Genomic DNA, 60948 nt, shown 5'->3' on the forward strand with positions numbered 1-60948 from the left:
TGGTTGTCTTTTTTTGCTGTTTCTAGTATGTGTATTTTTATGTTTAATAGTTTTACCCTTGTCCGAAATTCTGTAATTCCGAAATTCCGTCATTCTGTCATTCCGCAACAAACCATTATACGGAGTTTTTTTCTAAACGCCTTCAGATATTAGGCTGATTTTTGGTATGTGAGTTAACCATGATGAGTTACAGATCAAGTTTAAGTTTCGCTACGCTCGGCTAATTTTTGCCGAAATGACGGGCTATGGACTTTGATAAATTGTTTAAAATCACAGTTATACAGACTTTTTTCTAAACGCTTTCAGATATTGGGCTGATTTTTTGTATGTGAGTTACTCATGATGAGTTACAGATCAAGTTTAAGTTTTGTTCTGCTCCGTTATTTTTTGCCAAAAATAAGGGTTTACAACTTTGAAAATTGTTGTGATTTCCTAAGTCTGTAGTTCAGTGGTTTTCGTTGGTTCATTCCTGTCATTTTTGTTTAGTGTGAATTGTTTTTGTATAAATATACCGTTAATTTAGTTATTTCACATTGTGTGTGTCGGGCCTTTTTTCTTACCCGACATTATTAAATCGGTTTTCCTATTGTTGAAGGATATAAGAATGCCTTAATTTGCTAACATCCACTTCATTTGACTAATTGGAAATCATATAACATGCATCGCCTAATTTTGATATCCTTCATACTATTAGACTTATTACGGCGCAACTCGACTAGAGTGTGGATCAAGTATCATGAAAACACTAAAATGTTTTTGTAAATTTTATTTAACTAACTCTTATTCTGGACAGTTAATTTTGTCACTCAAATTACCATCATTCCTTTATCATACCACCATCTATATGTGTTTCCCTCAGTAAATTTTTACACGGTTTAGAAATAAACTAGACATGAACCGACCTTCATTGTCAATTATTAGATTGGGTCAAAATATAAGGCAGACTTAACCATGTTCACTGTATCTTTTATATTCTTTATCTCTAGCCCGATGGAATAGATCCACCAACATAGTCTCAAATTCTATAATTATCTAGTCAGAGAGCATCATCTTTATAGCGGAAAGTAAAATTAAAGGATAATGCTATCATATGTTCTTTCATCCGAAGATGGTGACTCGTGTTGACTAAAGTAACAAGTCAACAATAGGAGGAGCACAGACGGTTTCCAATGGAATGTCGATTGTTGAACTTGTATAAAGTGTAGAGAAATCAAATGTATACTACTTTTGCAAGATGAAAGAATCGTAGATTTACCCTTTATTTCTTAAATCTTTTAGAATCCACATCTGTTTCGTTCCTCCTCTCAAGGAGATTTTTTCACAATAACTTTAAAACCTGACTTTGATTGCTGGTAAATAGATATTACTTATATATAAAATAGAGGCAAAAGATACTAAAGGGACACTCAAACTCAAAGATTAAAAATAAACACCATGGCTGAAAAAGAAAAAGACAAACATACAAATAATAGTACACATGACACAAAATGGAAAACTACAGACTTATCAACAAGAACCCCATTAAAAGTCGGGGGTTGTTTCAGGTGCTCCGGAAGGGTGAGAAGATCCTGCTCCACATGTGGCACCCGTCGTGTTACTTATGTTATTACAAATCCGGTAGATGGTCCGGCAAGAAGAGGTTTAACTAGATATAGGAAGATGTGGTATGAATGCCAATGAAACAACTCTCCTTCCAAGTCACAATTTATAAATGTAAACTATTAAAGGTCAAGGTACGGTATTCTACACGGAGCTTAGGCACGGTATTCTAAACGGAGCATAGGCACGGTATTCTTCACGGAGCTTAGGCGAGAGACCCATTCAGTTTATTTTGAATTCTAATGTGTACGACCTGACAGCCTGAATCCGTATCCAAAAAGGTAATATATTCTCTTTTTTTCATAGAAGAGGCGTATGATACCAAGGGGACATACACAACTCTTAAAACGAGAGGAATTGACAACTGCATAAATCAACGAACTACCAGAGGATGAACAAGTTCATAAAATTCTTCATAAGAATTAAAAACTAAACAAAACATACCCCACTAGACAATAGACTAGGAAAAGTAAAATAAGAGACTTTTTTCAATTTATTTATATTATTTTCTTTCTTTTTTATTTATGTAGTGTTTAATTTTCTGAGTTGTCATAACAACCTTTAATGTATTGACAACTAAAATAGGAACACATTCCCTCTTCTATCAACACAACTTATGATCTAGCAATACCTGCCACAACTGCTCCTGTTGAAAGACTATTTGAAATTGCTGACAAAGAGTTCAGACCAGAGAGATTCAGATTAAATTACAAAACATAAAAACTACTGATGATGATATAATTCTTTTATTTTTATTCAACAACAAATTGCACTTTCTGCTGTTAACAATATACAACACTAGTCCAGTATTCAAGTGAAGTGTCCCTGTAAATCCAGGGTTGTTTTCTGGTAAGCATATTTATATATCAACATTACTTTTATAATCTAACAGCTAAATTATAAAATTATCAGCAGTGAAATAATAAACAAGTAAATATCAGTGAGACTTATTTGTTTAACTATGTATAAAAAAAAATACTTTATATATCATCTAGCAATAAATGACTTTTGAGCATTGTTTCCGGAAATTTTTCACATTTTCTTCGTTAACGTATGCATTGTTTTTCTATCAAATAACTCCCTGGTTGAAGCAAAATTGTCACACCATTTATGACTTTAAAAATAAAACATCCAGAAGTGATGTTGCATTTTCACAGGTATGTCTAAATCAGAATGTATCAGTAGTATAAAGAAGATCAAGAGTAAATACTTGTTTCTTTTTTTAATTTTTTTTTTGTGACGGTAAATTGATCTAAAGTTAATAGCCCCGTTATTCGTCACATGTAGCAGTGAACGGTAAAATTTATATTACTTATTCAGTTCCTGATATGTAATTTGTAAAATTTATTTCTTTAATTTACTTTTTCATTTATTAATTTTTGCTAGATCATATATTTCTCAAACAAAGAAATTATTTCAACAATTTGACAGTTTTATCTAGAATATAATTGTATTGTGTAGTCTTACATGTTGCCTGCAGTTTGTAACTGTACATACATTCTGCTTTCAATACGGCATACACATTTATAGATTCTGTTTTCTGTTCAGACATATAGTTAGCTGTATATATACAAAACATCATTAATGTAATCAAATAATTTATTTCATAATATTGTTCATCATTAATTTTATAACCAAATACTAGATTCTTCAATGTTAGAATATTATTATCAATATTCAGTTTTCCAAAAAGATTGTTAATTTTACTAAAGAAGTCATCAAGAATATGACATTTCAGAAACATATGATCATAATCTTCAGTGGTATTGCAATAATTACAATTTGAAGTATTGCAAATATTCCAAAGTTTTACAAGGTAGAATAAAGTGTTACAATTTCCAACGAAACACTTTATACTTGTTTTCCTTCAAATAATGATAAACAAATTTTAATATATTACATGTTGAACTCTTAATATACTCAATGTTTAACACTGTTTTCCATCGATTAAAACCAACAGGCATTTCATCCTCTTTCTGAATGAATATATTATAATTGTTTTTAGTTTCTAAATTTTCTAATGTGTCCTGTATAATTACAATTTCTCTTAATATATAAAACATAATATGTTTTCACTTTAGTTTTCTTTGAATTGTCTTGTCTTAAAATATGTAGCCATTTTTTTGGCAAAGCTTTCTTCAATTGAGAAAATTCTGACAACCAAATACATTTAATATTGAGTTTTTGTAAAATATATTTCTCTATTATGTTACCATTTTCATCCATAATTTCATTTACATAGATGATATTGCTATTTATCCAGTTTTGAAATAAAAGGCTTTTTTTAATCTTGATAAATTGATTTCCCCAAACTATTTGTTGACGAATAGTTCTAAAGTTTTCTTGTTGCTCTATGATGGTGATATAATTCAACGTTTAAATTATGCTGTAAGCTTACATGAATATTTTACACATGCTTTATACTAGTATACATTTTAAAAACTGGGTTATGGTAATTAGTGTAAATGATCATTTTTGCAATGTCATGTGTAAATTAATTAATTAAATTTCAATGTAATTGACCCCAAGTCTGATTCATATTATTAGAGAGGAATACACCTTCTTTCAATATGTCTGCATTGATAATCCTGTACACAATAACAGCAGCAACATTAATTCGTCAATGACATCAGGAACAAAAACATGAAAAACATTGTCCTACTGGCTGGAAAAAAGAAAAAAAAACTGTAAATAACTGGATTTCACGACATATGCATCTTATATCATTCTTTGAATAAAAAGATATTTAAATGACTTTATTACCAATAATTAGGTTACGTTACTGTTGAAAATTGCATTTTATAGTCATGTATATAATCAGGAAAGTTTTGTATTACAAGTAAAAGTATTTTGCACAAACAGGGGGTCACGATCATTTCTAAGTTGTTATATTCATTTATATATCAAATCAGATGAAAGACGTTATTTGTCAGTTAAGAGAGATAGAATTACTATTAAACACAGTATAATGTATCCCGAAACTAAAAATTGTATTGTGTATCCCATTAAACGTATAAAATATCCAATAGCACGTTTAATGTGTCCATAAACATTTCTTACGTATCCAAATGCAATTTTAGGACATCCATATAGTAGGTGATTGAGATAATTGGGTTTTCCAGCAGTATGAAGACTTACATTTTGCTCTTCAAGAGGTATTACGGAAGCTGCATACTTAATCATCTGATCTATAGCACTATTATTTTCTCTGGAGGAGTTGTCAATTGCAAAGTATCGAAGTTTATATTTATCAATCCACGTTTGAATGGTTGGTGTAGTCTCAAGCCATGCATTCAGTTTATCTTTTTCGTCACATTCAAATTCATTGAGCTCATCTTTTCGGGTAAAAATTAATAGCGTTCTATGTGCCACGTTATTTTTTGATAAAAAACTTTCAATAATTTGTTTTTCCTTTTCAGTAAATCTTCCAATTGCAATAACGACAGCATAAACTACCGTATGTTGTTGCTGTTCTGAAAATTCCTTTCTCAGAGCAAAAATACTTTCATTTGACGCTAGTGCTGGTGTATCAATAATAGAAATATCTGTTTGACCCCGACATACTGTTTGAAATTGAACCTGTCGTGTTGTATTCTTTGTTCCCATGCTGGTCGGAAAACATTTTCGACCGACAATTGTATTGCCAGTTGCACTTTTCCCACCGCCTTGACAACCAACTAAAGCCAAAGTTAAGTCTGATTTTCTGTAATAAAACGATGTCCATCAAACTAAATCTTTAATGACAATTATTATTCAATCGATTAAGTGTAAAAAAACTCACTCAATCTAAATCTACATAATTCTATAGCATCAGACTCTTGTCAATTGAATGCGATAGTTAGATGATTAACAACGTTTGATAAGAGACAAAAGATCTAAACCCCTACTTTTACTTTCATGATTTTATTACATATTGTCGAAAAACACTTATTTTCTTAAATATTTTTTTTATGTGTGAAATGTATGAAAAATCTAACTTCCCCAAATTTGCGCTAAAACCATACTTTTCATTCTGCTTTTTAAGTTGCTTATTTCATTTATTTTCAATTTATTACAGTTTTTAAAAAAAATTGTTATTTTTTAAAGATAAGAACGCAGGTACAAAATTTATAATGCATGGAATTTTTAAAGGCACAGTTTTGCAGTCATATCACACTCCCTTTTTTATATTAAGCAGTGAGGAAATATACTTCTACTAAAGAAAATGCTTGTACAAAGTCATGTATATGACAGCTGTTATCCATTCATTTTATGTTTTTGAGCTTTTGATTTTCCATCAGCTTATAGCCTTTCCGTTAAGAATTTTCATCGGAGTTCTTTTATTTTGTTATATTACTTTTATTTGTTATTTATTGTTACTATAAAAAAAAATACAAGTAATAAATTCATTTTAGAAAGATGATTTAACAGGCCGAGCCGCACTTCGTTTAAGGTAAAATATTTGGACTACGCAGTTATCCTTTAATTTTTTCGAGGAGTTAGCCTAACACTATACAAGAGTATGTAATTATACGCGTTATGATTATTATGTGAATTTTAGCACCTGCTAAAACAACAGTTCAGAAGTTCAGAAGTTGTAAAGTAACTTATCAGGAAAAGATAAGGGGCCTGTTTATAGAAACTGTCCTAACATCGGTCCTAAAAAGAAATTAGGACAGAAGGTAGGACCGACTTACAACACGTCTCAACATGCACATCGAAGCTATCTTAGGATTATCTTAGCTAGTATGTCCTAACAGCTGTCCTAAGTATTGGCGTAAAAAAAAATAGCAAATTAAAAATGAAAAAAAAAATTTCAACCAATTACTAGAATTTATTACGTTTTATATAAGAATTGAACAAACTCATTGTAAATAGTTAAAATTGAATATATAATCGGTAAAATCTCTGTAAACATTAAGTGAGCTGAATTCGAAGTGTCACGGTTTAAAAGTCCTGAGGCAAATCTCGTGCATCTTTCATATAATTACTGAATACTTCAACTATTTTATTACTTGTGTATATGAGCAGGAGACTAGATAAGAATTTTGCCGATTACAGATTCTCCTGGACGACGTGGAAAAGGAGTAAAGCTTTGCTCTCTTGTTAAATTGTTACATGTTGCAACCAATGGTGCTGAAGAGGGATTGTGATCTATTATCCATTGGGGGAAAAGGGGGGGTTCTAAGTTGAAATTTGAGAAAAGGCAGGACAGGAGTTTGGAATAAAAAAAACAGGATGAGCAATTTTGCAAAAAATATGTATGTAAAATTGTCAGGATAAACTTATAAAAAAAGACAGGACGGAAAAGGGTGAACATAAAAAGGAATGACAGATATTACGACCCAAAAACAAGCATGGCAATTTTTGTCATACTAGTCCCCCCGCCCCCAAACCCCGTCATGTAAATGAAATGGAACCAATACAGGTCATATTTGTTTATAAAATAACCATCCTAAATATATCCTAGAACCTTAGGACCTTAGGACTTTCCTTAGACCATCTTAAGACACCTAAATTGGTATCCTAAAGTAAGGACAATTCCTAGGATTTTCCTTAGTTGCGACATGTTTGAAAAACCCACTTAGGACTAACATATGTCCCAAGTTGGTCTTAGGACACGTCCTAATCCTAAAAGAGCTTCGATCAACAGACCCAAGGTTTTCAACAATTGAAAAAATGTCAAAACGATAAAAGTACCCCCAAAATAATTTGTTTGTATTAATCTAGATAAACTTAAAGAAATAAGAAAATAAAGGAAGTAAGGAAATACACATAAAAACAACAACCAAAACAATTAAGAATATATATAATATTACAAAAACAGTTATGATTATTAAATTATCTAAATAAAATAGATATTTGATAAATTCTATAAATTAGATATTAAATAAATTAGACAAACAGGGCTCTCAAAAACGGGTTTAATGAACCTGTTAAATCGAATAAAATGTCGGATATGCGTGTTTAAAATACTGTACTGTACAATTCTTTATGAATGAGAAACCCAAATACATTAAAGTCAGACACTACCATAAAACGTTTTGAGTACCAGCAGGCAATATACAGAAAATTGATATGAGCATATGATGTTAATCATTTTTTAAATTAAGTTTTGCAATATTTAAAAAATTATTTAATTTTCATATATTCAGCACAAACGGATTTTTTCAATATCAATCCATTGAAAACATGGTAGAATCTCAATATACGTGTATTAAATATGGAAAACAAACTGTTGAAATATTGTTCTGACATTTTCAACTTTATTTTCGAGCTCAATTGTGTTCACGTCACGGTAAACATCCCCTTATTTGTAATCGGGTGCTCTCTAGCTTATATCTTTTGCTCCAAAAGTTCTTTGGAACCCAATTATTCATTAGCAAAATTTGACATCATGTCGAAATTGGTAGCAAAATGTTGCACTAATATATGCATATCAAAATGAAATATCATTTGTAAACAACTTTTTTCCAACTTAACATGAATACTTAGAACCTACCTTCCATTAACGCTAGACATGGTTTTATAATTCACTTCAATTATATGGGCCTGACATATTTCATATGCAAGGATTTAATCATTTATGGAAAAGATCACACTGTCAATGATGTTTAGACCAATTAAAACGCAGCTTACAATTCATTATTTATACAAGGTTATTATCTCATACAAATATGGATAAAAATGTATGGAAAGAATCTGATAGTTGTACATTGTTTGTCTTTTCAAATTGATAAAAATATACAGGTATAACTCGAAACAATATGATGATTATATTCCCGCATAGTTATAGCAAGCATAGTGTAGATGTAGAGTATTTGTTGCTTGTTTATAGTAAAATGTTAATAAAAAAATCACGATACTTTATAAAAAAAAAATCACGATAACTTATAAAAAAATCACATAAAATCTCTGGCGTTCTTACAAAATACAATTGTCACGCTTAATCCTTTTAACCTCTATGATAACCATGCTTTTATTTAAAATTTGATCAACAGAAATATATCAAAATTGACAGGAGTTGCTGGGTATACGTCAATAAGAAGACAGCAACCATGTCGACAACATAATCAACATAAATGTAAATGACATAATTTATAATAACTTTAGAATGTAATACAGATGACAAGAGTAGATATTAAGAAATTAAATACTAGTAATGAGGATTTCTGATAGAAATTCCATTTTTGTAAATTTCCCGTTGTAATGTTTAAATAATCAGAAGTATTGTTTATTTGTCTATCCCCGGAGTTACAAAAGACTAACTGTACTTTTCACAACTTTTCTTATTTTTTATTTCACAATACACATCACCTTAAAGTTTGTATTTACTTGGCCTTTTAATTGTTTTAATTCGTTCGCTACAGGTTTGTCTTATGTATATAGAGCGCTCGTTTAGTGTACGAAGTTATCATCCCGTTATAAAACTAAATTGAACTAAATAATAACCCCTTCATTTACAATCGTCCATGGCCCATTGTTTTTTTTAATCGTTATTACGTGTGGGGAAGGGTCGATTCGATAAAATTACTTCGTACTTGTTACTATGATATCCAAAAACAAAATACAAATGCTTGTAAACAAGCTAGGTTTAAATTATCTCAGCAAATAGTTATCAAAGGTACCAGGCTGATAATTTAATACGCCAGACACGCGTTTCGTCTTTATGAGACTCATCAGTGACGCTCAAATCAAGTTAGTTAAATAGCAAATTAACTACAAAGTTGACGAGGATTCAGGACTCAAAATTCCAAAAAGCTTTGCCAAATACGGCTAAGGAAGAGAAATAAGATGGACGAAATATAACAGAGGGACAGTCAAACTCATAAATCGAAAATAAACTGACAATGCCTTATAAAAATGAAAGAAGACAAACAAACAAAACAAACAAACAATAGAACACATGACACAATAGGTCACATTTATGCATGCAATAAGAAAAACCTTAGTATTTCGATTAATTCATACTTTTGCAAACAGTAAATAAATAAAAATGATCATATAATTGATATTTATGTCAACACTGGTGATGCTATAATATTTACTATATAAATCCTTGATCTCAGCAACCCTAGATCAACTTTTAACTTCTGCAGCAATACTTGCACTGGCAAAAACTGTTAAAATCAAACGGTGTCAATGCAACAATTCCAATCAGCAACACTATGCTTTTAAAATATTGTCAAAAATAAGAAATAATCGCTGACTTAAATAACAATAACAACATATATTCATTTTATATATTTAACAACAAAGGTGTGGAATAATAACACAATTGTTTACATACTTTTTGAAAGTCGTTTCTGATAGTTTAAAGAATGAATATACACATGAGATAGATATAATTGTTTTTTAAAACGCAGTATGCGTCATCAGTATCTTTCTTGTAGTAGTACCAACTATAGAATGTATAAGAAAGTCGTTATTGAATATATATGTAGGACTCTGAACCGCGATGGTACCCCGAAGTGCAATGGTCACGCTGAAGTGCGATGGTCCACCATGAAGTGCGGTGGTGACATTTATTGTGACGCTAACTTGTTGTTAGATACGCTGAAGTGCGATGGTATAACTGTGACGTGTACATGTTACAGTAAATAGGTGAAATTAGGAATTACATGTAATCACTAAAATCTAGGGATCACATGTAATTCCTGATGCACTTAGTAAATACATGTAATTCCTGAAACTGCCCAGTTATTACCAGTAATTACTAATTTTAAAACGAAATTTTACAGCTGTTAACTAACATTTATTTGATTTTTTTGGAAATGTTTTATTTCTGTGATACGTAATTAAACATATACATAAACTGTACATTTGCTATGCAAAGGTCTTTTTTTAAAACACATATGAAACTGTACATCCATTAACTGAACTATCGATGCGGGATATAGTTCTTTTCAGAGCAAATTTTTTTTTAAACTCACAACCTAACACAAACGATAATAAATCTAAAAAAAAAAACAAGAATAACCTAAAAAATTGCCAGAATTTGTTTAGGGATCGAAGCTATGAAAGAGGTGAACTGGTTCTGTATCTAAAAGATCTGCAAATGATTAAAACATTGTGAGCAAATGCTCTGTGTTGAAGGCCGTACTTTGACCAATAATGGGTTATTTTTACAAATTGTGACTTGAGGAGAGAGCTCTGTCATTGGCGAAGGTTTGTTACCATTCAAACATTTAATCCCATTACAATTGTTTGCACCTGTCCTAATAGTTATCAAAGGTACCTAAGTCAGGAATCTGAGGTTAAGTAGTTGTCGTTTGTTGATGTGGTTCATAAGTGTTTCTCGTTTTTTTTTACATAAATTAGACCGTTGGTTTTCCCGTTTGAATGGTTTTACACTGTTGATTTTTGGGGGCCCTTTATCGCTTGATTTTTCGTTGTGAGCAATCATGATGATGGCTCCGTGTTGAAGACTGCACGTTGACCTATAATGGTTTACTTTTATAAATTGTGACTTGGATGGATAGTTGTCTCATTGGCACTTATACCACATCTTTCTATATCTATTAAAAGAAGTTCAAGTACGTGAACATATTCAAATATAAAGATGATGCTTATGATTTCAAGACAATTACCGCTTTTCTACCTTGCTCAACTCAGTGTTTCTGAGTTTCAAAAAAGTACCCATCATAATCAACAGTACTCGTACATGTCTAATGTAACAAAACCCATCAACAATATCAATTACATTACCATCAAAATACCATCCTTCTTCTACCCTTACATAACCACCTAGATTCTAAATAACATCATTTGTGCGATGGAATTGTTAAACTCCCTTTACGAGTGTACAACAAAATTGTGTTGAATAAAATTGAAAATGGAAATGTGACAAAGAGACAACCGTACCAAAGAGTTCAAAAAAACCAGCCACAGGCCACCAATGGCTTGGTGTTTTAAATTTTATAATAGTACCTTTTACAGAATCAGAAAACAATTATATCATCGGCATACCTAAATAAATACAATTCCTGTACATCATAAGGCGATTTACCATTGCTTAAACTCTCTTGAAGAAATATTTGAAGTGATCAAGAATTCCGAATTAATGTTAATCCAGAAAAGCGCTTCGGACTCCTGAAATTTATAAAGTGAAAAAAATGCGGTTTTTTTTCATTTTTTTTTATAAGGGTTCTTGAATTATGTCAATGATATTAAAACAAAAATATCAAGTTAGTAAATAGCTGTAAAAATGACAAAATAAATCAGTGATTTCCTGTAATCACTGAAGCAATCAGTAAATACATGTAATTACTAAATTGACTAGTAATTACAGGTACTTACTGAATTGTTTAGTAATTACATGTAATTCCTAATTTCATCTATTTACTATAACATATACATATTTACTATAGCCCACAACGATAGTCTGCAGTTAGAACCCAATGTTGCAGTGTAGTAATTTGGGTGCTTTGCCTCGCATTTGAATGATCGGATTTTATTTCTGGTCAGATCAAACTAAATACTTTATATTTTTCAAAAGCTTGAAAATAAGTTGCTTCTCCTCTAATCATCAGAAATTTAGAAGATCACCAAGTATGACCATTCGGGTTATTTTGGCCTAACCCGTTTCAGAAAATTTAATACTGTAAACCCACTAAAGTTGCTTAAGTGCGTGTTTTCTTACAAAGCAGGACTCGTCTCAAGAATATAAGAAAGTTGATTCTACGTGATAAAACGAAAACTCTATTAATAATTAATATAATTTTATTATCAAACTGTCCAGACAAAATCATGTGAAGTATACTTGAAGAGAGAAGAAGTCAATATTGTTATTGAGATCAAGGCATTTAGCTTGTCGTACACAAAGTTTGCGGCATACATTTTGCATGTTGTGAAATTTCGAACTGGTTTTCAGATCCTCTTTTAGCCGCCTTGTTACCCATGGTTTGCTGCCTGAATTAGATTTACACATTTTGGAAACCTCCATAGAATAATCAAATGCTTTAAACTGTCCCCGTAGTAAATTGTTCGTTTCATTCTGCTACCTTTCCTGTGTACGCATAAAACTTTATCTACAAATCTTATTCTTCTGCAGGACAATCCATTTTGTTTTCAATAATGTTGTCTTTGAAAACGTCACAATATCTAACGTAACGTTAAACCATCGCACTTCAGCGAAAGGACCATCGCACTTCAGCGTCCCCATCGCACCTCCGAGTCCTACATATATACTATTTGATTTAATAATGTATTGATGTTCATCTATTCATTGTCAAGCTGGAAACGGTGTGGACTAGTCCCTTTACACTGCACAACCATGTTTTATCACGGACATATTTCTTTATAATTAAGTGTCTTCAAATTAGGATTATTCACCAACAAGTACATTCAAACATTTTCAATATTTATGTCAATTTGCTTATGTGTAAAATGTATTGTCTCTTTCTTACTATTCTGAATGAAAACGTTTTGAGATCATCTTGTTAAGTATATTTTCAAGATTTAAAACAAACTCATACCCTGGTCGGGATAACCAACAGGCATAATAACATGAACGGCACCAGATGCGCATTTCGACAATTAATGTCTCTACATTGATGCTCGAAACCAAAATATTAGAAAATCCAAAGCTTATTAAAAGGCTGAAGAGCTATAAACCAAAAAGGACGTAAAAAGTATAGCCAAAGCCGGACTTTGCACGAGGGAGATACATTCCTTAAACTTAAATAATTTCAAATATTTTGTAACCATATGCGCGTTTTCTCTACACAAGACAATATATACATATTTAATATCAATCAAAGCAGACAGCAAGTTACCCCTGAATTAAATTTACAGTTAAGAATGATTGATCATATTAATTCATAATTTTATAAACAAATAATACCTTCAAATATCATTTACAGATAATATCGGATGTTTCTTTGCTCATTTTATATGTTGCTCTTACATTTTTAAAGATATGTCCATTTAAATGTAGAGCAGAAATTGTATGGATCTTTGTCAAGCCCTTTTCAATGGATTTGTACAGTTTGTTCGTATGCTGTGCTCTTACACCATTGCCAAAGGTCCAGGGGGTAAAGTTAGTTTTCTCGTTCGATTGATTTATGAAATTTGTACCCATTGCTGAAGGTCGTACGATGACCTTTATTTCTTAACTCATTTATCATTTGTCTTTTGTGGAAAATGGTCTCATTGGCAATCATACCACATGCATTTCAGTTTGTAGTTATAGCAAAAGAAATTGCTCGAACATTATTTACCTATATTATGTTTAATATATTAGAGAAAATTGAAAATACATCAACGATACAGACAAGGTGTGCGAAATTGATTTGTGACAGACTCTGCTCTCCTATGTTAATTTAATTGATTATGCAATTTCTACACTTCATGATGATCCAAATATTACGTCTATAATATTTTATTCAAACATTTTATTTATCGATTGATGTATAGACATATTATGCTTACGTCTGTGGATTGACACATGGTTCTGTCAAAGAAGACATACAATATAAATGTATATATAAGATATTTCCTTGTTACAGGAATGTATATTTGAAAAGTTATTAACTAAAAACTAAAAGAATTGCATGAAAATAAAAAAAAAGTGTTCTTTATCAAGCGTTTCCATCCTTCTATATGGGACATGTCAAGATTCTGTTAACGTTGTCAATAGGAATACAAGAGAGGAGAGGGGCGAAAGATACAAGAGGGACATTCAATAGTTTAATTCGGTACGTTATCAAGGAGAAAGGAGACGAGACTATGCAATTGTTTTTTTTTACGTTCTTAACCCTTGCACTACGCGTTTAGCTTTCGTTTAAATATTATTTTGAAAAACTGTACCATTTCATGTATTTATATTTTGCACCATCTGTTGCAATTGAAAAATAGTAATATTTTAAACGGTCTGTTACCGCAGACCCTATCAATTAATTTTCCAGTTTAGCCTATGTAAAGTGTCTTGCAGTTTACACATTCAATACAATGTATTAAGTTTATTTATTTACATGTCATGCTCACAAACATGATGAATTGATGTCTAATGAATTACTTTATAATACCGGTTTCAAATTTATAATATCTTTTGGAGCACACACAACAGGTCTGACTTATTGGAGAAGCGACAAGAAGATTATTTAGCGACAAAAAAACATATAATAGATTAATTCTTATTAAACTAACTTATTCCAAATACATATATTAAACATCAAACTTCGAATAACAGTACGTACAATGTGAAACATCAAATGATAGGATGTTACTTAGTTGAAAAAAATGCGGCTAATCCATTTGCCGTTTTTGAAAAAAAATACATGGTTAAAAAAAAAACAAATGAGAAAAGCGATACGCGTGTCCTTTGTTTTAATTGCTACAATCACATATTATTATCACCTTTAACTTTGTACTAACGTCAAACTATATAATTCCAATCGTTACAATATACCAGCATTGTAAATAGTGAACACCTTTTGAAAACTCAACATTGTCTTTAATTACCTCTAATCTGCAGTCATGCATAAACATGATAAACATCGATTAATTAGGCAATACACAAAATAAATTGATGTAAAATATGTTTTATATGATTACAGATAATTCAATCATCTGTGTAGTAAATCTTACTATAAATAAGGGTAAATTCGAGTAAGCAACGTTTTTTATTACCATCAAGAAAGGTTTTTTTATTATGTTTATAGAAACTTGGAAATTATGGATATTTTTATAGGGTGTATGAATACTCAGAAGTTATGTAGCCAAGTCATTGATGTATTTACTATTTAAAAATGAAGGCCAACGACAGACATTATAGTCTGAAATCGTTTTTGGATTACATAATGTATATTTAAACTTGATTTTCACAACATCAGTTTCAAAGATTTAGATTTGACCAACTTCTTTGTTTTCTTCGCCTACATATAGTTTAATACAGTAAGTGTATGGTAACAACGAAAACTACTTAATCTTCAATGAATATGAAATACGGGAAAAAATGGCAAAAAGATCATCTTGAATCACAATACGGTCATATATTCACTAAGGTCACGTGTTTATTTGTTCCGAGTCTTAAGTTTGAAGTACTTCTTACAGTAACAGACCAATATTCATAATCAAATAGTAAACGTCAATAGGAATTTTTTGACTGCACATCCAAATACTGACCTTGAGACGTTCGAATGAGTGGCTAGTTGCACAAGGTGATATATATAATAGCATAGCAAACGTTAGCAAGGCCAACTTCATCTTTTTTTATCATAGACACTTACCCCGTAGTATCTTAATCTTCCAAGAAATAAAGATGTCCACAAGTATATAATTCGTATATGATTTGCATATCTATAAATACTTGCATTGGATAGGATTAGTCAATTTGAATTCTTCTCTTGGTTAAAATTCCGATAAACTATGTTTCCGAAACTACTTTCGTTATCTATTCATGCGCGATACACATGCTTATATACAGGGATCCTGGGATTTTCAGCTTATTGAGATTGAAAATCAAATACATAACAGTTGTTTCTATTTTAATCCATGCATAACCAAAAAAATGCATTAAAGCTTCGAAACGTATACATCTAAAAGGAGTAGGTGCGGTAAGGGTCGATTTTGGCCTCAAATTTCAGGTTTTTTTCTGACGAAAGACACTTTTTAAAGACTTAAGTGTCTATTTCAGTTGATTCGATTAGTTTTTGTGAAACATTTTAACTGATTAATTCATTAAAAAAAAACGCTCCGATTCAAGTTTAAATATGAAAAATCTATCAAATATGCCCACAAAAATTCATTTTTCAGATGTTTTTTGTCAAAAATGAAAGTGGCCGCATCCGTCTTCATCCTCAACCCTTATATATGTTATGTATAATCATCAAAAACAACTTACATTTCAATATTAGGAATGAATACAAATGCGGCCACTTACATTTAAGACGGAAACCGTCAAAATTTTTACTAAAATGCTAAAATTATGAAGATTTCAGTAATTTAGCATGACTCAATGATGTTAGTACTCGATATATGTGCATTGTGTTGTCAAAAACAGCCCATATATATGTAGCAGAAGCATTCTACTTTCCAATAAATAACTAAAAGTTTACATTTTAACAATTGTGTATATTGCTATATTTTGGGGCCAAAAAGGGGTCTTACTGGACCTACTCCTTTAAATACAATTCCGATATAAAAGAGGGACGAAAGTTACCAGAGGGACAGTCAAACTCATAAATCGAAAATAAACTAACAACGCCTGGCTAAAAATGAAAGAAAACAAATAGAAAAACAGACAAACAATAGAACACATGACACAACATAGAAAACTGAAAAATAAGCAACACGAACCCCAAAAAAAACTGGAGGTGATCTCAGGTGCTCCGGAAGGGTAATCATATCCTTCTCCACATGTGGCACCCGTCGTGTTGCTTGTGTTATAACAAATCCGGTAAATAGTCTAATTTAAAAGGTCACATTCATGAAAGATGAGGGGATTGTAGTTACGACTTACGACGTAAGGAACATATCCGATATCATTTGTTAAACAGTTATTCCATAACTGTCAACCAACTCGTGATGGCGTCCATAACATTTACGAAGGGATAGTTTCAATTTCACCATTTGGAACTCTTGGTTTAATAGCTTCCTTGTTAGCAGCAACCCTCTGTCAAGACAATCACGATAAAAAAAAAAGCAAGCACTGGAATATCGTATCAATTTGGAGATATATACCCCATGTGCAGGTGCTGACGGCTGACTTCATGCATGAACTTCTTAGGAAGAAAGATAAGAAGTAAGCAATATCCTTTAACTCTACTTTCCGCTATATAGATGACGTTCTTTCACTAAATAATTCAAAATTTGGTGACTAAGTCCAACGCATCTCTCCGATCAAACCAGAGATAAAGGATACAACAGATACAGTTAAGTCGGCATCATATCTCATTTACATCTAGAAATTGACAATGAGGGTCGGTTGAAAACAAAACTTTACAACAAAAGATATGGTTTCAGCTTTCCAATTGTGAACTTTCCATTTCTAAGTAGCAACATTACAGCAGCACCTGCATACGGGGTATATATCTCCCAATTGGAATAATATCCCTAATGCGCCTCTGATTGAGTTACACAAAAGTTGTTTGTCAGCTAAAAATCTCCGTGTAGTGATATTGGACATGTTTAAATTTTTAACAAGTGACTAAGCTTACTTTTTTGTGTTGATCTAAAAAGTATAGAACCTTAGAATAAATGTGTAAAAACTATGGAGTTATTATACGTATTCAAAGTATTAGATTTTCAAAGAAATTATTGTGTGAAAAAAGGGAATTTTTACCATGAAGAGCCGCATCACGAAAGGATTTTCGGGGTAAGCTTATTAACGGGAAAATGAATCACAATTCGTACCCCGAAAATTTAACCACATATGTGAAAATGTCTCAGCTTCGAGCTTCAAGCCATCATACATATGCAAGTTTACGATATGGGCTGAGCTACAGAAGAAAACGTCACCATTAACGCCTATGAAGAAACAATTGCACATATTGCCCCAATTAATACGATATTCCCGTGCTTGCATTTCCTATCATGATTTTCTCAATACAGGGTTGCTGCTCACAAGTAAGCTATTAAACCAAGAGTTCCAAATGGTGAAGTTGAAATCATCCCTTCGTAAATTTTAAGGACGCCATCACGAGTTGGTTGACCGTTATGGAATAACCGTTTCACAAATCATATCGGATATGTTCCTTACGTCGTAACTACAATCCCCTTCCTTTACATGAATGTGACCTACCGAATTAGACTATTTATCAAATTTGTTATCACATAAGCAACACGATGAGTGTCAAATGTGGAGCAAGATCTGCTTACCCTTCCGGAACACCTGAAATCACCCCTAGTCTTTGGTAAGCTATTAAACCAAGAGTTCCAAATGGTTGAGTTTAAATCATTCCTTCGACAATTTTACGGACGCCATCACGAGTTGGTTGACCGTTATGGAATAACCGTTCACAAATGATATCGGATATTTTCCTTACGTCGTAACTACAATCCCCTTCCCTTTCATGAATGTGACCTACCGAATTAGAATATTTACCGAATTTGTTATCACATAAGCAACACAACGGGTGTCATATGTGGAACAGGATCTGCTTACCCTTCCGGAACACCTGAGATCACCCCTAGTTTTTGGTGGGGTTCGTTTTGCTTATTCTTCAGTTTTCTATGTTGTGTCATGTGTTCTATTGTTTGTCTGTTTGTCTTCTATGCTGTGTCATGTGTTCTATTGTTAATGTGTTTGTCTTCTCTAATTTTTAGCCAGGCTTTGTCAGATTATTTTCGATTTAGGAGTTTGACTGTCCCTCTGGTATCTTTCGTCCCTTTTTTACCATGTTCACCTCTTTCCCTTCCTTTCAAACAAATAATGCTTACTATTTGTGGTATGCGTATATTTAAAGACGAACATCTTTCATAGATTCGAATTCTGCTAGTTATAATGGTGAAATAGAATCTCTTTTTGTTAAAACCATGGCAACAATATGCAATTATGTGATACAAAAATATTGCAAAAAATGGCGTGAAAATGTCATAAAAGTCTTAAAATTTTGGTTCAAAGGATAAATTCAATCCATTAGAATGATACTTTTCCAGAACCCATTGACATTTTCTATTACGAGGTACAAAAAAATCAATTTCTGGTTTTTTTTTCCATAAATTGAATTAAAAAAATTTAAGGTCGAAATCTTTGTTGAAAAAAACTACGATCATTTCTGGACAAATCGCCGTTTCGGATGTGAAAATACGGACTGTCAAACAGAAAAAATGGCCTATAAAATATGCTAAAACAAACTAGATGTTCATGTAAACCCACTAAGAAGGCTTTATTATTCTTCATTTATAAACAAACAAGAATGTATCCCAAGTACACGGATGCCCCATCCGCACTATCATTTTCGTTGTTCAGTGGACCGTGAAAGATCTCTAATTTGGCATTTAAATTAGAAAGATCATACCATAGGGAGCATGTGTACTAAGTTTCAAGTTGATTGGACTTCAACTTCATCAAAAACTACCTCGACCAAAGACTTTAACCTGAAGCGTGACAGATGAACGAATGAACAGACGGACGGACGAAAGAACGAATGGACGGACGGACGAATGGATGCACAGACCAGAAAACATAATGCCCATAAAAAGTGTACAAAAACTTTCATATTTAGAAAAATCACCATGTCCAAAATGCGGAACTAAACTTGTAACTGTGTATTGGCACCTACTAGGATATTATTTTACAGTGCTATTTTAAAGATACAACATGATTATAATCGACCGCAATTTAACATAGCATAGTTTTGATATCTTCATCATACATGTAGGGTCTTTCCATAAGGTCTTTCCATAGGGTCTTTCCATACGGTTAATCACAAGACAAATGATAAGAGTCATTGTAAATATGGTGCTAATGATAACTGAATTGAAAATTATTGTGTTTTTGAGAACCTTTATTTTAACTTTTAATCATTATTTAACATCTCCAACTTTCAAGTTATTTTTAAAAATTATAAAACATGTAGAATATTAATTGATCTATCGCTGCTTTTTTCTTTGTCAAAGTAACACATCTTATAAACCGTGATAGATCTATTTAAGAGATAACTGTATTGCATTTTATGCTTGGCCGTGGTAAAACGTAGATGCTACTGTCGCAAACTGATTTTACCTAGGATATTTACGACTGTAAAATCAGGTTTTACGAAGGTCAATCTTAAAATACAATACAGTTATCTCGATTCTAATGCAGCATATTGTAATAAATTCCATTAAATATTTTGACTTAAAATTATATAAATGAAAAAGTCCTCGAAATTGTTGCATTGTCTTTAGCACGAAAACAATTTGACGTCACATGTATACTCTCGATGTCAAACATAAACACTAGACGTTTTTATACCTTTTGTACGCTTCAGAAAGGTTTCAATATTGACAAAAACAACATTTTGTGAGAATTTACATACAAAAAAATCGGAATTCAAAATGGTGGCTTTCTTAATTATAGACTGGTAGACCGTAGAATCTGACCCTTCAAAATATTTGCCAACGTCCAATGAAAATTATCGTTACATACAAATTGCATTAGAACTAATCTTTACATTGATAATCTTGCAAAAAGATCATTCTAAGAATAAATTCAAGTTTCAATTTACAACTAACGTAAGTTGGGGCAAAATTATAGTTTTAATTGAAGTCAGTTCTGTACATAAAGACAATGTTTGAAAAGGTAAGTTGATAAAATGAAAATGCAAACAGCATTACGCATGTTTGACATCATACAGGAACGCATTGTTTTCGTTGTTTGCAACTAATAATTTATTGGACGATTGGTCATAGTGTAGAACCGCTGGGTTATGTAATCCATCTCTACGAGACAAAAGTATTCTATAGCCTTTTCCATCAGGAGAAAAAAACGACTACATTGTCAGATGTAAGGCCCGATACATAAACGTGTCCATTAGAATCGACAGAGATACCCAATGGACTTGCCAGAATGCTTCTGTCACAGACGTTCCACAGTATGTTACCATGGTAATCGCAACAGGTAACACTGTCTTCGTCCAGGTTTGTATAGAACAGCTTGTCTTTGAATGTTGTAATGTACAAATAAATATAGAATGTATTATTACATGTATTAGTAATATTGGTAATAGATTCGTCAATAAGATTAATCATCTGTATTCCTATATTCTTGCGATAGTGAATCAAATTTCCATCTTTGTATGTTATTCCAGCGTTCATGAACAACATAGGTGAGTTTATTTTTATTGCTTTCTTCAGTTTTTTGTTCTTAATATCGATTATTTCAATCGTATCGGAAAAGCCAGATGTAACAACAATAGAATCATCACCAACGAATACCACATCAAAACAGAGAACCGTTAGTATGCAAAATCTTTATATCCGTTAGATTTGAATATATTTATTGTGAATGCTCCAAGACAGGCGAATACCATTCTACCAACTGGTAGAATAGAACAGCCTCGAATAGATGCCAACCTGGTAGAGATACAGTTCTTCAACGTAAGTGTTATTTTACCAATATTTCTAGTCGGAGGTACTACAATAATCTGGGCTTGCCTGTTCTTTCGTTTTTGAAAATACAAATCGCATGAAGCTGTATCAACATTTATTTCGCCAAACATTTGAATGGTGGCTATGATTTGTTGTAAAGGCTTATTAATTTGGCATGAAATGTGGACTTGATTTTTGTATCACTTTTTGTAATCGATTGAATTAATGCTTCTTCTTTTGCAGTTGCGTTTGTGATGTGTTTAATGACCAAAAAGGTTTGGAGTTCAGATGCACGCTGTTTGATATTAGACATAATTGCCGTGTATTCCTGAATTTCTGTTTCCTTGTTTTTTAGAGAAGTCAACAACTTTTGTATTTTACAGCTTTCTTCTTGTTCTGTCACCATTAACTCTTTCAGCAATTCATCCTGAAGTTTATCAAGGTGATGATTAATCTTTATCCTGCTTTGTTTTAATTCTGATTCGATTTCCTTTTTCTTGTTTTTCAGTGAGGTTAAATTATCTTTTCGATTACTGCTGATTCGTTTAATATTCTCTACAATTTCAAGAAGGGTTTGTTCGATTTCATAACATGCATTTGAACCTTTGACGTTTTTGATTGCCTCATTCAGATCTTTTAAATCTTTACAATCGTTGTGTGTTTTCACGCAATTCCTACAACACGGACAATCATGTAAAAAAACTCGAAACTCTCATTATGTATTTCGCAGGCCAGGGCGATTTGCAAAATTTATTTTTTTGTATTCGAAATGGAGATTGTTTCATGATTTTCTGCTCCCTTGGAAATACTATGCTTTACCTCACAATCCCCGCAAAGTCCTCTGTTACATTCGGAACACCAGACTACTGATGATTTGGCAATCTGACGATAATCACAATCACTGCAGATACTCCAATTATTGGCCATAGTCCTGCAATGGTTAAAGCTATTTATGAAAGACGTTGCATATCGATTGATATATTATATTCAAACTTTAAGCATAAGTCCACAAAATGTGATAGCCAGGGTTGTATATGTTGTGTACAAGTTATCATTTTGTACAAATTATGATTCGTAAACAATTTACTAAAATTCACTTATAATTTGTACATAAAACTTATAGTGTGGATTTTGTTATAAAAAAAGCATTGATACACATTTTTTTTATCAATGACCACACAATGAATCTAATTACAGATCACGAAAATACCCAGATGAAGACAGGAAATGTAATTGATACACACATGCCATTTTATTCTGATAAAACAATAGAAATATCAATTGGCTCCAGGTACCATTCTGATAGTATGATAAAAATTGGCTCCAGTGACGATTCTAATAGCATAATAAAAATTGGCTCCAGTGACAATTCTGATAGTATAATAGACATTGGCTCCAGTGAAAGTTCTAATAGTATAATACAAATTAGCTCCAGTGACAATTATGGTAGTATAATAAAAATTGGCTCCAGTGACAATTCTAATAGTATAATACAAATTGGCTCCAGTGAAAATTCTGATAGTATAATAAAAATTGGCTCCAGTGACAATTCTGATAGTATAATAAAAATTGGCTCCAGTGACAATTCTAATAGAATAATAAATATTGGCTCCAGCGACAATTCTGATAGTATAATAAAAATTGGCTCCAATGACAATTCTGATTGTATAATAAAAATTGGCTCCAATGACAATTCTAATAGTATAATAAAAATTGGCTCCAGTAACAATTCTAATAGTATAATAAAAATTGGCTCCAGTGACAATTCTGATAGTATAATAAAAATTGGCTCCGATGACTATTCTAATCGAATAATAAAAATTGGCTCCGGTGAAAATTCTGATAGTATAATAAAAATTGGCTCCAGTGACAATTCTAATAGTATAATAAAAAATTCCTCGCAATATCAGGGATTTAACAGAAGTACTTAATCTGCTTTTGATTTTATAAAATCGCTGTATAATAAAACACAAATTTCCGGGTTGGACAAAACTTTTGTCGTTGTTGCATACAGCAAGTCAAACATTCATCTGGTTGGTATTCACATCAAGTATTCAGTGAACATATGCAATGTGTGATTTTTAGTAAAAATATTTATCTTCCAGATACATTTCATTATTCAAAATTCTAAACAAGTAAGTGGCAACAGAAGTATACCTATAATCTCATTTATCCATTTATCTTTTACCTATCAGGATGAAAAACTGAGGAAATCAAATGAACTACAAAAAAAAACGAAAATGGAGTGCGACGAAAGAGTAAACATAGCAATCATCATTCTTCATTTGGATACACAAATGTCGCAATATGGATTGGGCACAATCAACAATTCTAATATGACAACCTATTATCGTCAACCAGTATAATCACAATATATCTACCTTTAGCGTAAACGCAGTAATACACAAAAAACGGCTGTTCTGCGTTACGACCAACTTATTTATATTACCAGATATTCTCAATTTTCGACATCAAAACTCACACTTTTAGTAGGCCAAGATTCAGATATAATATATGTATCTTTATTCTACAGCAAAATAAACAAATCAATCCATTTTAAATTATTTTTCATGGTAAAATTTCATAAAACGAAAATTCCACGAAATGATGCTGTTGTCTTGGCATGGCAACGAAACAAGGTGACATCACAAGTATGTTTCCGTAAACAAAAATATCAAGCGTAAATACCGGGCGTTTTAAAGCTTCTTGTACGCCTTCGAACGGATAAAATAACATTGGAAGAAAATATATAAGTGAAAAATGCGATTAAAAAAAAATAATCATTGAATTATATAATATTACTTATATAATCAATATTGGGTAAAACGGAACAGCCAAAATAGTATCGTTTGTATAGGGCTTTCACGGTTAACATGGTTAACAAAATTACCGAATTTGTCCTATTAGAATCGAAATAATTCATGGCAGTCGTAGATTTGTTTTCATTTAACCATGGGCTGGGCATTTATATTCGTATTTTACCCCTCGATAACGCTCAGGGTAAAATAATCGAATATTAATGCCAAACCCATGGTTAAATGAAAACTAATCTACGGCTGCAATGAATTATTTCTTAAATTTACAGATCAGATGACAATTTTTAACCTAAAAGTCGATTTCATACCACTGAATCATGTTGATTGTGAGTTGACACAACATATTAGTCAACCTATACATACATACTATCCTCCAGAAACCAAAAACACGTATAAGTTAGCAACTATATGTCAACATTTTGTAGTGTCGCAAGATGAACTACCATTATTGGGCCAATTACAGATAAAAATCTGTCACATTACTTGCATAAATAGATTATAATATAAGGTTATGAATAAATATATTTGTAAAATGTGCGTACGATTACTTATGAAGATTATTTGTTCCAATTTGTATGGAGAAATCAACGACGAATGCTTTTGTTTCAATAGTAAAATATACAGTTAAAAAGTCCTGTTTTTATCTAAAATCATGAAAATTTAATAAAAAATAATTATTCCAAAGAATTGTTACATAAAGTTAGAGCATACTTTTGTAAAGAAAATAATGTTGATCGTTTTACAAAAATCTGAATGAGTTTATATATTGAAGCTAATAATAGAAGTATGTCACACTAAAGGATAGAAATGTTTGAGTAACCGTAATTTTGTGTAAATGTCTAAAATGTTGACATCATTCATCTCTAAATGTAGCACACGTCGGTATCTTTTTCGGCGTAGTCGATAATAAGCTAGATTTTTCAGCTATTGAACTTATAATGCTAAAACACTATAGTAACGAATTGGCATTGTCACTAATCTGTTCTATAATTGGACGAAACCTAGATAGGTTTGTTTTCAATATTTTGTCGTGTATTTCAGATGATAATTTAGAATATAGATGTCTGAGATAAAATTTATCTTATAAATATAGTAAATCAAAGCATTCTTGATAATCAGCTTTTTACCTAAGTACAAATGTAGCAAACATTTATTGATGCAAATTATTGAAACTCTACTGGAATGCATCCCTCCATGCTATACTTTTCAGTGGCATAAGAACCCGCATTCACATCTACTTTTATATGGGGATGTTAACATACGCTTCCACGTTTTTTAATTGGATATCATTGTTCATTGACAAATAAACAAAACAAAAAACGCTTAATGTTAGCAATACGCTTGGTCAAAAAGTTAATACAAAGAAGGAACACACATTATGGGATAATCGGTAATGAATATGTTATAACCACTCTATGCATATTTTGTACTCTGTCATATTTGCTATATATGTATATAATTTGTTATTTTGCTACAGCAATGTTGATGCTTATGCAATATTGATTCTTCATTCATTCAAATAGATTATCTTTCTTTTAATGATACGAACGAATTGAAATTTTAACATTTATTTTTGATTTTTTTCTTCATTTGTTATCTTAATGTCAGAATAAAACCAACAGTGAACTTTGCTTACCAGATTTGTATTCAATACTTTAAAATGGAATTTGACTAAACGATATTGCCAATAGATTAATACTCAAATCCAATCATTGAGGGTGCATTTATAGCTATCCATTAGGCATTGTATGATTTGTATTTACCATACACATACATTCAGTACAAATTTATATGTATATATATATATACATATAAATTTGTACTAAATGTATGTGTATGGTAAATATGGTAAATATATATATATATATAAACAAGTCTAAATTGAAAACAACGTTCTAACCTATGATTGCGTTGGACAAAAACCGCAATTTTTAAACGTGTGCATGTAAAACAAATTTCTTGGCAGAGTTGTATAAATACAGCACAAACAACATTTTCCATAAGAACAAATAGTGAAAAAAAGTATATTTTAACAAAACGCATTTGACTAACAGGCCGAACAGAGGATGTTCGAAATTTTTTAACCCTGCTGACTGTCATTGGTGATTGCCAAAAATTTGATCACCAGATTAAACAAAAATTGATCTTAATATTAATTTAATACCAAACAGAAAACAATAAACTTAGATAAATATAGTATACCACAAACATGAGGTGCAAACATTTGTACACCATATCCGGATTTTGACAATTAATGTCTCTTCAGTGAGATAAGGAATCCAAACGGTATTTGGAAGGCCATATAATTTACCTCAAACCTATGATTGCATTGGACAAAAACCACAATTTTTATACGTGCGCATGTAACACAAATTTCTTGGTAGAAGCACAAACAACATTTTACAAAAAAAACAAAAAGTGAAAAGGTATATTTCAACAAAACGCATTTGACAAAAAGTCGAAAAACGGAATGTTCTTTATATCAAATATATATAAGTCTGAAAACATCCAACATTGTTAGAAGTAGATTTTTATGCTGACAAACTTGTGTCCCTCATGTCCAGCTCTTTACACCACACATACTATATAAAGTATAATGGCAAGTTATGTACATGCTGCACAAACGAACGTTGTGTTATGTAGTGAATCATGCTATTGTAAACGTTGCATAGGGTTAACAACTTCGTGTTTGGTATGTTTGGTTCTGTTCTTTTATATGTTCTCTTAAAATCTTTTTTTTTTGTCATTTTAACAGCTTGACTACACTGACTTGTGAACTTTGTATGACGCAGTATGCGTGACCCTTGGAGATCAAATGTTGACATCTTCCTGCGTAACGTCTTAAACAAAATGTTATAAACAATTGTTTGATAATCTTTGCCTTACCTTGAAACTTAGAAATATTGATCGTCTGATGTAAATAGCAAGTAGAAAGTTAGAAATTGAAAAACTGAAACAACACAACGACCAAAAGAAAAAAAGACGACACAAAACAATATTTCCACTTATTTAGAGAAGCTCACCATTATAATGTACATGATTCCACTTTATTTGGAGTTTATGTCATTCGAACATTGTATGGTCTTGATCGTCTGTACGTAGTTGATCAAAAGTTTACATGCTTCAAGTATTCTGTTTGAGCTTTGATTAAAATAGCTAATATTTGTTTTGATGTCTTGGTATGAAATAAGAAGTCACACTTCATCGCAATGTTCTTCAAAGAAACTCTGAAGATCTTAGTGTAAATTACGAATATAAAACATTTATTTTTTACTGTTAAAGGTTGTGGCTAACATGGTCATCAATATTTAGCATAGAGAGTTCAACAAAATGTAACTAAGGATAATTACTTGAAAAAATATCCCGTATTGTGTTTTTCTAATTTTATGTTGGTAACGACAACAACCTTATTTACTAAACTAAAAGATTTGACAGAATGACGTGACTATAGTGTAAAGAAGCAATTTGTCAGGTCGAAAACAAAACTTAGTTTTTGTTGGATTTAAAAGATTTTTTACGATATAGATTATAGTCAGTAGTTGCAAAAGACTTTAATCTTCGATAATACGTGAGTATTAGTGTGCTTGGTTGGATATTTGTTCAGATAACTTAAATATGGATCAATATATGAACTTTCCTATGTGTACAAATGGCGGAAGTGGTCACTTCGTTAACAACTCAATGATGAATCCAGGACTTGTACCTGTAAGTACTTATAACTATTCAGTAGCATCTTCGTCTGAAAGAAAACGTCAGCTGTCAGATCAAATGTCAAATTATATTAATGAACCTGGAACAGAGCAAAAAAAAAACGAAATGTGATTCTAGCGTATCGAGTGCACCCATGTTTGAAAATACAAATAAAGTTGAGGCATTGATTTTACAGTTATCATCAAACTTTTTCAAATATGAGTGAAAAATTAGATAAGAGAATTAGCGAATTGGTAACAAATTTTGAGGAAAGTGTTTCAGAGAAGGTCTCTGAAAAAAATTCTGTTATAATAGACAATAAAATGAGAGAAAAACTAATCGAAGCTAAAACAGAAGTTAAACATGAACTTGAAAATTTAGAAAAAACAGGTATCTGAGAATAAAACTAACAGTACATATAAAGATTTGTTGCGCAATAAATTCATTATCAAGAACCTTGAATATGATGATCGTGAAAAAACTGATCCAGAACTGACAAAACATGAAGTACAAGGTTTATTAAAAGATTGTTTAGGGCTCAGTAACGTTAAGCTAAAAACTGTCTCCAGAAAAGAAAGTAGAGGAAATTACCATGGCTTGATCATTGTGGAAACTGACACATTTGATAGTAAAAGGGGTATTATGAAGCGCAAAGCTAAACTAAAAAAACAATAGACTTTATGCTTATGTCTACATTGCGAACGACAACTAAAGGATAGACATGTTTGATTAACCGTAATTTTGTGTAAATGTCTAAAATTTTGACATCATTCATCTCTAAATGTAGCACACATCGGTATCTTTTGTAACATAAAATATTGTCCCCCATGAAGTATTGTCTGTCGGACAAAATTTCATATAAAATATTGTCCACTGACAGTATTTCATATTGAAGTATTGTCAGTGACAATATTTTATTATGAAATAGTGTCCTTGTCCATGACATTTTGTCATCTCCTTCTGGACAATATTTTACTATGAAATTCTGTTCATGTCAATACTTCACTATGAAATACTGATCAATACTTGCTTTGAAAATCTTTTTTAATCGAATTATTACATAATTAGAAATAGTAGCACACAAGCATGTTTCATGCACATTTTATATTTATAGCTAAAATGTTTTTTATAGTAAGGAATTTATATTATTACTAATAGTGAGTTTAAAATTTGCATAGATACTTTACAAATGGTTAATTATAGATTTATTAGTTGTCAAATAGATATAGGAAGATGTTGTATGAGTGCCAATGAGACAACTCTCCATTGTATGTTTCATTATTTTACATTAATTACACTGTACAAATATAAGTAATGTACTGACAATTACTTATGTTGTAAATATATACACAAAAAATCCTATATACCTTCTCTAACATGAATATATGTTGATAACCTCCCCTTCATTAGACAAAATTCCATGACAATCTGTCTATGAAATATTGTCTCAATACTCACAAAATATAACAAAAATATAACCTCCCTTTAACAGAACAAAATTTCATAGTATTCATCTGTGAAATGTTGTCTCAATTCACACAAAATATAACTTCCCTTTAACAAGACAAAGTTCCATAGTATTCATCTGTGAAATATTGTCTATATACAGACAAAATTTCACTATGCGAATTTGTCCTTCTCTGGACATTTTTCCATAGATGAGGACAATATTTCATGATACATAGTTATGAAAAATTGTCTTGTGGTACAATATGTCATAGGACAATAATTGCTTTACACTTTTTCGGCGTAGTCGATAATAAGCTAGATTTTTCAGCTATTGAACTTATAATGCTAAAACACTATAGTAACGAATTGGCGTTGTCACTTATCTGTTCTATAATTGGACGAAACCTAGATAGGTTTGTTTTTAATATTTTGTCGTGTATTTCAGATGATAATTTAGAATATAGATGTCTGAGATAAAATTTATCTTATAAATATAGTAAATCAAAGCATTCTTGATAATTAGCTTTTTACCTAAGTAGCAAACATTTATTGATGCAAATTATTGAAACTCTACTGGAACGCCTCCCTCCATGCTATACTTTTCAGTGGCATAAGAACCCGCATCCACATCTACTTTTATATGGGGATGTTAACATACGCTTCCACGTTTTTTAATTGGATATTATTGTTCATTGACAAATAAACAAAACAAAAAAACGCTTAATGTTAACAATACGCTTGGTCAAAAAGTTAATCCAAAGAAGGAACACACAACATGGGATAATCGGTAATGAATATGTTATAACCACTCTATGCATACTTTGTACTCTGTCATATTTGCTATATATGTATATAATTTGTTATTTTGCTACAGCAATGTTGATGCTTATGCAATATTGATTCTTCATTCATTCAAATAGATTATCTTTCTTTTAATGATACGAACGAATTGAAATTGTAAATGTTATGGTTAACCATGGTTAATTTGTTATCTTAATGTCAGAACAAAACCAACGGTGAACTTTGCGTACCAAATTTGTATTCAATACTTTAAAATGGAATTTGACTAAACGATATTGCCAATAGATTAATACTCAAATCCAATCATTGAGGGTGCATTTATAACTAATCAATAGGCATTGTATGATTCGTATTTACCATACACATACATTTAGTACAAATTTATATATATATAAACAAGGCTAAATTGAAAACAACGTTCTTAGCTATGATTGCGTTGGACAAAAACCGTATTTTTAAACGTGTGCATGTAAAACAAATTTCTTGGCAGAGGTGTCTAAATACAGCACAAACAACATTTTCCAAAAGACCAAATAGTGAAAAAAGTATATTTTAACAAAACACATTTGACTAACAGACCGAACAGCGGATGTTCTTAATTCTTTAACCCTGCTGACTGTCATTGGTGATTGCCAAAAATTTGATCACCAGATAAAACAAAATTGATCTTAATATTAATTTAATACCAAACAGACAACAATAAACTCAGATAAAGATAGTATACCACAAACATGAGGTGCAAACATTTGTACACCATATCCGGATTTCGACAATTAATGTTTCTTCGGTGAGGTAAGGAATCGAAACGGTATTTGGAAGGCCATATAATTTACCTCAAACCTATGATTGCATTGGACAAAAACCACATATTTTATACGTGCGCATGTAACACAAATTTCTTGGTAGAAGCACATACAACATTTTACAAAAAAAACTAAAAGTGAAAAGGTATATTTCAACAAAACGCATTTGACAAGAAGTCGAAAAACGGAATGTTCTTAATGTTATATATTTAAATAAATTTTATGGTCTCTTAAAATCTTTTTTTTTTTGTCATTTTAACAGCTTGACTACACTGACTTGTGAACTTTGTATGACGCAGTATGCGTGACCCTTGGAGATCAAATGTTGACATCTTCCTGCGTAACGTCTTAAACAAAATGTTATAAACAATTTTTTTATAATCTTTGCCTTACCTTGAAACTTAGAAATATTGATCGTCTGATGTAAATAGCGAGTAGAAAGTCAGAAATTGAAAAACTGAAACAACACAACGACCAAAAGAAAAAAAGACGACACAAAACAATATTTCCACTTATTTAGAGAAGCTCACCATTATAATGTACATGATTCCACTTTATTTGGAGTTTATGTCATTCGAACATTGTATGGTCTTGATCGTCTGTACGTAGTTGATCAAAAGTTTACATGCTTCAAGTATTCTGTTTGAGCTTTGATTAAAATAGCTAATATTTGTTTTGATGTCTGGATATGAAATAAGAAGTCACACTTCATCGCAATGTTCTTCAAAGAAACTCTGAAGATCTTAGTGTGAATTACGAATATAAAACATTTTTTTTACTGTTAAAGGTTGTGGCTAACATGGTCATCAATATTTAGCATAGAGAGTTCAACAAAATGTAATTAAGGATAATTACTTGAAAAATATCCCGTATTGTGTTTCTCTAATTTTATGTCGGTAACGACAACAACTTATTTGTTAAACTAAAAGATTTGACAGAATGACGTGACTATAGTGTAAACAAGCAATTTGTCAGGTCGAAAAAAAACTTAGTTTTTGTTGGATTTAAAAAAAATTTACGATAAAGATTATAGTCAGTAGTTGCAAAAGACTTTAATCTTCGATAATACGTGATTATTAATGTGCTTGGTTGGATATTTGTTCAGATAACTTAAATATGAATCAATATATGAACTTTCCTATGTGTACAAATGGCGGAAGTGGTCACTTCGTTAACAACTCAATGATGAATCCAGGACTTGTACCTGTAAGTACTTATAACTATTCAGTAGCATCTTCGTCTGAAAGAAAACGTCAGCTGTCAGATCAAATGTCAAATTATATAAATGAACCTGGAACAGAGCACAAAAAAACAAAATGTATTTCTAGCGTATCGAGTGCACCCATGTTTGAAAATACAAATAGAGTTGAGGCATTGATTTTACAGTTATCATCAAACTTTTTCAAATATGAGTGAAAAATTAGATAAGAGAATTAGCGATTTGGAAACAAATTTTGAGGAAAGTGTTTCAGAGAAGCTCTCTAAAAAAATTTCTGTTATGATAGACAATAAAATGAAAGAAAAACTAATCGAAGTTAAAACAGAAGTTAAACATGAACTTGATGGTATGAAATCCAAAATAGAAAATTTAGAAAAACAGGTATCTGAGAATAAAACTAACAGTACATATAAAGATTCGTTGCGCAATAAATTCATTATCAAGAACCTTGAATATGATGATCGTGAAAAAACTGACCCAGAACTGACAAAACATAAAGTACAAGGTTTATTAAAAGATTGTTTAGGCCTCAGTAACGTTAAGCTAAAAACTGTCTCCAGAAAAGAAAGTAGAGGAAATTACCATGGCTTGATTATTGTGGAAACTGACACATTTGATAGTAAAAGGGATATTATGAAGAGCAAAGCTAAACTAAAAAAACAATAGACTTTATGCTAATGTCTACATTGAGAACGACATGTCGCCAGAAACGAGGAACTTTCAAAGTACCGTTAGAACTGTTCTAAAAGAAATGGGCAAGGAAAAGAATTTCAAGTTTGTAGGAAATCGACTGTTACCAAAGGAAACATAGGACATACTGCGGCTTGGTGTATGGAATTGCAGGGGATGGTCCACCAAAACGAATGACAACTCAATATTCCGCGAGAAACTGCTAAATTATTCGAATTGTGATATTTTATGTATATGTGAAACATTTTTACGTATAGATGAGTTTTTAACTGTTGATGGTTTTAGATTTTATGGTAGTAATAGGAAATATATACACAAAAAAGCAACGCGAGGGTTAGCAGGGGTTGGTGCTTTCGTAAAAGAAGAATTATTGAATTCATTTAATATTGGTATTATAGATGATACTACGGAAGGAATAATTTGGTTGGAATTTTCAGATAAGTTTTCCAAAAAATGCTTCTACGTAGTGGCATGTTATTTACCTCCTGCTGACACATGTAGGCCAGTGGATGCCGACGTTTATTTTCAAACTCTTTTAAACCAAATATATTCATACCAACATAAAGGAAAAATATTTATATGCGGTGACATGAACGCAAGTGTAAGTGCTAATTCTGATTTTATAGAAGGCGTCGATTAGGTGAAACCACGAAATGTTATAGATCATGTAGAAAATCACCATGGAGATGTTTTCGTGAATTTTTTAAGTGATGTCAATTTTGAAATGTTAAATGGACGATATAATGAAAACGAATTTACATATATATCAACAAACGGTAAATCAGTAGTAGATTACATATGTGTTCCCTATGAGGATATGGAATTTATCGGTGATTTCAAAATAGTATCGATGTCGGAAACTTCTAATGATATTACATATATTCCTGATAGATTTAAAACCGAATTCACAGCATGCACCGATCAGTAATACACGTATAAAATATAATTTTGGAGCGGTTTCTAGTGATTTCTTATTGAATCAGGAAATTCAGGTGAAACTAATTGAAACAATTTAAAAAATTAAAAATTATATAGAAATATCAAATGACGTGCAAAATGCATACGATGAGTTTCAGAATTTAGTTAAATGTGAAATCAATAACAAATTACCGACTTATAACAATGCTGCGGGTGGTGATAAACGTAAGAAAATGTGTTATAAACCGTATTGGAATGAAAATCGTTCAGCCCAATGGAAGACCGTATGCAAATCCGAGAAGAAATGGTTACGGTTCACCGGTCCGAACTGTACAAAGCGTAAACTGAAAGAGAATATTGTGTAGAAAGAAAAACTTTTGATCGCTTAAACACAAAATTTAAAAGACAATTTCAGAGTCAAGAGCGACAGAAACTTGAAGACAAACTCGATGAGACTAATCAGCGTGACTTTTGGAGGTCAATAGGAAATTTAGGCATCGCTAATAACCGTAAACGTTGTATACCATTAGCTATAGTGGACGAGGATGGAAACGAGGCAACGGATAAAAATGTTGTACTTAACAAATGGAAAAACGATTTTCAGACTTTATTCCATCAGAATGGTAACAGTGACTCGGACCTTGATGAATCAACATTTAATACTGAAGTCGATGTTTCGCCGTTAAACGAACCTATCTCCAGGGAGGAAGTTTTACAGGCAGTATTACGTGCAAAGTTGCGCAAGGCAGCTGGAATAGACGATATTCCAGCTGACGTTTTGAAAAATGACACCGCAGTAAATCTTTTATTCCAAATTATAAGTGGGTGTTTCCACATTGGTAGAGTTCCACCTCAATGGACTAGTGGAATCATAAACCCTATTCTTAAACAAGGAACAGATGATGACAGAGAACCATTGAATTACAGGGGGATAACTTTAATTTCAGTGCCTTGCAAAATTTATTGCAATGTTCTCAATCACCGTCTAAGTACCTGGCTTGAGAAAAGCAACGTTTTACGCGACGAACAAAATGGGTTCAGGAAAGGTCGAAGCTGTGAAGAACATATCCATTCTCTATATTCCGTCTTAAACCATCGTAAAATCTAGAAAATCGACATATGTGTGTTTTGTACACATGCGCAAAGCTTTCGACACCGTACAACATAACTTATTATGGTATAAACTTCAGAAAATTGTTGTGCGTGGAAAATGTTTAGCAGCAGTTGAGTCTTTATATAAGGAAGTCAAATATACTATTCGTGTTAACAATGACCATACCCCGTGGTTCAACGTAGAAACCGGAGTGAAACAGGGCTGTATCATATCACCGACATTGTTTTCTGTGTATATCAATGACCTCTCACAACGTATCAATTCCATTGAGTGTGGATTACAGTTTGATGATTTTTGTCTCAGTATACTTTATGCTGACGACATAGCTTTAATTGCACCCGATGAAAGTAGTCTTCAACGCATGCTTGATATTGTGTCTGACTGGTGTACAACATGGAAACTGTCCATAAATGTGAATAAAACTAAAGTCGTTTATTTTCGACCGCAGTCTTTCGATCGTTCTGAATTGAACTTTAAATGTATGGAGAATAATCTCGATTATTGTGACTCATATAAATATCTTGGTGTCTGGATGGATGAACATCTTACATTTACGAAAAACTCAAAGAATTAGCTAAAGCAGCCAGTCGTGCTTTGGGAAGTTTAATGACAAAAGTGGTATTAGCAGGAGGAATGACTCATAAGGTGTACACTAAACTTTATACAGCTACGGTGGAACCGATATTACTATACGGTAGTGGCATTTGGGGCACTAAATCGTTTAGTGCTATTTCAGCTGTACAAAACAGAGCCTGCAAATATTTTCTCTCCGTTGGAAAACTGACCTCGAATGTAGCTACTCGCGGTGATATGGGATGGACATCTTGTCACACAAAACAACGAATACATTACTGTACGCTATTGTGTAGACTTCTTAGCACCGAACAAAATAGAACATCATATAAAATATTGAAATGGACATCTGGGAAGAAAAAGGGCTGGGCTTTTAAAGTTGACAAAATTGTAAATAGTTTAAACATTAGAGATATTGTATACGACTTGTCTTATTCCATAAAAACTTTTATGATAACTATTATTGAAAAATTGGTAGAACTCGACAATACAGAGTGGCACAGAGAACTTTTCAATGGATAGGCGCAATATACAAAATGGTAATAAATTGCGCTCATATAGACTGTTTAAAAACAATGTAAAAACTGAACCGTATGCTTGCCTTAATATGGCCAGGCCGGAAAGACGAACTATGGCTCTGTTTCGGTCCGGTGCACTACCCTTGCCTACGAGATCGGGAGGTACTCCAGGCCGCCTATTCCGGTAGAAGAAAGACTCTGTGTGTTTTGTAACCTTGGTTATGTAGAAAATGAAAAACACTTCCTTCTTGAATGTGAACTTCCGAAGCTACACAAAACACCTTACAAATATAGATTTATTTCGTCTTCAAGCCATTGTTCCACTACTAAATTGTCTATTCTTCTTACCAACACACTTGGTACAATTAAAAACCTGATAATAAATTGTTCAAATCAGGCCTTCGAAAATAGTGGAATTAATTACTTTTGGAGTGTCAAGAACTCGTTGGAAGTTCTTGATAAATTGCATGCTTATATCGGTGATTTTGAATCTGTTCAAAGTTTTGATTTTTCTACCCTGTATACCACATTGCCTCACATTCTCATTAAGAAAAAATTCACACACCTAATTAAATGGGCATTTAAAAAATCAGAATGTGAATATATATGTTCAAACTCTTTTAGGTCATTTTTTAGTAGCAAATAAACAATAAAACTATGTCAATTGGACATGCTTTGATACTATATATGCCCTTGAATTTTTACTAGATAACATTTTTGTTCGCTTTGGGGATTCCGCATACCGTCAGATTATCGGAATTCCAATGGGGACTAACTGTGCACCACTTCTTGTGGACCTGTTTTTGTATTGCTATGAGTTACAATTTATGACAAAAATAAACAAAGACCCATCGAAACAACATCTGATAAACAAATTTAATAATATTTTTAGATATTTGGATATTTTGGCTCTAAATAATGACGACTTCAGTATATATATTAAAGAAATTTATCCTGTTAAACTTACTTTAAATAAAGCTAATACTAACAATTACCACTGCCCTTTCCTCGATCTTGATATCTATATCACTAACGGAAAGCTGAATACTAAAATTTATGATAAAAGAGATGATTTTTCATTTCCTATCGTTAATTATCCATTTTTAGATGATGACGTTCCCTTGTCACCATCTTACGGTGTTTATGTATCTCAACTTGTACGATTCGCTCGTGTATGTAACAATGTTTTAGATTTTAACGAGAGAAATTTATGTATTACTGAAAAATTATTACACCAGGGTTTTCGATATCACAAACTAGTCAAAACATTTACTAAATTTTATCATCGGTATAAGGACATCATACGTAAATATAGCTAAACATGCAGACTTCTTATACGTTCAGGTATTTCACATCCAATTTTTTATGGAAATATTCTTTATAAAGCACAAAGGTGTCAGTATTCACCCCAAAAACTAACAAAACCTTTGAATAGACTTATTAAGAAGGGATATATATAGTTACGATACTGTTGTCAAGTCATTAAAGATTGAATACTGTGGATTCATTAATATTCGTTGGATACCAATTTTCGTGGATTTCGTGGGTACAGGGGAACCACGAATTTAAATGTTCAACGAAATACTGATTTTCTAGAGGAATGAATGCAGAATTTGTCAAAACAACGAATTTACATATCCACGAATATGCAAGTTTTCATCAATCCACGAAAATTGATACCCACGAAAATAAATGAATCCACAGTATTCTGGCGTTAATATTGATTCACTTATAGGGTCTTTGCATCGGAACTACACATTTATTCAAAAACCAGTTGTTGGCATGACACGGGTTATGTTCTTCTCACATATATGTTATGATGGTATGATACTAAACCCCTAACGGGAAGGATTGTGCCTGATGTTCATATGATGAAATCATAATCTTTCAGTCAGTTTAATTGAAGTCTGGAGCTGGCATGTCAGTTAACTGCTAGTAGTCTGTTGTTTTTATGTATTATTGTCATTCTGTTTATTTTCTTTGGTTACATCTTCTGACATCAGAATCGGACTTCTCTTGAACTGAATTTTAATGTGCGTATTGTTATGCGTTTACTTTTGTACATTGGCTAGAGGTATAGGGGGAGGGTTTAGATCTCACAAACATGTTTAACCCCGCCGCATTTTTACGCCTGTCCCAAGTCAGGAACCTCTGGCCTTTGTTAGTCTTGTATTATTTTAATTTTAGTTTCTTGTGTACAATTTGGAAATTAGTATGGCGTTCATTATCACTGAACTAGTATATATTTGTTTAGGGGCCAGCTGAAGGACGCCTCCGGGTGCGGGAATTTCTCGCTACATTGAAGACCTGTTGGTGACCTTCTGCTGTTGTTTTTTTCTATGGTCGGGTTGTTGTCTCTTTGGCACATTCCCCATTTCCATTCTCAATTTTATTTATAGTGACTTACGGTATAATTTATTTTCCGAATGCTCTAAATATATTGATCACTTTAGAAATCTTGATATGGACGATACATTTATACAAATCATGAACTGTTCAAGTATCCAACACTATTGAGGCTTGTATAGTGTATATTGGGATACGGGATATTTGCCATTTTAATTTAAGGGATATGGGATATTTGTCCTAAAAATAAATGGGATATTGATGAATTTTTAGGGATATTGAATTTTGCAAATGAAAAAAAAATATGTGGAAATGAAAAGTTAAGTACAGAAATATTTACATCTCACTTGATCATGTTGATAAAATTGCCAAAAATAATTTACTAGAAAATGTAATTTCAGGACTTTGTTGATTTTCATTGAGCTTTGCTATTACAAAACACGCATGCAACCACGCATTCCATATTGCATGATAGGACCCAACACTATTGATCACTATTTTAGTGTTTTGGTAGTTAAAGCTTGGGGTTAGAGGCTCTGGATTGGGATGGTCATTTAAGTTGCATTATTTTAATAAAATAAAATATGAAAATTATTCATGTTTATATTGATATATTTTTATTTTATTCCTTCATCAATAGATCTACTTATTATGACAGATCTACCATCATCAGGGGTCCAACTGTCAATTTTATGTTAAAGTCTTTAACTTTGATCCACTATGCGTATCTCGAACACTTTTATGTTTGCTATACGCAATTATTGGTGCAGCATTGAATATTTCTACACAATATTCGTCATCTGTAATAAATGCCACTTTAAAATTAGCTAGATTGTTTATTAATTTGTTATGGTCACTTGTGTTTCTAATTTGCAGTATTTGCTTCACCTTAATAAACCCTCAGAATACATGCTGTGAATGACAGCTATTTCTATGCAGAAATAGATAAGAATTTTTTTCTTTAAAATGTATGTCAAGGTCAAGAATGCCATGCGTTGTAAATCGTTGACCTTTAATTACATCAACATCTAAGAACGGCATTTAGTCGTGTGAGATTTCATAGGTGGACTTCAATAAGGGGTTATAATTATTTGCTAGAGGAAACAAATCTGTAATTTCACGAGATAATCCATCATATATTGTGAATCAATCGTCCTTATATTTTTAACCTAGAAAAATCCTATTGCACAAGTTTGCTTTTTTTATATCTATATGTTTATAAATCGCTTATATGACCGTCGGCAGTCTTTGGAGGCGATAGTTAATCAGTTGGTGTCTGGACTTTAATACACACGGAACGATAAAACATATCATCGAGCCAATGCCTTGTAAATTGTTTATTTTAGACTTTTTTATAATTTGGATATATATACGTTGTACTATGTTAAATCGGTGAACAAGAATTTGACAGCCAATGCCCCTTTAAATGAATCTAATTGGCAGTAATGTTAGGTATTTAGTTGTCTTGTGACTTCTGTTATGTAGTCTAGTCTCTGAAATAACACAATTTGAATTTTATTTGCCTTTTTTTATTACTATTGTTTCCTCATTTTTCAAATTGCGTAGTACTGTTCTTTCGCCCTTAGCAAGATTGTTTTTTAACATTTTTTTTTATTGGTAGAAACGATAATTCAAACTCTATTATATCGATATAATTTCCCAACGTATGGCACTGAGAAGTAGGTTTATATTAGTATTGTCTAGCAAATTCATTGTAGTCTTTTAGTATAGACATTTTTGCATTTTTGCTTGATGGCGTTGGTATAAATTTCAAGCCTTTCACCCACAGGATATATACCTGATTTGATCATTTGCGTTTTAATAGATTAACTACATGCTTTTTGCATTCGCAGTTCTTTGCAGCATATTATATTCATTTCGTTCTTTTTTATTGTAGAATCTGAATTTTATACTACCGCAAAACAAATTTTGGGATCGTATAATGGTATGATGTCGTCGTCTGCGTCGTCATCTGAAGACACATTTGGTTTCCGGACAATAAATTTAGTTTAAGTGAATGGATCTCTATGAAATTTTCTAAGAAGATTCAATACCACAAAAGGAAAGTTGGGATTGATTTTGGGGATGATGGTCCCAACCGTTTAGGAAAAAAAGGTCCCAAAAGAAGCTTTTTTTCTAGTTTCAGGATAATAACTTGTGTATAAGTATTTTGATTGCTCTGAAATTGTACCACAATGTTTAATATCACAAGTAGAATGTTGGGATTCATTTTGGGGGTTATGATGCCAACAGTTTAGGAATTAAGGGCCAAAAAGGGGCCCAAAACAAGCATTTTTATATGACCGCAAAAATTATTTGGGTTCGTATAATGCTATGATGTCGTCGTCTGCGTCGTCGTCCGAAGACCCATTTGGTTTCCGGAAAAAAACTTTAGTTTAAGAGAATGGATCTCTATGAAATTTTTAAAGAAGGTTCAATACCACAAAAGGGAAGTTGGGATTGATTTTGGGGATGCTGGTCCCATCCGTTTAGGACACTTTCAGAGCAATCGAAAACTTATACACAAGTTATCATCCTGAAGCTAGAAAAATTTTATTAGCTTCAGGATGATAACTTGTGTATAAGTTTTCAATTTCTCTGAAATTGTATCACAATGTTTAATACCACAAGTAAAATGTTGGGATTCATTTTGGGGATTATGGGGCCAACAGTTTAGGAATTAAGGGCCAAAAACAAGCATTTTTGTAGTTTCCAAACAATAACTTGTGTGTAAGTGTATGGATCTCTCTGACATTGTACGACAAGGTTAATTCCATATCACAAAGTGAAGGCTGAGATTGAGTTTGGGAGTAATTGCCCCAAACATGCAGGAATTAGGGGCAAAAAAAGGTCCAAAAACAAGCATTTTTCTAGTTTCCAGACAATAACTTGTGTTTAAGTGTATGGATCTCTTTAAAATTGTACTACAAGGTTCCATACTACAACGAAAAGACTGGGATTGAGTTTGATGGTTTGATGGTTACTGGGGGGGATCAAAAAGTTGGGGGTCCAATTCTTTTTAGGGGGTTCATATTTTTTTACAAAATTTTTCAAATTTCAAATTTTTGAAAAGTTTCAAGAAGAAATCTTTAATCACACAGTATTGCGCATTAGATTTGTAAGATCTTTGACCACATTTGTTTTGTGTCAGAAACCTATATTATGTCAACAGATTGATAACAATTCAAATTTAGATAGTATCAAGCTTCAATATTGTGTCCAAATTTGCCCCAGCTGTTCAGGGTTCGACCTCTGTGGTCGTATCAGGCTGCGCTCAGGGAAGCATTATTTGCTTTTCTATTAAAACGACGTGCTATCTTTGAGTTCACATTTGGTGATTCTCTTAGCTACCTGCCTTTGTTAAGCTCTCATTTGGTGGCTCACGTTTACCTATACCTATATTTATCCACTGACGTTACAAACGCTTTTAATTTATATATTGGTTATTTCAGAGACATGTAGATTAAAATTTAAAGGTCTCTGGTTAAATCTAAAATGAATTATTAACTTTTCTCTGTAAAAAAAGCCCACATCCTTGACATCTACTGCAACGCATACAACATGTATTTACGAATGTTTTATACAAAACAAATCATGGGTTTGGGAATGAATTAATGATTTTTGGGGATATTTCAAAATAGTTTTAGGGATACGGAATATTTGTAAAAAAAAATCATTGGGATATTAGGGGTAAACGTTATAGGGATAAGGGATATTGGGATATAAACTTAATGGGATATGGGATATTGATACCACCCTAAACAAGTTTTTTATTTGAAGAAAGTTATTTTCATAGTAAATATATTTTAATCAGAATTTATAAATGTTTTTTAACGTAAATATTTTTACCATTAAAAAATTTAAATACAGGCAATAAGTTTTAAGCTTTATATTACATTGTATACGTCAATTTTAACCATAGTCAAGAAATTAATATATATTCAGATTTTTTATTTGTTTTAAAAAACTTTGATATAAGAAAATTTTACAAGTATAAGAACTACGATATAGGAAAATTTTATAAGTATACAAAACAATTTTAATGAGTAATGTTTAGTTGTTTTAACTATTGATCATTAATTGTATAAAGTTTTATACTATTAGCGTCTCATAAGTCAGTATTTATGGCTGGATGTGTAAATATTATAATTGTTGTATATGTGTTATGGCAATCTATATGTGACACTTTAATAAACAAAATTTATAATGCAGTTTATCATTTCTAACAAACCAAAGATAAAAACATTACATTTATATCCACCGAGAGTTGTTTTATTAATGATAATAGTAAATGACCCACTTCCACAGAACCATGACGGTCGACATTTTCCTGCAAAGGGCAAATTCGACTTGTTGCCTTTAACTTGCTAGAGATAAGTTGGAAAATTGCACCCAGTAGGAATTATGATTAGTTACCAATTCCGACTCATACATGGTCCTCATCGTTATTTAAAAGTTAAAATTACATAAATTCAAGGAAAATATACTTGTGAAAATCCTGTGTTTAAGCTAATTATACTTCCTTTGTTTGAGGTATATCGAATCAAACTAAAACATACGTCATAATAAAATGTTTTCCTGGTCTTCAAAGAAAGACCTTATACATTAAGAATGATACGACATTTGTTAAAATGTCTGGCTACCACTCATTTTAGAAAATTTACGATAACAATACGGAACAAAATAACCACATTGAAATGTACTTTCAAACTAAACTTAATTCATGTTAGTTTAAAAATCAGAGAACAAATCATTCAAAAATGATAATTTTGCCAATTTAATGTGCTAAAAACAATTACGAGTGAGTAACAAAATCACAGGGTTATGTTATTGCTACATAATACAGTTGCAAATATGATATTGTTATAAAATCTATCACGAATAAAGTAAATAAAGTAACTACAAGTCGGAGCAATTATCTTTTAAACAGTTTTGCACGTCTGGAGTACCAAATAATAAACCAGGTATCTTTGATGAGTTGTAAGATTCTCAATATACACTGTTTAAAACTCCATTAGTATATAACACCTTTCGGGATGTTGGCTGCCCTTGATTTTTACTCATTGTCAAATATTCAGAATCGTCTGATTTTATCGGTGAAATGCCATCTAAAAAATTGCCCACTAACCCTATTTTTTCCCTAATTTTATTAAATATAGTTTTTAGATCAAATGTTGAAAATCTTATAAAATCCTTGTTATTTTTTTTTTATATTTTTTGAAAGAAAATAATGGTGACAATATTTTAAAATCTTTAGAATCATTTTCCGCCAAATGTTTAATGGGTTATATCTTAAAAACAAGGACACAGAACTTTTCATTTTTTTCTGCTTTTTAATATCCGTTAATTATATACTATCAATGTATTACAGTCTTTTAAGAAGCTAGTTATTTTAAAACCGAGAATCGAACACCCTTTTTAATTATGTTTGTCACTTTTTATACGGTAACTCTCGACCGATCTGTCGTCCTACTTCTTCCATTATTTTATGAACCATCTCAGAATCTTTATGCGTATAGTGGGCATATTCAGTTTTACCTAAAAATGTCAAATACAAATTTATTAAGCATAAATGATATCGTGTTCATTTAACAATATAACAACCGTCAGACAAATGTATGTGTCAGTGCATCAGGTTATGAAACACAATGCATTAGAGAGAATCACGCAAAATGATATAGGCAGTAGAAGTTTGTACATGGTGATGATTTTCATGACTGATATTATATCTGGATGAATTTGACATAAATGCATTTAATTTTTTGATGTTTAGCGTTCCTGATAAAAGTTAATCGAGAATCGAAACGATTCAGAAAAAAGTATCAAGAGTTTTTTTATTAAATATATTCCTATCCATTTTTATATATTTATTTACGAGTATATTGCTTCTGTTGTTTTTCTTGCCTCTATTTGTCAAGCTTTACCACATGTTTGTAAAAAGCTGTAGTGTCAATAATCATTTTTGCATTTTGTTGCAGATAACATTATTTCCATGGAATTGAGGTTCTTTCACATCTTCGGGGTAGGTGATTAGTTTTGTAGTTATACACGTTACTTTAATTGAAAATGATTTTGGGGAGAAAATTTAGAAAGGACACTTGACTGTCGCGATCTCTTTGTGATACATATCAACACATTCTTACGTTAAGGATATACTAAGGTGAGGTTTTGACAATTTGTGTCAGATATTCGGACTTCTTGGTTTTTTTCCAACGATTCTTGGTTAAATATTTGCCCCATAACACCCATTATTTTCATAAAAGACTTCAATAGCTAATAAAAAGTCATTTTCCAAAATTGTAAGCAGATTCTTGATTTCTTTTCTTTCGATTTGAGACCCAAGTTAAACCAATGCAAATGTAAGGTAAAAGTCAGAGTCCACCTTTTCCCGCCATTCTTTAAAACTCAAATATGTCAAAATGGAGCTCCATAACCTATCAATATTTTAGCTTATTTTGTTCCTTAACTGATCCTTTTTCGACTAATAGTATCAATTTTAATTTCTTGAATTTTTAAATTTCATCTAAGTACATCCTTAACCGCTCCTTTTTGTATCCATGAAAATACCTGAATGCATATATTTCAAATTCATTATGGTACAAACTTAGTATAAGTGGGTTTTTAAGGGTTGTTAAGCTGGCTATGTCTGACATTTCTAAATACATACCGCTCTTTATGCATTTTCTCACTTCCTCAGCTTCATAAGACAAACCACCACTGTTAGGGTAATTGAATGGTACAGGACCAACAGGAATTGCGTTTGTTTCCTTTCCAGTTTTTAGTTTAACTTCCTCTGGACACCAGAAATAATCCTTTATCTAAATAAATTAAGTTTAATAACATACATTTATTGATTTTATTATTTTTAATTGAAGGAATTTGCGATAATTTTAGGTTGCATAACGTGTGAAAATTAGATATCGCTTGATAATAACTTATGAGTTATTTAATTTCAATGCAAATATTAAAGAGTCTTCGTGTTGATATAATATAAATTAAATAACGATAATAGATACCAAGCGGTATCCAATTGTCACGAGTTGATAGACCGATTTCTCTTATAGTCGACACTTGTTGTATTAAATAAAAAATCTGCAAATCATTGAATTCGTCTTTTGGACATACTAGTATGACGGCATACGTCCTGTTCCGGCGACACACTTAAACATCAGACAATTAAAAACTTTTAGTTCGCTTCAGAATGTAATAAAAATTGACAGAAAGAAGATGTTCATGTAAAAATTGTGAAAGTAAAATACCGAACCCCGGGGAAATTCAAAACCTAAAGTCCCTAATCAAATGGCAAAATCAAAAGCACAAAATCACCAAACGAATGGATAGCAACTGTCATATTCCTAACTTGGTGCAGGCATTTTCTCATGTAGAAAATGGTGGATTAAACCTGGCATTAAAGCTAGCTACACCTCTCACTTGTGTGACAGTCACATAAAATTCCATTATATTGGCCAAGATGTGTCAACAAAACAAACAGACGTAATAGGTAAAAAATTCCAAAATTGGAAAAAACAGCAATCAACATTGTGTTATAATCTTAATCACTATAAAAACAAACAAATGTGTAACAAAGAAACACAAAAAGGCATATATACAAAACACATTAGAAAAAAATGAAAGACAAGAAAATAAAAATACAAAAGAAATGTCGTTATACATCATCACTTAATGCTGATTAAACCGATCAAATTACGGCAGTTTTCGTATCACTTTCTCATATCACACTCCGTGTAGTGTGCGTGCAGTGTAATACGAGAAACATCAATGCATGCAAGAAATAGATAACAGGCCACAACCATACGAGAACATTTTTTTTTCAAATTTTTCCAACTATTGTTGTATTCAAAGCTGCAATATCTTAATTATACTATCCAGCATAAATAAACTAAATTGGCCACTAAAAAGCTGTGTATCACATTTTGTTTTGGGTTTCAGACTTGGTTGATCGCTTAATTTCATACCGATCACATAATCAAATTTTAGATTTGATTATCGATGTACAGCAATACTAGTATGGTTGTTAGTACACTTCGAGTATGGTGGTTAGGCCTAGGGTGGAGGGCATCCGTCATGTGGAAAACAAAATCGGAATATTAAATCAAAGGCTTCATAATTAAAGGGTGTCTCACTCTTTACATGTTACAAACCATTAGCAGTTTGTTAAACCTCTTAATAACATTATAGTTACTGCATGTATTTCCCTATCCTGAATATCCTCTTAACTAGTGACTGTAAAAATACACCGCGGCTCTTCCCTTCTGACTCACATGCCATTTGATTTGTTTTTGTCAATAGTTTGAATAAAATGTATACCACTTTACATTAATCAAATTGAATATGTCAAACTACTGATCTGTGACCCCCAACGGATAGCAACAATAAATTCAAGTCAAATTGACAATGCTTTTTTTCTCAAAAAATCCACTAATCCAATAAATAAAGATGTTATACCTTGTTGTTCTTAATTTTTTATGCTGTCATTTCTTTAAAAGATCAACATATTACAATACAAAAGAAAATAATCATGAAAATTCTACAATAAATCGCTAATAAGCTTTGTGAAGTTATACAGTTATCACGGTTATGTTATTTATGAAAAGTATTGAGGATCCAAATAAACTGTCAGTTCTATCATCTTTTATAAAATACAAGACAATTGTCATACTAAAAAAGAAAAGAGGAGTTGCAATTATGCATTTGATTTATTGTTTGGTGCTTAACATCTAGTGCCAAATAAATCATGCATTATCAGGCCGAGTAATGTATTTGGCATGGCAAATTATAATATGTTTTCATTATGTTTGCTAGAAAAAGTAGACATTTGTTTTAGCAAATTTGGTTTAATTTCCAAATATATTATCAGCTCTTAACCTACGATGAACCTTAGTTCTTGACTCCTTTTGGTGTACATTTTTTTATGTGTCTATGACTTTCATTCAAAGGATATTTTTAATCCCTGGATTAGTTTATTCTTATGTTTGGGGTATCAGGTCAGACCTATCAAGCTCGTTCGATTTTATGTGTTACAGAAGCTGAAATATCATAATTATTATTGTTTATTTCAATGTCACTTATCTTACCTCAATCGAACCATTGGTACCATTTATAGACGCACAATTCGTGGCACTATTAACCTTTGACGAGTACATAAGACACGCCTTTTGACCTTTGCTGTATGATAAAATGACACACCCATCAATGTCGTGACCTGGAACGAAATATCAAATTATCTGTTAACCCATCTCTCTTATTCGTCAGATTATTACGGTTGGAACAATAAAAATTTGAATACCCCGTTTCAGAATCAAATGTATTACGCAATGTCCTCACAATGGAAATATCACAAATGACGTGATGGTAATTTCATTTTCGGGTACTAGCAATAAATTTACCGGAAGTATATATATATATATATATATATATATATAAACCCAAGCAGATATGCAAAAAACTGTTGAATTGGAGATTATGTCTGATCTCGTCTTTGTGTAATTTCGATATCATAATTCAAATCCAGGTCGCTTAATGGCATCACTTTAAACTTCCCATCGCTATGGTCTATGATAGAGGGGGTTATGACAAATAATCTCTTAGTCTATTGTAATGCCATGCGGCGATGCTTATACGTCAATTACTGTTGACCTTCTATTAGAGCATATAGATATGTGGATAATGCAAATGCTTTAAACTTTGATTAAATTAAACTGACCTTATCCCGACTTTAACAATTAATGACGCCACCGTTGCTGCATACGAAAACGGAAACTATTTGTTTTTATATATTTGTTATATATATATATATATATATATATATGTGTGTGTGTGTGTGTGTGTCGCAAGAGAGACTGAGATGAAAATTATAAAAACCAAGGAAATGTTGACTACTGTTTTTGTTTTATTCTTACTTGGTTACAAATTTTACGTCGTCTTGTAATTATTTGTCTTTTATTGTCCCAACGGTTTTCTTTAAATATACATGATGGTGTAGGTTAACAATGAATAAGTATCAAAAGCGAGAAATTGGACAAACTTAACTCCAGAATAATTTGACTTTCATGAATTTGTTTAATTGATAAAATTAATCCAGAAATAATAAATTGCTGACCACTTTCAGCTACTTCTCCTACTGCTTTAATGGATACCGGATCTTCGCCATACACCAAACATGCCAACTGTACAGTGTAAATACCAGCATCCAGTAAAAATCCTCCTCTTATTTGTGTTTTAATCCGTTCACAATAATTGAAATTTAAGAAGAATCTTGCCGACACCATCTGAGCGTCTCCTATGCTCTTGGAAGTAATTTCTTCTTTGATTCTATGATACAGTGGGAAACAGCGACTCCATACCGCCTGTTGTTATTTATTTGTATTACATAAGAAACATTTATACATAAATAACTTATTTGGATTTCTACTGATTAAAGTGATGAGAGAGGGTTGTATACACAAATCAAAGCACTGTAAGCGCTGTAGGCAGTTAACCAAAAACTAAGGCAAACATACTTATGAAAACTGTGGCAATGTTGTTTCAATTTTTTTTTTAAAGATTTTTAAAAAAGAACAAACATTAAACATTCATAATATCATGTATATTGTACATTTATGTTCATTTAATGAATTAACCATTAAGGCAAAAAAATCATATTTTATCAAGGTTTTCAAAAGCAACACATATATCAAGTATATTTTCAAGTAAGAGTCTGCAGTGGTACAAGTTCGCAATGCTTGCAGTTGTTCTAGTTGATAGTTAACGTTGGTATTAGTTGACTGTTAGTAGTCCAAGTTAAGTATAGTACAAGCTTGTTTAAGCATGAATGGACTTGCTTCCCTTGAAAGAAAACTGAGATTGTTTTCTACATTACAAAATTTATGAGACCCAAATCAGACAAATGTTTACTACTACAGGGATCAAAGGTTGGGTCTAACTGACCTGCCCATAGTGAATGTAAATTACCCCCACCTTCACCCTAAATCCATGATGTGTAAGTTTTGGAATAAAATGGCAGGTAATTATAAAACAGTTGGTCGAACACTCTTGGGCTTGAAAGATATATTTTCTTAAAAATAAGCCATATCAAAATGAAAATTCTTATAGGACCAGATATCTAGACTGCGGATCTAGACTGATTCCAAGTTCTCAAACAGGAGGGTGTACATTGACCCTAGGGACTCCCTTTATAATTCATTTCATTTGTTATATTGTTCCATACATGAATATATATGGTTTATGGTTGGGGGTCTCGACCGTTTTCAAATTCTCAAACAAGAAGGGGTAGAGTAGCCCCACGAATTCGGAGTCTTCACCTATATTTCATTTGAGAGCGGTAGGAGGGGTCCTGATCCCGCGAAATCCCGGGCTTAAAACACCAGATCCTGAAATCCCAGGCTTAAAAACACGAAATCCCGAGGTCCCGAAATTCGGAAAAAGAATTCCCTGATTCCTAAATCCCGAGCTTTTTTTTTTTTAATACACCCTATCCCGGAGTCCCGATAAAGGTCCTACCCCCCTCTCATTTGATTTGTTATGTATTGTTCCATACAAGAATGTATATGGTTTAGGGGTGGGGATCTCGACCGTTTCCAAGTTCTCAAAAAGGAGGGGTGGGGTGACTGTGGGGACTTTCCCTACATTACATTTGATTTATTATATTGTCCCATATATGAATATATATGGTTTAGGGATGGGGATCTCATCCTTTTCAAATTTATCAAACAGGATGGGGGTAGAGTGACCCAAAGGACTCCACCTATATATCATATGATTTGCTTACATTCAGGTATCATATAATCTAGTTGCACTATTTGTGAAAATAAAGTAAGAAACTTCCAGCTATTTTAAATCACCCTTCAAAATTGAGGAAAAACAATACCCATTGAAATTGACTTTAAAGGCATCTCACATGTATTATCAATATTTATCACTGATAAAGAAAATTTATACTGTCACCAGGAACATATTTATTGTTAGATATACTGTTCCCAGCTGTCACATTCTATTGGATTTTGACATTTGAATTTGTCAAAAAGTCATTTTGAGTTTCTGAACAAAATATTTTCTGCTTTTTCTTCTTTGACATATATCTTTTGGTTTTCAATTCTAGTGTTTATAATTATTTACCAATGTCATGCATAGATGTATTTTGTCACCTGTATGGAATTTTTTAGTTGATCGCCAAATCCGGAATTACTCGTATCCGCTTCCGGAATCGGATCCTATATTGTAATGAGCATCCATTTTGTTTCCAATGTTGTTTTTGTCAGTCAGATACGATTTTACTCGAATTTACACATTATTTGTCGGCGATTTTCTGTATAAAGCTAGCTGTTGAACAATATGAACATCGCTGTCATGAATAATGAGATGAAAATAGGTTTTGAGATCGTTTTTTTTTTTTTTTGGAAACTATGGTAAAAAGGTTTGCAAAGTTATTTATTATTTTCTTTCAAGTGGCATGTCGGGCGTAGCTAGTAACCAAGTCGAAAGTCCGACTGCAAAAGTGGAAGGTCGCGGACCTCGGATCACCGCTAAATTGAACTACTGTCTACACATTGAAAAGATACGCAAATTTCGTCTTCTAATTTAAAATTGCCGCCAACAGTATGAATAAATAGACTACTGACGTAGTTGACTACATATTGATGACAAACAATATTCCTACGACTTTTGCCATTTGGGAAATTTAAACTACCTGTCCTAAGAAATTTTCGGCGATTAAATATTTCATACATTTCAGTGGCGGATGCAGGAATTTTCGAAAGGGGGGTGCTAGCCCAGGGCAAAGGGGGGGGTGCATGGGGGGTGCAAACATATGTCCCGATTCAAATGCATTGATCGGCCAAAATAAAGGGGGGGTGCGGACCCCCGGAACCCCCCCTCTGGATCCGCCACTGCATTTGTTCTTTGACGTCTTAGCCAAAAGCTCAGGGGATAATAAACTACAGAAGGATTCCAAATGTGCTCTACTCCCTACGTGCAACTTCAAAACTTTTGGATAAATCGACGACCATTTAAGGTTTTTCTGGTCATATTTTTTGTAATCCAGAATTAAAAGTATGAAAAAACTGTTCAATTACTTATAAATAACATACCATTCGGCTAGATATGAACAATGGCATGTATTTCAGCATTTATTGGGTAGAATACAAATCCAGGGTGCTCGCATAAGGCAGCTTAACTGCCTAAAAAATATCTTTCCCAAATTTTTTTAGCTTGTCAGGAAAGTTGTCATTGTTTTCATGCTTTTCTATTAGTTTGGGAGGGGGGGGTAGGGTGGCTATGGTTTATGTTAAACTCACGTCTGAATCTCGCCGGCGACTTATCGCTGTGATTACTTTGTATTACTTTCAAGTATTCTTGTTATTTCTGTTTCAATCATTTATGTATTACTATATTTAACCTGTGTCCTTTTCCTTGTGTTCTTGAGTCATATTTGTGTCACGTTATTCCTATACCCAAATATTTGTCCTTTCAGTTTATTTTGTCACTAGACGTATTGACAATGCAATTAAATGAGGTGAAATTGCAGTATGAGATGCTTATGAAGTTTTGTATTTTTATTTAATATAATGTACTAGTATGACCACATTCACTGTATTGTGCTTTAATTACATTGCAAGTATGTTTCATAAGAATCGGTATTTTTGATTGGCTGACAACAATCGAGAGGCTTTCCAAAATTAGACTTTGTTTCCATGTAAAATGCAATATTAACGACAACACGTGTTTCCCATGAAAACATGGCAACAACGCATATGAAAATAAACAAAGAATTTAATATTTAACTCGGAATTTCACGGTTGTCACATACAAAATGTAATTATAAGAATCGAATGTCCTCTTTTTGTAGTTTAATAGTGTTCCGGTCATTACATTTCCATCTCATTTAAGTTACAAAAACCCATTCAATTCTTTAGTGTTGGATGCAGTTAAAATACGTCTCATGTCTACCTTGGAACTAATCCTTTCATCTAGGCTTTTCTATTTAATTGTTTTAATTTTACTCGTTTGATTTTATTTACATTTGTCATTTCGGGGACGTTTATAGCTGGCTATGAGGTATGGGATTTGCTCATTGTTGAAGGCCGTATGGTGACCTATAGTTGCTAACTTCTACGTCACTTGGTCTGTGGTGGAGAGTTTATCTCAATAGCTGTCATACTACATCTTTTTATGCCCCACCTACGATAGTAGAGGGGCATTATGTTTTCTGGTCTGTGCGTCCGTTCGTCCGTCCGTCCGTCCGTCCGTCTGTTCGTCCGTCTGTCCCGCTTCAGGTTAAAGTTTTTGGTCAAGGTAGTTTTTGATGAAGTTGAAGTCCAATTGACTTTAAACTTGGTACACATGTTCCCTATGATATGATCTTTCTAATTTTAATGCCAAATTAGAGATTTTACCCGAATTTCACGGTCCACTGAACATAGAAAATGATAGTGCGAGTGGGGCATTCGTATACTGAGGACACATTCTTGTTTATTTTTATTTTAAAACCCGTACACAACAATGTTCACTTAAACTAGTTGAGACTCAAACAGTATATCTTCTACATACCTCCATAAAGAAGAGGTGTTTCTCCTCAGCAATTTTATGAATAAGTTTCACATCTTCGAGTGTATCTGCTAATGGTTTCTCACAAAGAACATGCTTTCCTGCATTCAGCATTTGAATACTCAACCTGACGTGTTCTGTGTGTGCACTTCCGATGTAAACTATTTCTAAAATATAGAGGAAGTTTTTGGCATTCCATTATTTCGTATGACCATTTCGGTGGTTATTGCTTATCAATTCAAGCAAAAAGAAAAACAACAACAGTAACAACTAAACTAAACAACAAGCATGAATTAAATAGAATGAACAGATATTAACTGACTGCAAGGGAAAAGTATATACTCAATATTTTATATAGTAGTAATCGAACATTTGTTGATTCAATCATTTCAAAATGGTTGTCCCTCCTTAGTTACGCCTGGTCAACTGTGGATTTGACGGCAACTTTTAGCCAATGAAAAAAATTGTTACATACAATGATTTTCTGTAAAAGAGAAGCGGAAAATAACAGGGAAAACAAAACTTATAAGTCGATAACAAAACGCTTAGCGAATATCGAAAAACGACAAAAAGAACAAGAACAGTATACAAAACTCAACATGGAAATTAAAGACTGAGCAACACGAACCCTTGAAAGGTTAGCAGGTTCTGCGCCACATGTGTTACGTGTTACTTTTGAATTTTTGAAATACTAAGGCTTTTCTACCTCATGCATAGATTATCTTAGCTGCATTTGGCAAAACTTCTATGAATTTTGGTCCTCAATGCTCTTCAACTTCGTACTTTATTTGGCCCTTTTAAACTTTTTTGGATTCGAGCGTCACTGATGAGTCTTTTGTAGACGAAATGCGCGTCAGGCGTGAAAGCAAAATTTGGTCCTGGTGTCTTTGATGAGTTTATTTAGAGATGTAAAGAAATATCTGTTTCAGATTGTAAATATATCATTTGAACAAACTTTGACACTAAGGTACCTTGTGATACTTACTGATACATGTATTAGTGACTTTGATATATCGTTTGATTTCGGCAAAACAAATTGCCTTAAAGAAGCGATGGTTTAACTGAAACGTAAAATCGAACCCTACTTTCTAGTATGTAAAAATAAACATTCTTGATAACCAATCACACAATTGAACTTAATATCACGAACAATTTATTTTGATGTATTTACCTTCTATTGCAACTTTTGTGTTGGTCGGTTATACCATATGGTCGGCGCCGGACCAAAACCTCCCACTAGTTATAGAGTTTAATAGTAAAAACTCCTATAAATGCTGACATCGAAAGGGTCACATGTGATCAGCGGTATAACATGTGCATTCAGTGGCGGATCCAGGGGGGGGGGGGGTTCCGGGGATGCGCACCCCCCCCCCTTTATTTTTGCCGATCAATGCATTTGTATCGGGACATATGTTTTGCACCCCCCCCCCCCCCCCCTTTGCCCTGGGTGCCCTGGGTTAGCACCCCCCCTTTCGAAAATTCCTGCATCCGCCCCTGGCATTTGTATTTAAAATGTGATATTGTTTTACATCCTATCACCTTACTTGAGGGGTGACACGCTTTTAAGATGTCGGATATCGGGGTAAATCTCAAATTGGAAATACAATACATTAAATAAAACAAAACAAAACACTACACTACATTTCAAAACTAATGCCGGTAAAGAAATGTCTAATGGATAACACAATGAAATTTAACTTTTTAATGCGAAAGAGAGAATCTTGCTGGACTAAACCCTTCAACAGAAGTGAAACTTTTAAACAATAGCATTACCAATTTCTGGGTCTGCTGCAAACTTTTCATATGAGCTATAGGTTTTTGGAATGTCAAATGTAGTGGCGAACTTCTCTGCAGTGTCTTGTGATCGTGAAACAACAGCAACTATCTGAAGAAAAAAAACGAAAAATTCAGGTGTACATATTTTCACTATCTATAGGCATGTCTTTTGTTTTATTGTTTGTGATTATCACTTAATAAAGACGAAAAAGATAGTTTACTTCAAATACAATAGTACATAACACTATATGTGACTGGAAAAGTCCATCTGAAATTATTTAAGTTTTCACGTTGATGCCGATCAAAATGACTGCCAGAGGGGAACTTAGTTATCATTCGGCAATTCTCGGTAGAATCCGCTACTCTCCTTAGGGTCCGGAATCGGTCGAGTTTAGACGAATGCTTAGTTATGGGTTGTTCTGCATTTGAAACTACTTAAGGTGGTACCCAACACTTTCACTAAAATTAATTTGGCTCGTTTGATTATTATAAAATTTTGTCAAAATATTAACTTTGATACTTTAACAAAAATATAAAAAAAATTAAAATTTTGAACCAACCGTTTTGTCAGAAAAATTACACTGGTTATATAACAATTTGACAACCTCCAATTTTAATCATTGAGAAGCTTAATATTCCTTTTACAACACAACGTTATTAAAATGTTTATAGCTGACTTTACAGAGTTATCTCCCTGTAGTGTTAGGTACCACCTTAAATACGTAGAAGTTACAAACTCTGATAATGGATAAAGAATATCTAAGTTTAAAGATGGTACAATAAACTACAAAACGCAACAGACATAGAGGTTTGTGAATATTCATTATAATACTACAATTCCAACAAGTGTCAGAAATCACTGAATCGATTAGTATACGATATTTTCATTAAAAAGAAAAGCAAGTGCAAATCTTCTTAAAGAAATGATTACAATAAAACTGATGGAAATTACGCTAAAAAAGTCATGTCAAACCTGATGGTTCTCTGATGGCAGGGTTTTTAATGCTGAACAAAAATCACTGCAGATTTTTCCAGTACTGCATATACCCCATTTTAAAGCCATTGGAGTTATTTCTGTAAAATATCACGACAAAAGTACAGTTTTTTTTATTAAAATATGATAGGCATTAGTAATATATGGTATCTCGTCTTGCATGCACATCAAACATTCGATATATACGACATCCATTCAAACTCGCATTAACTGTGTAAAGGCAATACATTGCATGAGAGACAAAAATGTGATTGTAACTCAATTCAAATAATTTTAACCTTTTTATGTAATCAAATACCGAACATTCGGCGAGTGCATGCACTAAAAAGTGAATGAATTGTCTATCCATGCAAATCGAAAATGCAGAAAGAGTGTCAATTTCGCTTCACGTATATCGATTATTAAAATTTCAGATCAGACAGCTGTCGTCAAAAATTATAAGTATAGTTCGAATTTCTATACTTTAGCTATATATGCATAAAAGGATATGTTTCCAAGTGGTGAAGTTGAAATCATCCCTTCGCAAATTTTAAAGACCGTTATGGAATATTTGTTCCACAGATGACGACGAATATGTTCCAAATGTCGTTACCACATTCCCGTCCTCTTTTCCTCGAATGTGACCCGCCATATCAGTAGACTTATCACCAAATTTATATTTACATGAGCAACACGACGGGTGCCACATTTGGAGCAGAATCTGATTACCCTTCCGGAGCACCTGAGATCACCCCCGGTTATTGGGGAGGTCTGTGTTACCCAGTCTTTAGTTTTCTTTGTTGTGTTTTTGTGTACTGTTCGTCTTTTCGTTGTTTTTCGGTTTTTGACATGGTGCGTTGCCAGTTTGTTATCGACTTAATCATTCGTCACAACTCGGCCGATGGAGAGAAGCGGAGTCACCCGAGGATTACCGATTGCGACTTAATAGATTAAATATCCCTTTGGTATCTTCCGCCTCTTTTTTTGGTATACGATTTCAGTCGTTTTTTGTTAGGTTTGGAGTAGGATCTGCTTACCCTTCCGAAGCACCTGAGATCACCCCTAGTTTTTGGTGGGGTTCGTGTTGTTTAGTCTTTAGTTTTCTATGTTGTGTCATGTGTACTATTGTTTGTCTGTTTGTCTTTTTCATTTTTAGCCATGGCGTTGTCAGTTTATTTTAGATTTCTGAGTTTGACTGTCCCTTTGGTATCTTTCGTCCCTCTTTTAGACATATACAGGGCAATATTCAACATACATTACCTTCTTCCGAAATAGACGGGTGTCTTACAATATGTTGTTAATAAGGTTATGTTAGAGGGTAAAATATACAAAATTTTAAAGGTGAAGCAAAAAAAATACAAAACACAACTGACATGGAGGCTGAAGGTTATCTTCACGAAGATGATGATGGATATGGCTCTTTAACGTCCAGTGGCAAAAGAAATGCATATGATTTTTCGATATGAATATGAACTTTGCTTACTTTGCAATAGATCGGCACGCTGAGTCGAACTTTTCTGGAGATACTCACAGGCACTTGTCTCAGAAAATTGTTATATTAAGGTATATAGGAAATTGTTTTTTTCTGAAACAAGACTATTATTAGTGCCTGTGGAGATAGTTCACAAATAAACAGTCCGCAAAAGGATATGTCATCCTATCCGGACATATTATTCTAACTCACGCCGCCTGCTTAGCCAAAAAGCAGCAAATACCAATCATGAATTCCTTTGAAATGACGCGGGCGGATTTGAACCCACAACCTATACAGCACTGGAGACGAGAACACTACCAAGAGATCATCGAGGCTGTATTTACCTTCATGACAATATACAGTATTAACAAGTGATCATTGCATCTAGTAAGATACGATATTTTCTACCTTAAACAGTTTATTTTCAACTCTAAAAGTGCGCAATCTAATTAAAAACCGATCTCTCATCGCTCCCGTTTTCTGATATGTCCCACGCGACATATCAGAAAACGTTTTTAATTAGATTGAAAAGTGCGAGGCCTACCGAGCGTTTAATTATGTTTGTTTTTATTTTATTATCTGGAGTTGGAAATGTCGAACTGCAGGGGATACATGTTTTGTATAAGTTTTATCTGATGAGAACATCCTGAACCAAAACAAAGTTATTTTGTTCCTGATAGATATAACATATATACCTGCGATATATTTTTGGTTTAAGTAAGAATGACCTTACCATTCTTTTAATACATACTCGAAATTCGCAGACAACTTTTAAACTGAAATATTTGTCATTCAAAACAGACAACAGGTAAAGACATACACCATGATAATGATGTTAGGAGATAAAAAAAAACCACACACATATATTTAACCATCGTACTGTAAATGTTCAAAAATGGGCCTGGTGTTGAAGAAAAAATTCAGGGAAATTGGTCCTACCGTCTTTCATGTCTTTGTCATGTCGCTTAATGGAAACAACGGGGACATTTCTACATTTCTAATGGTTTCTTAGCATCCACAAATAAAAGTAAAGTAATATGACAAGTGTATTTTTACTCACAAATCAGTGGTCTAATCTGTTCACCTGTTCTATATATTTATCTTGTTACTAAACATAGAAATGGAGGATTTATTTGTGTTATCTTATAAGTAACCCCAAGTATCTATATATAGTTAATATAGCTTATATAGAAGGGAACAAGAGGGGGTCCATTAACAGGTTAATATTTTTTTTTTTTGATTTTTCTGAAAACAGTTAACAGTAAATTTAAAACACTGATAATAGCAGCAATTTAAATGATAAAACAGAAAACAGTAAATTCAAAAATCAAAAAAACAGTTAACAACTGATTCAATTAAAAATATTAAAATCAGTCGGATCCAGAACCAATCCAGTACTATAAACCTTTGTAATAACTCCCATGTACAATGTGTATGTTGTGTACAAATTGTAATGTTGTACAAATTATAATTTGCACAGAATTTTTGTACAGGTTATCATGGCTTTATGAACCGCTTAACACAAATGGATGATACAAGCACACATTTTTTTGTTTCACATATTTCTGTCATATTTCCGTTACTACATGATACAGTCTTATACTGAGCATCGTTACAAAAAACATTATAAGAACACAAAAAGACTCTTTATGGAATGATTTCGGTATAAGAAGAATCTATAATATATTATTATAAAAAAAAATAAGAAAGTGACTCCACCACTCGTCTTAGTAACAAGATTTAATCCGGTAGTTTAAGGAATCGATAGAGCTATAAGAAAACATTTGCACATTATCGAACAAAACAGACACGGAAAAATACTTTTCTAAAACTTGATTACTATCCTAGTCAAAAGGGGTGTTTTTTTGTCTGAATCCCGTTTATGATGATAGATAATGCAACACTAAGACTAAAGATCACGATGAAAAATAATTCAAAACATAAAACATTCACGGAAATATGAAAAAAGAATTAGTTTGTACATTAACTTCCTGAGATGAAAATTTGCACGGAGGACACTTTATCATTTTTTGTCGTCGTGCTTTTCCCTTTCAATATATAGAAAGATAGTGTAAATATTTTCACTTTTCAAACAAAAGGATCCATATACTTTTAGTAAAATTGTCAACCAAACTCGCACAACCTTTATTACGATAGGAAAGAAAAAACAATTATATGTTTTTTTACTATGAATTAATTTCCAAAATTATCCCAAAATTCAGCTAAAAGAAAAATAAGTTTGAAATAATAAAATAAAAAGAGTGAGTGTCGAGTTGGCGAAGTGGTATCCCTGCTGCCGAGCCGAGACTCAACAGACAAGGATAGAACTAGCTGCTTTAGTCTCAGTAGTAAGTAGTCATTTATCCACTACGCTACGGCTCACCCGATATCTAATAGGAAAATTTAACTATATAATTTGTATTGGCTTTGTTGTGCAATATCCTGTATTTTCATACGCATGTGTAATTATATATCGTCATGCATATATTGTGGGAAATTTAAATACTTTTATCAATATTTCTTTCAATTGAAGATTATAGAATCAAAGTCTAAATGAAAGTAAATCTAAACAATTTATCAACAGTTCAATAAGATTCCTAATGACAGTTGAAGATGTTTACTATTAAGAAACTGGGCAATATCACTTGTGAAGAAACTATCGTAAATATCTGGTTAAAAATTCTTGATAAAAACCGAACCAAGGGAGTATAAGATTCGATCCCATCTCCCCTTTATTGCAAGTCCAACGTATTAACTGCTCGTCTATTAAGAAATGTAAATACAGTTCTGATAAATTGAGACTATTTATATATTATGATCAATGACTTTGTTTTTACATATGAGAACACGTACGATGAAGAGTATATATGAAAAATGACGTATAATTTTTTCTTCTTCTGCAGAGCAGGGAAAGATCTTTGCTAATAAGAAAAAGAAAACAATGATACACGACCAGACAAAAAGAATGAATGCCAAATAGGCAAGTTTTTCGTATGCTTTTTCACGCCTTGTATTATCAGCTCTATCCGGTAACATGCCAAGAAATCCTCGCTAAAAATTCCGGTCGACCCCCTACGGCAGTCATTAGTAGCTAAAGATTTGATTTCATTCAAGAAATTAATGTATGACCTTCATGTATACGTGCCGCTTAGAACACGGCCATATACCAAATGGACAAAATTAATCATCCATGTAAAAAGTAAAATCACAAAAATACTGAACTGAGAGGAAAATCAATTCGGAAAGTCCATAATCACATGGCAAAATCAAATAACAAAACGCATCAAAAACGAATGGACAAGAACTGTCATATTCCTGACTTGGTACAGGCATTTTCAAATGTAGAAAATGGTGGATTGAACCTGGTTTTATAGCTAGCTAAACCTCTCACTTGTATGACAGTCGCATCAAATTCCATTGTATAGTCACCGATGCGGAACAAAACAAACAGACACAATAGGTAAAAATGTCAAAAATAGGGGTACAGCAGTCAACACCGTGCCACCACCCCAATCACTATAAAAACAACAAATGTAACGAAGAAGCACAAAAAGGCATACATCAAATTAACATCCTCATTTTGATTATATTATACGATTATATTTGTCTATGTAAAATGCACCCATCAAGGA

At 32.4% G+C, this 60948-nt stretch overlaps 1 protein-coding gene and 1 long non-coding RNA gene across 4 annotated transcripts; both read right to left on the bottom strand.

The window, feature by feature from the left end:
* Window positions 1–2329: 2329 nt before the first annotated feature.
* LOC143055257 (uncharacterized) lies at window positions 2330–8188 on the bottom strand. Its single transcript, XR_012971976.1, has 3 exons — window positions 8081–8188; window positions 4738–5302; window positions 2330–4264 (listed from the first exon to the last, which is right to left on the bottom strand). It is a non-coding gene; the product is annotated as an uncharacterized LOC143055257 (long non-coding RNA).
* Window positions 8189–43231: 35043 nt separating this feature from the next.
* LOC143055272 (trans-1,2-dihydrobenzene-1,2-diol dehydrogenase-like) lies at window positions 43232–58436 on the bottom strand. Of its 3 annotated transcripts, none has more exons than XM_076228405.1 (8): window positions 58377–58436; window positions 55843–55943; window positions 54867–54978; window positions 53097–53260; window positions 48652–48898; window positions 47627–47754; window positions 45199–45349; window positions 43232–44069 (listed from the first exon to the last, which is right to left on the bottom strand). In XM_076228405.1, exons 2-8 carry the CDS (start codon window positions 55930–55932, stop codon window positions 43963–43965), a joined length of 999 nt encoding a protein of 332 aa, XP_076084520.1. In that variant the 5' UTR covers window positions 55933–55943; window positions 58377–58436; the 3' UTR covers window positions 43232–43962. The 3 variants fall into 3 exon arrangements, with proteins under 3 accessions (XP_076084520.1, XP_076084518.1, XP_076084521.1); XM_076228403.1 differs by lacking the exon at window positions 58377–58436 and adding an exon at window positions 58256–58280; XM_076228406.1 differs by lacking the exon at window positions 58377–58436 and adding an exon at window positions 58050–58068.
* Window positions 58437–60948: the final 2512 nt, after the last annotated feature.

Source organism: Mytilus galloprovincialis, chromosome 12, assembly GCF_965363235.1.
Source record: "Mytilus galloprovincialis chromosome 12, xbMytGall1.hap1.1, whole genome shotgun sequence".
In the NCBI taxonomy this organism is placed as follows: domain Eukaryota; kingdom Metazoa; phylum Mollusca; class Bivalvia; order Mytilida; family Mytilidae; genus Mytilus; species Mytilus galloprovincialis.

Excerpts from the sequence above, each read along its gene's own strand:
- LOC143055272 (XM_076228403.1), bottom strand. Across the intron at positions 47,755-48,651 it reads AGGAGAAGTAGCTGAAAGTG|GTCACGACATTGATGGGTGT; the intron begins GTCAGCAATTTA and ends ATTTCGTTCCAG. Across the intron at positions 45,350-47,626 it reads GTACCAATGGTTCGATTGAG|ATAAAGGATTATTTCTGGTG; the intron begins GTAAGATAAGTG and ends TAATTTATTTAG.